The sequence below is a fragment of the Nicotiana tabacum genome, chromosome 14 (assembly GCF_000715075.1).
Source record: "Nicotiana tabacum cultivar K326 chromosome 14, ASM71507v2, whole genome shotgun sequence".
In the NCBI taxonomy this organism is placed as follows: Eukaryota; Viridiplantae; Streptophyta; class Magnoliopsida; order Solanales; family Solanaceae; genus Nicotiana; species Nicotiana tabacum.
In genome coordinates this window covers 35,188,477-35,260,565 of record NC_134093.1, presented here as the reverse complement: position 1 = coordinate 35,260,565, position 72,089 = coordinate 35,188,477, and the positions used below count along the sequence as shown (strand labels likewise).

The window sequence follows — 72,089 nt, the reverse complement described above, 5'->3', positions numbered from 1 at the left end:
TTGAATCAAGAATAAGACCAGAAGTATCAAAATAGCTAATTCAAACAGAGCCATCGAATCGGCCCAATCAACAATCAGAGATATATGTATTATATGAACTTAAAGCAACCGATCAAGTGTATTAGTGAAAAATAGACTCGTCACGTTGGTCTATTAAATGGCGACACGTGTCAACAAAATTATGAGAAAAATGAAGAATGACATGTAAAACACCCTCGGGACTAAACATACTTGTACCGTGCCTGTTACTCTCGAAACTATTATAGTATAGCCCGAATCCAGGCACAGGATTGACTCAACGGGTATGGGATTGACTCAATAGGTACGGGATTGACTCGTCAGTTACGGAATTAACTCATTTAGTTACGGAATTAATTCATCAATTACGAAATTCTAGTATTTACTCAGTTGTTACAAGTCATCCAAAAGTAACGGATGAATTGAGTAAATGCTCATAATAGACCCATAATTCAAGAAGAATAGTTACTTAGATTTAGCCCTATAAATAGACACACTTTACCTCCATTATAATCATTTAATTTTCTTCTCTATAGTTCTATACATTGCAATTCATAGCAACTTGCTCCCAAGTTTACCGTAGTTTGGCTCCTCAAGCTCTGTTCGGCTCATCATCCTATGAAGGATCATCCAATGAGAATTATTTCCTCTCTGCTTTATTTTTATTCGCTGCCGTTGAATTTATTTTCACTTATCTATCACATTGTATTAACAAAAATTTATATCTTTCGGATCGAATCGATTGTCGGTGATCCGTCATATAAAATTAATTATTTTGACCTTAAAAATTATTATTATTTAGGTTAACAGTTTGGCTCAGTTACGGGAAACTCAAGAAAATTTGCTATTCATCCAAAGATACTAAATTTTTTATTAATCTTCGCTTGTTTTCAGTTTAAACCTTCTTCATCACCAAAATTTGTCAATCAACACAGTTGAGGACAACCGAGTCGGAGATGAGTTTACAAGGCAAAATGAAAATGGAAGAACAACTATGATAATGATAGGTAAGTAACAATCAGAGAAAAATAGAGAATGTACAATGGCATATTGGTAATGTAACTATTAGTACCGAAATTGATTATAACGGATCTGCGTCAAACAGTTTCGGAACAGGAGGTTCAGATACACCAGGGAATTTTAATTTGTAAAATTTATTTCCGTCACGGCCCGAAATTTCCCACCGACGGGACTGTGATGTCGCCTAATATTTCACTTGCTAGGCAAGCCAACGTCATAGAATTATTAAACCATTTCTTTATTCCCATTCAGTAATTAACAATAATTAACTAAGATAAAATATAGTGAGTGCGGAATAATATCAAAATTTTATTAACTACTATCACCCGGATCTTGAGTCGCAATTCACGAGCATTCTAGAATTCACTACAAGTAATAGTCTGAAAGAAATACAACTGTCTGAATGAAAGAAACAGTAGAACAGAAAAGATAGACGGGGACTTCAAGGTCTGTAAACGCCGACAGATCTACCTTGAGTCTCCGGATAGCGGTCCAATAGCAAAATCTTGATCAACCCGAGTCGGTACCAAAATCTGCACAGAAAGTGCCGAGTGCAATATCAGTACAACCGACCCCATGTACTGGTAAGTGTCGAGCCTAACCTCGACGAAGTAGTGACGAGACTAATGCAAGGCACCTACAAATCAACTTGTACAATTTAAGAGTGTATATACAAATAACAGTAATGAAGAGCTAGACAGAAAATATTGGGACGGGAAAAATATGCTGGGGGAAATACGAGATAAGGAACTACTGCAAAATGAAAATCGGAACAACCAATATACTATGAATCAACAGAAATGACGAATACAATAAAGAAAAAGTACACTGCATCACCCTTCGTACTTTTACTCTCAATCTCACCATTAAACAATAGAAACGACACGACATCACCCTTCGTGCATTAACTCTCATCTCATGGCACGGCATCACCCTTCGTGCATTAACACTCACAATATGGCACGCCATCACCCTTCGTGCATTAACACTCTCCATTACCATAATGCAATATTGAAGTACAAGCCTTACTTCAACATTTGGTTCCATAATATCAATCTCAACTTTGAAATAAATACTCAATTATCACTAGAGAATCCATAAGCATGATAAGAACGATCAATTTAACAACACTAGTCTAAACACGTAACAATTAGGCATAGGAAAGAGACAATATAAGAAAAATGGGAGACAACATAGAAAACAGGTAAATTGGCGGCGCATAAGTACTCATCACCTCACATATACGCCGCTCACATGAATTTCACATAGCAAATAATCTAAGGTTCCTAATTCCCTCAAGTCAGGGTTAGACACAACACTTACTTTGCTCCAAAGGCCACTTAATTCTCAATCACAACTTTTCCTCTAGAATTCACCTCCAAACCACTCGTATCTATTCAAAAATGACTCAATAATATCAAATATTGCTAAAGAAATCAATTATATTGCATAAATTAAATTTCTCAAATTTTCCTCCAAAAAGTCAAAAAATCGACCCCGGACCCGCTTGGTCAAAACTCGAGGTTCGGACCAAAATCCATTTACCCATTCATCCCCGAGCCCGAATATATAATTGGTTTTGGAATCCAACCTCAAATTGAGGTTTAAATCCCCAAATTCCCGAAATTTCTAGTTTCTACCCTAACCTCTAATTCTACCATGAAAACTCTAGATTTTAGGATGAAAATTCAAGAAATATAATGGGTAATTGAAAGAAAATGGTTTAGAATCACTTACCAACACTTTGGAGAAGAAATGACTCTTGAAAAATCGCCTCACACCGTTTGGTTTTTGAGAAAAATAAATTTTTGGCTAAATCCCGTGTTTGGATTCGGTTAAATGCTGAGCGACAGTGTTCATCGCATTCGCAAGAGCACTGTCGCTTTTGCAAAGAGTATAGGCTGCCAAGCCTTCGCGTTCGCGAGACAGTGCTCGTGTTCATGTAGGCTACCCTTCCCTGGTCTTCGCGTTCGCGAGACAGTGTTCGCGTTCGCGAGACAGTGTTCGCGTTCGCGATGAATAAAAGGTTGACTTCCCCTCCCTAGTGCCTAACACTACGCGTTCGCGATGGGCTTGTCGCGTTCGCGAAGGGTAACGCCACCATCGCTTCGCATTCGTGACCAAGCTTTCGCATTCGCAAAGAAGAAATCCCTGCCTCATCAGTTTACACTTCGCATTCGCGAGAGGACCTTCGCGAACGCGAAGAAGGACATGCTAGAACCCAGACTCTGCAGATAATAACCAGATTTCCAAAGTCCAAAACATCCCGTGGCCTATCCGAAACTTACCCGAGCCCTCGGGGCCCCAAACCAAACATGCACACAAGTCTAAAAATATCATACGGACCTGCTCGCACGAGCAAATATCCAAAATAACACCTAGAACTCTAAATTTAGCACCAAATCAAATTAAATTCTCAAGAACACTTTAAAGTTACTATTTTCTCAAATGGACGTCCGAATCACGTCAAATCAACTCTGTTTCTCACCAAATTTCACAGATAAGTCTTAAATATCATAATGAACCTGTACCAAACTCCGAAACTAAAATACGGATCCGGTACTAGCAATACCAAACATCAATTAATTCTTAAAAATAAATAATTTCCACACTTTTAATTTTTATCAAAAATTCATAACTTGAGTTAGGGACCTCCGAATTCGATTCCGGGCATACGCTCAGGTCCCATAATTCGATACGGACCCACCGGGGCCATAAAAAATAGATCCGGGCCTGTTTACCAAAAATATTGACCGAAGTCAACTAAAATCAACTTTTAAGGCATAAATTCTTATTTTTATCAATTTTCAACATAAAAGCTTTTCGAAAATATGTCCGGACTGCGCACACAAATCGAGGAGGGTAAAAATAAGATTTTTAAGGCTTACGAGCGCAGATTCGAATTCTAAAACATAAGATGACCTTTTAGGTCATCACAATTTCTAACCTTACAGAAACAGATCAAGGAACAGAACAAGTGGATAGAACACCTCCGGGAATTCCCATATCTATCCTACAAGAATAATATGCATAAGTGTTACAGCACCCATTACAGCACATGGCTTCAAACAGAAGAATACACGATAAGTCGAATCGACACTAATAAGATGTCCAAAAAAAGGTTCGAAAACCAAACAAGGGTAATTCCAGATCTAATTGAAGGAGTTAGAAGAATAACGCCGGACCTTCCCGAAACTGAGGAATAAAATTTACTACTGAAATAATATGAAGCTCCGAATAGAGGAATGCATGAAGGTTCAATCGAAATTCAACGGATACAAACAGAGGTGGTTCCTGGGAGATCCGAATCTGAATGCAAAAATCTAAAAACAGGTTTTAGCAAAGTGATACGGGATTGAGGTGGTTCCTGCGAGATCCGAATCTAAAAGCAAGAATCTAAAAAAACATGTCCGAGCAAAGAGATACAGAATTTCCTTCACGTGCTGGAAAATATCTGGACCTTCCCGAACATGTAAGGAATCACCTTGCTAAATTGCAAAATTTCACAGGGCCCTCAATTGAAGGAAGCTCGAACATAAATGAACAATTAGATAAATATTTTCGAAAATAATTATTGAACAGAAAAAATTAGAAGCCACGAGATCAATTGATGAAGAACTAGAACTATCATTGACTTCCCAAATGGTAAGGTTTACGTTGGCCAAGACTAGACACCGAACTTAAAGATAAGTTGATTGAATTTTTACGTGCTAACGTAAATTACTTTTCTTGACCTCATGCTAACATAACAAATATACCACATGAGTTAATGTCTTATATGCTCAATATTGACCCCTTTATAATCTGGTCAAGCAAAAGAAGAAATCAGAGTCAAATAAAAAAATAAAGTTATCAAACTTCGAAAGGTCGGTTTAGTCCGTGAGGTCGAATCATTCAGACTCACTAGCTAACATCAACTCATCATTGCTTTCAAAATTCCAAGGAGAAAGATGGTCTATATATCAAATTATCTCGGAAGTCTTTGTAAATACAATCTTAATTCAAGAAGATAAAGGTACACAATATCTTATCTAGCATAAAATACTATTAGACATGAAAATTAGATATCTACGTTTTGAGAAGATGGCATTAATAGCAGTTACCCTAAATCTAAGGCTTTAGTTTGAATGTCACCCAATTTTCATAGTCACTATGTTTTCATTACATAATATTTTGCATCAACATGAACTGTCAGGAAGACTACCTAAATGGGTAGTCGAACTTAGTGAATATAATATTATTTATCAGCCACTATAAAATCTATTTCATGATGAATTTTAGTGAACATATTACGTGAAGCTGAAAAGAAAATACATGTTTCTTCTGGGATAGTTATCGGATTTGGACCTTCTACACAATTAGGTCCACAAGTATTAAAAGTTCCAAATTAGGGATAATGCTTAATGCATATATCGGAGAAGTAGTTAGACAATTCATAAAAGTTATATTATTACTAACAACGAAGCCGAATATGAAGCATATATTATAGGGCCCGAATTAGTCGGGGACTTAGAGCGAAAATGTTGATTTAACGATTGATCAAATTCGAAAAAACTATGTTGCCCGAGAAAATTGAGTCATATGTGCTAGTCTCAGGTCTAAAGCTGATATCATTGCCTCTGGAAACAACTTCAGGCTCTTATTAAAAAATATCATTTCTGGGTCAAACCGTTTAGGGATCGGGTCATTCCTTATTCGGGCGATCCTCGATCTATCATCAATTAGAATGAAAATAAAGTAAGCTCGACTAATTTAATTTAGAACTGGCATAATAAATTCATTGATTACTTGCAGAATGGGACTTTATCCAAAGACAAGTATGCATTGTCTCATCCCGTACTGCCTTTTGTTGAAGGTAGGGGTGAGCGTTTGATACTTTGGTATAGTATTAAGAACTGCGATTCGGTACTTCGATATTCGGTAAATCAATTGTACATATCAAATATTGTGCCAAAGTAGTTCGGTGCAGTTCTGTATTTCTTGTTTGGTTCAGTACGTTTTCGGTAGACAACCCAGCTAAACTAAAATAATTTTTGCATTAGTATAAAACGTGAAACATAGCTTGCCTTAACACTTTTCAACATTTCATTTTTTGTTTTTGCTAAAAACGTTTTCAAACATCAACACTTGAAATAGGAAAGCATTGTTATGGTCCTTAGGGAACAGTCTGTACTTTGCAACACTTGAAATAGGTTACTTTCTCCTTTGAACGTATCATGACTGCAGGAATGAAACGTATGAAGCCTAAGATGTAAAATCCGTGACAATTCGGAATAACAGTTAGAAAATTCTCAAAACTTGAGATTTTCTCCTTGTAATTGGATATATTGTTCATGGATTAGGTTCTATATAGTGGAGGAGAGGTAGACATCCGAGTCTTTGTTTTGTCAAGAAAAGTAGAAAACTGTATTCATCACATGCTTAGTGTTTTGCTAGAGTACACTCATCAATCAAATAATTCGATTTTTCGGTATATCAAAATATCGAAACATCAATATTGAGGATCGTACTATCGAATTATACCGAAATACTGAATAAACCGATACCAAATAAATTCGGTCCAGTTCGAAATTTAATTTTTCGGATTTTTTGCCCACCCTTAGTTGAAGGAGAATTATATTTAAGAATATTCAAGGTCCCGAAAGGTAAAACTCCAAGGTCCCACACAAACAGAATATATGATTTACTCCGATAATAAGGCTTTAAATCGAAAACTCATCAAAGCGAGTATGACTAGCTCAAATCAAAATATGATATGATGCCTGATAAAATTTTGGAACCTCCGTAGTTCCCGGCTGATGGTAGGCTATAATCTTGTATTTTAGTCGCTTATTACATTCCAATTTACTTAACTTAATTGAGTTTGAGCGTTAATTGCTATTGCTTTGTACTAATTGTGTATTTTATGCCTTGTAGGAGTGATTCCGAGCTATTTAGATGTTATGGAACTAATTCGAGCTAATTGGAGGTTTGAAGTCTGAGTAAAAGGCCAAAGGAATAAGCCGGAGTCGTGTTCACTGGTCGAGGATCAATTCTGGGCGTCAAAATTCAAGGAAGAATAATCTGCTGAAAAAATATACTGGTGCAGTGCACTGGGAGACGCACAGTGTGATGCATCAGTGTAAAAATTTGTCATAAAATAGCAAACTTCAGAGACTAGGTTTTTGGGGTCTGTCGGGAAAAAGCACTAATGCTACGCACCCTGATACGCACAGTGCAACGCATGAAAAGCAATAAGTTTGCAAGTTTTCCTATTTCGGCTAGAAAATAGTGATTTTATTTGGGCCCGACCCTACTTGGAATAAATACATGGAAAATTATATTTTCTGGAATTTTGACACATATAAGACCTAAGGAGGCTAGAGATAAGGTGGAGACGCCAAAGCACAAGGAATTCATCATTCAATCGTCACTCAAGACAAGAGTTTGAATCGTTTAATTCTTTTCTTTATATTTGTGATGAATTACTCCATATCTATGGAGTAGTTCTCTTTTGGGATTGATGGATTTGGTGTTTTGATGATTGTTTATGGATATTAACTCTAGTTTTTATGTATTGAATTATTTTGGGTGATTTAATTATTGCATCTATATTCACATGTTCATGTAACCGAGAGAGACATAACTTGTGATGTTTTTGCATCATCTTGTTGGTTGAATTCATTATTTTTTCTTAGTAATCGAAAGAGGTTAGTTGAATTATTGTTTAGACCTAGTTAGGAGGATAATCGAAAGAGGTTCTCCTAAATACCAATCCACTACGAATTCGTGCATATCGTCACCGAGCATAAATTAGTTTATATTGTGAGATTGAGACTTAATCGAGAGAGGAGTTTTTACTAAACGTTTGAACTAATAATTGAGTGAATTCGAGAGACTCACTTGAACATTAGAAGTGAATTAACGAGATTTAAATCAAGACAATTATCTTGCACTTATCCAATCAACTTCTATTTTCTCCTATTGATATCTTTTTTGCTTAATTTTATTCAATTGTCATTAGTCAATTAGATCAGAGTCTTAGTTAATTTTAGTTCTTAATCATATAATCTCAATTGTTGATCATCTTGGATAGCAATAAAACTATAAACTACGATAATAATTGTTTAACTCCAATCCCTGTGGATACGATATTTTAAATTACTATATTCGACTAGCGAGTATATTTTAGTGTGTGTTTTGCGCTCGTCAAATTTTGGCACCGTAGCCAGGGATTGGCAATCAATAGTGTTTGAAATAGTTTGTAGTGCTAATTCAGGAATTTTAATTTTAATTTTTATTTTTATTTTATTTTTCCCTTTTTACTGTTGGTGTTCTTTGAATGTGCATAGGTTACAGGTTATATTAGTGCATGACCCGATCTTCTGGAAAGGAATTGCTACCATACGAGCCGGAAATTGAAAAACAACTACGACAGTTAAGGAAGGAAAGAAATCTTACCGAGACGTTAGAAAAGAATGAGCAATCCTTAACCAAAGATATGGCTGGAAACGGGGAAGATAATGTTGATTTGGCTGCGAGAGAGGCAACCCAACTTATCGGAAACACAACTCCCGATGCTGGGAGACCACTTGGTGATTACGCTAGACCGGTCTACAACCAAGACTTATCAAGTGTGAGACCTACTCCAGTCGCAGCCAACAATTTTGAATTGAAGCAAGGGTTGCTCCAAACTCTCCAAAATAGTTGCGTCTTCAGAGAAAAGATGAATGAACATCCAAACAATCATCTAATGGACTTCGAGAAGATAATGAACACCTTTCAATACAATGGTGTGTCGCAAGATGCAGTTTATCTAAGGGCATTCCCCTTCACACTTAAAGATGATGCAAAGCACTGGCTTCAAAGCTTGCCTAATGGATCGATTAGAACATGGGATGAGATGTCCAGAAAATTTCTTGACAAATATTTCTCATCAGCTAAGACGGGAAAGTTTAGAAGGGAAATCCACAACTTATGTCAGAATGAGACCGAAACGGTATTTGAAGGTTGGGAGAGGTTCAAAGAAATAATGCGTAAGTACCAGCATAGTGGAATAGAACTCTGAATTCAACTCTAGGATTTTTGGGATAGATTGACACCAACTTCACGCAGGACATTGAGCAATGCAGCTGGAGGCACGTTGATGAAAAAGACTCCAGAGGAGATAGTTACAATTCTAGATGAGTTGTCTGAGGATGCAAATCAGTGGCCCTCTGAAGTTGCTGAAAGAAGAAGAACAACGGGTGTTTACCAAGTTGATGCTAACACATCTATGCAGGTACAACTTGATGCCATGGCAAAGGAAATAAGGAAGCTAACTTTATCTTCAACACACAGTGAGCCTCCTGCAGCATGTGACATATGTGGTAGAGGACACCCTACTCATGAGTGTCAAGCCTCGATCGAGGAAGTTAATGTTGTTGGTAATTACAACTTCAATGCAATGGGTCAGAAGCACCCCGATTTTTCATGGAGTTCACCTGGGGGTACAACAAATGCATGGCAACAAAATAACTCCATATTTCAAGGAGCTCCTGGTTTCGTAAATCAGCAGAGGCCACAGTTTCAGCCTCAACAGCCAATTCAATCTAGGTTAGAAGGTCTGATGAAGTCATTCATTGTCAAGACATATGAGATATTAGATGCTCATGGTGCAGCTATTAAAGAACTTGGGACAGGTTTGTGAAGATTGGAGAGACAAGTGGGACAAATTATAACTATATTATTCGAGAGAATTCCGGGTACTCTGCCAGCTGATACTGAAAAGAATCCCAAAGAAACGGTAAATGTTGTGACCTTGAGAAGCAGACAAGTGTTGAAAGATCCCACTCCAATTCGCAAAGAAGATGCGCCTGAAAAAGAAAGTGGTAAGGAGCTGAAAATTAAAGATGATGATAAAAAGACTGAGAAGAAGAAAAGCAAGAAGGGAGATGAGAAAAAGAAAAAGGAGGAAATTTCAAGAAGGGAGGAATCCAATGAAGAGAGCAAGCACATGCCTGCTTTACATTTTCCCCAAAAGCTCTATAGAAAAAAGCTGGATAAGTGGTTTAAGAGATTTCTAGATATGCTGAGACATGTTAATGTAAATTTTTCATTCACGAAAGTTCTCTCACAAATGCCAGCTTAAACAAAATTCTTGAAGGAGATCCTTACAAAGAAAAGGAAGGTCGAGGAGACATCAATGGTCAAACTCACAGAGCATTGCAGTGCTATCTTGTAAAATAAACTCCCACAAAAACGTGAAGATCCAAGGAGTTTTACTATACCTTGCTCCTTAGGCACTCTTAACTTTGATAAATCTTTATGTAACTCTAGTGCCTCAATTAATCTAATGCCATTGTTTATTTACAGAAAACTGGAGAAGGAGATTGGAGAGATAAAGTCGGTGCCAATATCTTTGCAGCTGGCAGACCAAACGACTATAACACCCGAGGGGATAGTAGAAGATGTTTTGGTGCGGGTGGATAAGTTCGTGTTTCCTGTAGATTTTATAGTGGTGAATATGGAGGAGAACAAGGAGGTCCCCATCATCCTAGGAAGACCATTTTTAGCAACGGGTAGAGCTGTACTGGATATATATGATAGAAAACGCATGCTTAGAGTGGGTGAGGAAACGATGACTTTTGAGATGAATATAGCAACTGGAGTGAAAAGGGAGAAGACAACTGCAAGTGTTGAGTGGAAGCTGAAGAGTTCAAAAGAGAAGGCTCCAGTGATTGAGAAAGACAAGTGTGGGGTTTACCCCAAGAAGGCTGAGAAGAAGTTGTCTGCGTGGATGTGTGCACTAGTTCAGGCGTGTGGAATGGAGCCCGGCTTCAACTCAGACCCCGACTTAAAATTCAGGGAAGTTTTCTTTACCTTATATTTTTTAATTGTGTATCATAGGGATACGCCACAACTTAAAGTACGGGGTAGGGGGATATTTGTATGTTGTATGTATATGTATTTTAGTGTTTGTTAAATTTAGTAGTTAGAGATAGAAAAAATTGGAAAAAAACATAAAAAATTTAAACTTTTCGACTTTTACCGACGAATATATATCATTCGACAGGTTTCTTGAGAGATTTAAGTCAAAAGAAAAAGACAACAAGATTTTCTTTTGTTAGGTAGTGTAATAATCCTCCCTTGATTTTTTTTGTGTCGCGGTTCTTTTCCAAGGGTATTGTTTGAACCGGTGTAGTTAGTTTTTGTTTATAGAAGTAGGAAACCTTGTACTATGATTTGAATTGGAAGCAATATATCTTGACTTTATTATGCCTTGAGAATAGTGAGTGCTTTAGTTGTGACACTTAGGCTCAATTTTTTACTCTTGCATAAACACCTTATATTGTATAAGTTTAACTTTGCTTAACTGCTTTGACTAGAGTCTTGATCATCCAATCTTGAGTGAGTTATGTGCCATGTGTGTGTGAGATTTTTGTATTATTTTGTGCATTATATTTGATGTCTAGAACTTGCCCCCGTGTATTTGCAAAGCGAAATAGTAGTTTTGTTCAGTCTAGGAAGTGATATACGCATTTCTTTGTTGAGCCAGTTATATGCTTTTTTCCACCTAATTTTTATGTATCTTAGTTAACCCCGTTGAGACTGCAATCCTATTTCTTTTGGCAACCACATTACAAGCCTTACCCATTTATTTGAATTGATCATCTATTTGAACCATTTACCTCTTGTGAACACTTGGATTTGGTATGAACTTTGTAAAAGTTAAAGTGTGGGGTGTTGGTTGGGATTTCGAGTGGAACTATTGAAATAAGGAAAAAGGTGCACTGTTTTAAAAAAGTAAGAGCCACTTGAATTGAAAAAAAATAAAAAAAGAAAGAGATTAATTGTGCTATCGTGAAAAATATTCCTTGATAGTGGTTACTTATGATATAATTGTGCTTAAATAAGCTGAGAGTTAATGTATATTTATGTGAAAGTGGAGTTATGATTTGACATAAGTGTGAGATTTCGTACAATGAAATGTATGTATTAAAGTGCTTAAGGAGGTATAGTCACTCTTATATCTAAATGTATCTTACCCGCCCCGCAGCTTACATTACAACCAATGAAAATCTTATTTGATCCTTGACTGAATGGGCTCTATTAGTTGAGTAGTACACTACGGACAAGCCTATGGTACATCTTTTGTGGCATATGAATGTTGTTTTTGAGAGTGAGTAAATTCTTTCTATCTTGAGTTCCTAATTATTCTTAACTTTTATTGTGTATGGAACTACTCTCTATTATTGTGAGGGCACTTGATTCATGAAGGAAAAGCAAGGTTGTTGACCTCTATATTAGAGTAAGTAAGTGAGTTGTAAATAGTGCATGGTGCTTTTGAGGCAATTCTTGAGGTGAAGATGTTACACTATTGTGCTTAGTCTATTTTAAATATTCTTGGTGTAATGAGTTAGGAGAGTTGCTTAGTAAGGTTGTGTCTATATAAAGTGTGGTGTGATTGCTCAAGGACGAGCAATGGTTTAAGTGTGGGGTGTTGATGGTAGGCTATAATCTTGTGTTTTAGTCGCTTATTACATTCCAATTTACTGTACTTTAATTGAGTTTGAGCGTTAATTGCTAGTGTTTTGCACTAATTGTGTATTTTATGCCTTGTAGGAGTAATTTCGAGCTATGTAGATGTTATGGAACTAATTCGAGCTAATTGGAGGTTTGAAGTCTGAGTAAAAGCCCAAAGGAATAAGCCGAAATCGTGTTCTGGGGTCGAGGATCATTTCTGGGCATCAAAATTCAAGGAAGAATAATCTGCTAAAAAAATACACTGGTGCGGCGCACTGGGCGACGCACAGTGCGACACATCAATGTAAAAATCTGTCAGAAAATAGCAAACTTCAGAGACTGGGTTGTTGGGGTCTGTCAGGAAAAAGCACTAATGCTACGCACCCTGCTACGCATGAAAAGCAATAAGTTTACAAGTTTTTCTATTTCGACTAGAAAAAGGGTGATTTTATTTGGGCCCGACCCTACTTGGTATAAATACATGAAAAATAGTATTTTCTGGACTTTTGACACATATAAGACCTAAGGAGGCTAGAGAGAAGGTGGAGAAGCCAAAACACAATGAATTCATCATTCAATCCTAACTCAAGACAAGAGTTTGGATCATTTAATTCTTTTCTTTATATTTGTAATGAATTACTCCATATCTATGGAGTAGTTCTCTTTTGGGATTGATGGATTTGGTGTTTTGATGATTGTTTATGGATATTAACTCTAGTTTTTATGTATTTAATTATTTTGGATAATTTAATTATTGCATCTATATTCGCATGTTCATATAATCGAGAGAGGCATAACTTGTGATATTTTGCATCATCTTGTTGGTTGAATCCATTGATTTTTCTTAGTAATCGAAAGAGGCTAGTTGAATTATTGTTTAGACCTAGTTAGGGGGATAATCGAAAGAGGTTTTCCTAAAGACCAATCCACTACGAATTCGTGCATATCTTCACCGAGCATAAATTAGTTCATATTGTGAGGTTGAGACTTAATCGAGAGAGGAGTTTCTACTAAACATTTGAACTAATAATTGAGTGAATTTGAGAGACTCACTTAAACATTAGAAGTGAATTAATGAGAGTTAAATCCCAAATATTTATCTTGCACCTATCCAATCAACTCTTATTTTCTCCTATTGATATCTTCTTTGCTTAATTTTGTTCAGTTATTAGTCAATTAGATCTAGAGTCTTAGTTAATTTTAGCTCTTAATCATATAATCTCAATTGTTGATCATCTTGGATAGCAATAAAACTATAAACTACGATAATAACTGTTTAACTTCAATCCATGTAGATACGATATTTTAAATTACTATATTCGAATAGCGAGCATATTTTAATGTGTGTTTTGCGCTCATCACCGGCCAGGGTAAAAAAGAACTTCGGTATCGTCCATATGTTAGAACTGGACCATTTGAAAGTCCATCAACATCGAAAGTAGCTATCCTATTGGGGACTATCAAATTATGATTACAGTATTTGAGTTCTCATACCTCAAAACTCGAACACTAAAACTCGAACACTATGGGGACTACTCATACTGGAAGATTAGTCAATTTGACTTGACATTATAAGAAGTCATACAAACAGTCAATTGCCTTGGGGGATAAAATTTTTAAGAGTATTCCAACATCATTTACCACCATGTTAATTCAGTTAGTTGCCTTATTCATATCAAGCACATACACTTCAAATAGTGTTGCACCAATTCTTCTAAAATATATATACTACACGTGCACAAAAAGGATTGAGACTTTCATGTTAAAGTCAAAAACCCCACGATAATAAAAAGATGAAAGTTTTATGTCTGAGTCGAGAATGAAACTTTCCTAAGATTAATATACGCAAATATACCACCATAATAAAGTTCACTTTGAACAAACACGTGGCTTATATTCGGTCCAGCGACGATCATTCAAGTTAAACATATAAGCATTTCTTAAGGGCTCATTGTATTATGTCTCAGATATATTATCCCATTTCGTTAGTAAATGACTTACTATTTGGCATTATACTCGGATCACTTATCCCGTATATATTAATGAAAATGTCAATTATCATTTTCGGACATGTGTCCCCTTCTACTTGGAAGTATGTTCATATACTCCAATTCAGATCAACATCTAATCGGACTAAATGTCTATTTGAGACAAATCTACTGAGATATATATTTATCCGGGATCAATATTTCCTTAGACTCAATGTCTTACCGGGATCAATATTCCCCTAAATCTTATTGGGGTCAATATTTTCATAAATTCTATCAGGATTAATACCTCCTCAAACTAAAAGTCTACGCGGATCAATCGATCCAACTTTACTCCTAAGTGAAAAGGAGATGTCCTCTTCACAACACTTAAAATATATAAAATGGCCCTTTTTTATTTAAAAGTTAGACAACCAAAGGTGCAACTTTAAGACATTGCACATGAAATGATGCATCCAAATATATATATTTCAAGTCTATAAGACTAAATATGAGCACTCAAATAAATTTTTAAAGTGCCAAGAAAAGTTAGCACTCGGATAATTCCCTACAGTACCAAATAATATCTAGACAAGAGTGATTACAGTACTTATATTTGTAGTACCTATATCTTTGTGATTACAGTACTTATATTTGTAGTACCTATATCTTTCTCAAATCAGAGAATTCTCTCTATCATTCGTCATGATAGTGGAAATATCATCTAGCTTGGAGACGAAAGTGAGTAGGCTCGGGATTGGTTTGGGGATTACCCTAACTATACTCGAAAAACTTTTTCCTTCCCCTGTCAAATCTTTTCTTTGGAAGGCATGCAAGGATACTCTCCAGATAAGTACCCATAGTACTCTTCTTCTAAAGCCATCCAATCAAATGGCTAATGGTCGAATGCTTTGTTTCTCGGTCGTAAAATTGACCGGATGCATTAAATTTTTGGACTTTATCAAAACCAGAAGTATAAAATTCTTGGTTATTAACATCCATGGTCTCTAAGGATGTGAGATTATAAAAATTTAAAATTTTAAAAGTTTAAAAGAAGAGTCAAAACTCAAAGTTTAAAAGTTTCGGATGAACATTAAAAACCTGAGATCAAGCTTTCTGTGGTAGTGATACTTTTTCAGCACCTGCCGATCATTGACGAAAGGAAAATAAGTGGCAGGGTTTTCATCTAAATCCCTAAGTTCTCCATTATTTTTTCTTTGTCTGGTTTTTGTCCCTATTGGATTTTTCCGTCAAGGTTTTTAGTGAGGCAGAGGTGAGGGAGGAAAAGATAAAATCTTTCACTTCCCGGTCACATCACAGTGGGTAACCAGAAAGTGGGGGTACTATCTGTATTAGTGAAAAATAGACTCTTGGGTCTATTAAATGGCGAAACGTGTCAGAAAAATTATGAGAAAAGTGAAGAATGACATGTAAAGATGATACGTGAAACACCCTCGGGACAAAACATACTCATATCGTGTCTGTTAGTCTAGGAACTGATATAGTATAGCCCTGGATCAGGTACGGGAGAATTGCTCATAATTACACATGAGAAAAAAATTAATTAATCTCGAATTACATGAGATTTACCATCATTACACCATAAGTTATAAATCAATTATGTAACGTACAATAAATGCAATAAAATGGTTGTAACGGGCAGAACAAGACAACCAATTACGAAATTGACTCAACAGGCACGAGATTGGCTTAACAGGTACACGATTGACTCAACATGCACGGACTGACTCATCAGTTACGGAATTAACTCATCAGTTACAGAATTTCAACATTTACTCAGTTGTTACAAGTCTTCCAAAATTAACAGATGGATTGAGTAAATGCTTATAATGGACCCATAAAACAAGGAGAATGGTTACTTAGATTTAATCCTATAAATAAACACACGTTACCTTTATTATAATCATCTAATTTTCTTCTCTACAGTTCTGCACATTGTAATTCATAGCAATTTGCTCCCAAGTTTGCCATAGTTCGGCTCCTCAAGCTCTGTTCCGCTCATCATCCTATCAAGGATCATCCAATAAGAATTATTTATTTTCTGCTTTATTTTTATTATATTATCTGCCATTGAATTTATTTTTCACTTCTCTATCACATTGTATTAACAAAAAATTATATCTTTCGGATCTAATCGATTGTTTGTGCCCCGTCATATCAAATTAATTGTTTTGACCTTAAAAATTATTTTTGGGTTAAACATTAGGATCACTCAATACAACGGTACAGACATGATACCAAGCAAACTCATTAAAAGACTAAGTCGGACATTGAAAATAAAAACACAACAAAAGACTTTCGCAACTTTGTTATATTGAAATCAAGTGGCTTTTTCTTGTTGAACTCATTCCTTTTTGTTCCAAAGTAACTCTAACAAGTTAAGGTAAGGTAGATATGCCTGAAAGAGAGCTTGCTTGTAGTTTTGAGAATGTACCAAATTTCTTTCTCATCAAATGTTTTATCTACAGAATTTTCCGTTAGCCTCAATAAGTTGCCCCATTATTATTGATAATGATGTCATTTTATCAACATCTTTCAGTATGTGTTCAATTATGTTAAGCAGCGCCATGTCGTCGGCTGCCTATCATAGCTTCAAGTTTTGGGTAAGGCAAAATAGACGGAGAACATGTCTATTTTCGAAAGTTGGAGGAGAATTTTTTATTGTTAACACAAAGCTGGAGGGCGCAAATGATTTCACCCTTTAGATTTGGGTTTATAAACCTAAATAACCTCATACTCCCTCCTTTCTACTTCATATGACTCTCTCTTTATCGTTGGTTAAAAATGCCATCTGTTTATATTTGGAACTCAATAGTTTTAAACCTTTTATTTTACTTTAATTACTACATGATTCTATAGCTATACAAAAATTAATAATCTCACGACATATTTAAAACTACAAGTACTAACGCTAGTTTTGGTACGCATCCTAGCCATTGTCATCTAGTACTATCCAAGATTCAAGGTAGCCAATTGCATGTAAGTTTTTACTCTGATAGTGGCAACAGCAACCAGAAAACAGGTGATTTGTAACATTTTGCACCAACAACAGAAAGAAAAGAATTAGACACAGTTATTTTTAATAAGCTAAAACATAACAAAGTTAGAAATTTTGGTCATGCAGATCATTCTAATGTAAAATCCTCGACAGAGAAGCATACAAAAGTCGCGCAGATCATACTAATGTTGAGAAACTTAACGGAGATATAAACATTCAACAAACAAATCTCAAGTTTGCTCAACGTTTCTCCAGATGGTGCTGCGGTGCTTGTACTTCACCAGATACAAACCATAAATGCAAAGTCTTCCTTGAAAACTCTCCTACAGAAGAAGCAACACCCTTGAGATAAAATTATTTAGAGATTGTGGCCTCTGCACAAACACAACATTGCATTCAATAGAAGCACCAGGACATGTGCGCAGAAACTTAATTCCTATGCAAGCATCAAAACAGTGTCAATTCGGTTATATGTGTCAATTCAAGAAACCAATGTAAAGCCATGAAATGATGCCCTTTACCCTCGACTATTAATTCTAGTTAATTAAACCAATTTTTGCAGGGGCGTTGGGGTTTTGGGGAGACATAGTGTTAAATTAGCATATTAGAGTTGAAATTTTAAGATTCTTATGTTATATTCTCATAGAAAAATATGAAAACCAGAAATGTATGGTAAGAGATTAGCTTTGTCATGTGTGGGTTAGGCACATGTCACTGGTTAGAACCCACCTGCAGACAAAAGCCTGATATTTAAGTGGAAAAAGGTAGAGGGACGGGCCTATTATCCACTAAGTTTTGGGCCATGAGGGCCACCCTCAAGGATTTCCCGGTTACCCAAAAAAGGCAATTGATTTCGCTCAAGGTGCATCCTTGATACTACTGCAGAAATAGTTTACTTATCAGAATTGCAAGCATAGTTTCTCTAGACAAAGCAAATACAAAGGCATTTGATTAATCTATAGAAGAAAGAGGATAAAGGTGGATAATACAGCGGACAATTAACTCCTATTGTAGCAAGTAAATTAAAACCTGAAATTAACAACATATTTCTGTATAAAGAGTTCAGCAAGTATTCACTTTGTCATAATTACCTTTATAAACGATAATTACTACCAAATCTCGATCTATAGTCTTTAGGGTCAAAATCAAGGAGATAGACTATATAAACTACTTCTCCAGAATTTAAAGCAGCTAGATAGCAGTTTTACCCTCACATTGCTTAAAAATGTAAAGCACAGAAGATGAGTTACTTTATTCTCAGATTAGCTCATGATTCAGAGAAGAGACGGAGCATTTAACACTTCCTTTCGAGGCAGCATATGTGCCACCAATAAGAGAGTGTTCCCTTGGTGTTCTCGTGCGACCTTGTGCTTGGTCAACAAGGGATCAAAATGAGTGAGTTCTCGTCCCATACTCAAGTCTGATTTTGATCATCGTCTCCCCTCTGCGCAAGATGGATTTGGCTTCGGCGATTCACCATTTGAAAGACAAGAGAACGCTATTGGCACAAAACCAACAAAGTCCGATTATGTTTCAACCGTAGGTTTTATTGAATGAATAAAGAAGGTAGGTGTATATAAATAAATTCATTAAGTCTTAATGCCAATGTCGGCCAATAGGCTTAAAAACAAAAAGAAAATGGAAATGGAAGTTCTATAGACAGGTTATTAAACTAATTATGTCATATGAGGCAGAGTATTGGCCAGTTAAGAACTCACACGTTCAGAAGATAAAAGTAACGGAAATGAGGATGCTTAGATGGATGTGCGTGCATACTAGGAGAGATAAGATTAGGAACAAAGATATACGGGACAAAGTGGGAGTGGTCTCCGTGGTGGACAAGATGCGGGAAGTGAGGCTGAAATGGTTCTGGCAAGTAAAGAGGAGAAGCACAAATATCCCAATGAGGAGGTGCGAGAGGTTGCCAGTGATAGATCTAAGAAGAGGTAGAGGTATACCGAGCAAAAATTGGAGAAAAGTGATTAGACAGAACATGACAGATCTTCAGCTCACCAAGGACAATAACCCTAAATATGAGAGCATAGACGTTGAAGATTAGCATAGAAGGTTAGTAGGTAGTCGAGCAATTTCTCTCTTTTCTATGGGAGAGCTTGGTCCTAGTTTAGAGCACCTTATATGCTCCCTATTCTCCTTATCAGTATTATTATTAATCAATTATTATCTTATTATTCAATTTTATTACTATTGTTGTTTCTTTTAATTTGGTTATCTTTACTATATTTACTATCAATATTTTTCTTTTCTTCAGTAATTTCATCATATACTTTTTACTCTTGCATTTTCAAACTTGTTTTGAAAACAGTTTTCTTGAGCCAAGGGTTTATTGGAAACAACTTTTATACCTCATACAAGGTAGGGGTAAGCCTCGCCAAACCCCACTCGTAAATCACATTGGGTATGTTGTTGTTGTTGTTTCGAGACAACATATACTCAAAGTTGAATTATTCTTCTTACACTTCTCATTACAAAATCTAAAAAACCGGAGAAAAGATGGATTATTTTGTGAACCATCATATTTTCAGATAAAGTAATCACTGTATATCTTCTCCGGGAAAGAAGAATTGCCATTCACAAAATTATATGGGCCAGTAGCATTCATTTTATTGAATCAAATATGGGGACCAAATTCAAAAATCTCTATAAAGACTAAAAATGAATAAGAAAACGGGAAAATGTTTTTGTAATACCTGTACAGACAACCATTTCGCGCATCAAGCATTATTTTAATCCTCGGTTCCATTGCCAAAGGAAGGACAGACAAGACTTTCTATGAAGGTTCGAGCTGTATTCATATCAGATCTAACATCAACCGCCATATCCCACAAATCATCCTCTTTCATATTGTAGACAACCAACTTTTCGTCAACCTCCATTATAATATCATCATCGGTCATTGAACACAATGGTGTACAAAGAGAATCATGTAAACTTGGTACCGTAAGCCTAAATACGGTCCAAGACATGTTAACCCCATAGTCTTCCATCAAACAGATTGTTATTGTGTCTATACTTCTGGTGAACATACAAAGACGCCCTCTAAGAGCCACAAGTTCAAAAAAAGAGTAATTGTAATCAGTAGGAGGTACTGGCACCTCCAAGAATGTCTCATCACTTAAATCAAAAGCAACAAGTACACATGGATGATCAGAAATTTTAGCCAACCAATGCAAAGCCCCATTTACCAAAACCCCAGACGCAGGGTCAGTAAGTGAATGATCATAAGGGGAACTCCCAAGTCTCTTCCAAAGACCCTTTCTCACAGAGTAAATATCCACAAAAGTGTCAACTATATCAGGCTCATCTATATCATAGTAAGAAAGAGCAACCACCTTATAATCATCAGTAACAACATCGTACCCAAAACCATACATGCTACAGCTATCTGATACAGGAAGAGCCAAATCAAAATTTGGAATTTTATGGTACTTTAAGGTAGTGGGGTTGATCAAATATTTAGCGTCTTCCCTACGAATCGCCAAGACCAAGCCATTACATGAGCCATCAACACTTACCCAGTGGTCTGAGAGCTGCTGAAAATCAAGCTTTCTTGATATGACATCAATTTCACCTTGGACGTCGTGGGTAAAGGTGATAGTGTGAAGAAAATGACCAGCAACAATGAGCTTATCTACTAAATGTTTGTGGGAATGGAGAGTGAGGTGAGTTTTGATGAATTTTGGTTCTGAGAGAAGAGAACACCACTGCTTTGATACACACCTAAATTGACCTATGGACTTAGCAGGCAGCCGGGTAAAGATGTCATATATGATTTCTTCAGGTATTTTTGCAGCAGCATTGCTGTTTGCCATAGTTGGGTTTGGAGGAGAAACTGTAGAGACACCTAAAGTGGCTTTCTTTGACGACTAGGGCATTTTTCTGCTCCTGGGCTGACATCAATGAAAATTGGGAGTGTTCGGCCCGCGATTTCTGATTGCAAGGGTACCCATTCAAAATTTAGGAAAGGCCAATTATCTAAATTGATACTAGTACTACTTGTTAGGTCTTGGGTTCCAGTGACGCGGAGGGGAAGCGTGAAACACTATACATACTCCTAATTTGGGAGGGTTTAAAAAAAAATATTACTACTTGTTCAAAGTCCGAAGATGAATTTTATTTTTAAAGTAAATTTGAAAAATGTGAATGATTTTCTCCCTTTGAGAATTAAAATGATACAGTTTGGATTTCGAGAGTTAAGCTTTTTAATTTTGACCGTTAATTCGGACATAGAATTATTAAGTTTTTGAAATAAAATTTATAGAGTTAGAACTACATAAAAAGTATTACAAGTCACAATAATTAACAATTCAAATTTTAATAATAAGAAACTTATTTGACTCCTGATATCCAAAAAGTATCATTCTTTTTGGGACAGACTGAACTCACGGAGCTCCCTTCGCTTTGTCTCGAGATCGACTCAATCAATGAGAACCACAGCGAAATGCTTCTGGCATGCCAAAGCAAGGTAAGCTATCGATTCTCTTTCCCAAAGTCAAATGTTATTGTACTGAGCCTAACACATTAGCGTTCACATCAAATAAGTGTCATATATTTTTATTTTATTTACAAATATACTCCAAAATCACACCGATCCCATCTCGATTTTTGACCGTCATCCTTCCTCCTATTTTAGCCATATCAGTGTGAAATCCACGCCTTTTAGCTATATCGCCTAAACAAATGTATGGATGATTAACGGTTAGAGATGTTTACAAATACTCATTTTGTCAAGTAAAGATGTTAAAATGGGAAAACGAGAGCTAAGAGTCGAACCAACTTTCCAGACATTTGCTTTGCATTCACGTCTCAATCTATGCAACTATTCTATTGACTTGCATTGATTTGAAATTGCTTGTCATTTTTGCTTTATCGAGCACAGTTATGTACAACAGCAACAACAAACCTAGTGTAATGCCACAAGTGGGGTGTGGGGAGGGTAGTGTGTACGCAGACCTTACCATTACCTTACAAAGATAGACAGGTTGTTTCCGGTAGACTCTCGGCTCAAGAAACAGTGAAACTAAAGCCAGAGCACAGTTATATCTGATAAGCAATAAAACATACAACAGAGCTAGAAATTTTGATACTGCCACACAAAGGACAATGTTGCTGCTTTAACATGTTTGGAAACATTAAAACACCTCTTGTCAAATGAGTATGCAAATACTTAGATCATCTACTCATCTAATGTCGAGAAACTCAACTGAGATATAGACAGTCAACAAAACAAAACTCAAGTATGAGGGGTTTTCTCAAAAGGGGACTTCTCTTTTCTGTAGTACTGCTTTTGTGTACTATACCAGATACAAATCATAAGTGCAAGTTTTCCTCGAATACTCTTCTTCTATCATGGTGATTTGTCTTCAGTTTTGAAATTGTAACGGTTGCAACAGCATAATGAAAGAGTAACACCCTTGGGATTAAAGTATATAGAGATTCCGGCCTCTGCACATACACAACATTCCAATCAATAGAAGCACCAGAACATGTCCATGGAAGCAGATTAATTCCTGTGCAAGCAACAGTAACAAAATCAATTTGGTATTAAGTGGCATTACAAGAAATCGATGTATGATAAGCTTGATTAAGAGTTCATTATAAACCCTTTTTATGCCAGACTCAGGTAATTTTTTCACTTGATAGTGCTAGTTTCCTTGCAAGTTTATGTTACTTTGATGACAGGCTGAAACAAAAAGAGAGAAAAGAAGAACAGGTTCAAGGTTCACGAAAGACTCACAAATTTGGGAGTTTCTCTTCAATGGTTTAAATTATCCTTGCCTTGTAACAATGAGTTTTTGTAGTTTAAATATTACTTTTATTGGATTAAAAAGGCCAATGATTTGGCTAAAGGTGCATCTTTGATACTTAGAATTGCAAGCATAGTTTTCCCTATAGTCCTAAACAAAGCCAAAAACAACAGCTTTTGAATAATCTTGAGGAGAAAGATGACAAAGGTGGATACTACTACCAACAATCCACTCCTACTGTAGCAAATAAATTAAAACCTGATATTTCTGCATGAAGAGTCCAGTAAGCATTCGCTCCGTCTATAGTTACCTTCTTAAGCGATAAGTACTGCCAAATCTCGATCTTTAGAGTCTCGGTATTCATAATCAAGGAGATAGATGATATAAACTCTTTTCCAGAATTTAGAGCAGCTACATAATAGTTTACCCTCACATTGCTTAAAATGTAAAGCACAGAAGATGAACCGAAAATAATTCAAGTTGAGTTCACTCTGAGAGATTAGCTTATGATTCAGAGAAGAGCCTAAACATTTAAAACTTTCTTTCAAGACTGCATATGCTCAAAGTTCACTATTTTTCTTCCTTAAAGCAGCAGCATCCTATATTGCTGAATTGACACCAATTCAAGTATGATATGCATGTGTGACTCCTTTTACGTAATACAGTTTACCACTGTATATTTTCTGATGAATTAATCACTGTATCTTCTTCAGGTTCACAAGACTCTATGGGTCAGTAGCAATCATTTTAGTGAATCAAATATGGGGACCAAATTCAAAAATCACTACAGAAAGAAAATTAAAAAGTTAACACTAAAACCCGAGAATGTTTAAAGATGAGGAAGTACTTGATGTCATTAACCAGTGTGCCTGGGATAAAGCTCCAGGCCGAGGTGGATACACCATGGGTTTCTTCCAAAAATGTTGGTCAATTGTGAAGAAGATATTCTGAAGGCGATTTAGTATTTCATAAACAAGAGAAGTTTGAATAGAGTTTTAAGGCTACATCATTGCTCTTATCCCCAAAAGGAAGGCAGCCAGGGAGTTGAAAGATTTTTTAGACCAATTGGCCTAGTAGGAAGCTTCTACAAAGTTGTGGCTAAGTTACGAGGCACAGGAAGAGGAAGAGCCAAATGAAAGTTTGGAACCGTATGGTGCTTTAAGGTTGTGGGTTTGATTAAAACATTAATAGTTTTGTTATTCACCACAAAGACCAAGCCATAACATGAGAGAGCAACACTTACCCAGTTGACACGAAGCTATATTGGCAGATGAACTTTGCAGGCAGTCGGCAAGTAAGTTATAATTTCTTGGGGTGCGATTTCAGCTTTGCTCATTGCCATATAGTTGGATTTAGAGGAGAAACTACTAGGATAATCCTGAAGTGGATTTGTTAAACTAGGGTATGTTCTTGAATCAATGAATCCAAAGGGTCCTTAGGTTTACAGGCTAGTTATACATAAATTACAATATAAATATATGGATTGTGTAATAATAACATAGGGATTGTTATGCCTTAGATTCTTGAAGGCCTTTTCTCATTGTTAGTTACTCTTATCAATGTATTGTTAACACAGATATCTATCTTGAGAGTCTTTATTGTAATAGAAAATACGATGAATAACTAACCAGCAGGGTGGTTAGCTTCTTAAGCTGTGATACTACCCAATAGATCTATTTTAAGAGTCTCTTTAGTGATAGATCTTGACAAATAACAATCAAGGAGGTAAACGGCTTACCGATATCCATCTTAAGAGTCTTTGTAGTGATAGATCTTGACAATTATAATCAAGGAGGTAGACAGCTACCAATATCTATCTTAAGAGTCTTTGTAGTAATAGATCTTAACAATTATAATCAAGAAGGTAGATAGCTACCAATATCTATTTTAAGAGTCTTTGTAGTGATAGATCTCGACAATTATAATCAAGGAGGTAGACAGCTACCAATATCTATCTTAGAGTCTTTGTAGTGATAGATCTTGACAATTATACAATCAAGAAGGTAGACAACTTAACTTTTTAATTTTTTTTTTTTGAGTTTCTAGAGCAGCTAGATCACAGTTTTACCGTCGGTATTGCTTAAAACAGTATCCAACAGAGTGGCCAACAATAATTTTAAATGAGTTAATCATGATTCAAAGAAGAGTCAAAACGTCTAAAACTATTACTTTTCAAGACTGCATGTGCTCAAAATTGAACTATTCTTTCCCCTTAAATAGCCCCCATTCTATGATGTTGAATTGAAGCAAGTTACAATTCCAAGCATTTCCATTTTTATATGATACAACCAATGAGCCAATCATTGTATATTTTCTTCAGGACATAAGAATTACCATCACAAAGCTCTATGCTAAGTTGCTTGGACTCGGGTGCGGGTATCCAATATGGGTGCGGATCTAGAGGTCGGATCCTTCATGATCTAAATTTAAGATTTAGGGGTACAGATACGGGTGCGGACTTGGCAATATCTAAAAGTAAAGCTACAAAAATATGCCTAAATATGAAACATTATGTTGAAAACTTACATTAGCTTGTAGAGTGCAATAACTCAATCTTTTGTTCTCAAGTTGTAGGTAATCATCTAGAAATCTACAGTAGCTTTTGTCTTGAGAAATCAAAATGCCAAATCTTATCTCTAATTTCTAAGTAGTTTGTGGTCAAAGTACTCAATGTTGATTGACCAGATCCGGAACGTATCCCACACCCATACTAGTGTCGGCGTCGTGTCGACACGGGTGCAACACCACAAATGAAGAGTCCACGCAATTTAGGCTTTATGAGGAAAGAATTACCATTCACGATACTCTATGGGGTTTATTATCGAATTAAATACGGGGACCAAATTAAATAAAATACACCAAATGAATGAGAGATCGTGAAAATGTCTGGGTAATACCTGAATACAACATCATCTCAGAATTTTGCATCAAGCAATGAAGTAACCTTCAATGTCCTTGTCAAACGTAGGAGAGACAAGACTTCCCATGAAGGTTCTAGTTCCTTCAAACATAGTAGTTATTCATATACCTCCATTGATCCTCTTTCGCATTGTAGACAATCAACTTGTCTCCATACACATCCAATACAACATCATCATCACTCGTTAAACACAAGGGACGGCAAAGACTCATACCATAATCTATATTAGGTCCTGTAATCTTAAATCTGGTCGAGGACTGGATACTCTCTCATCATTCAGATATCAATGTTGATTTATTGCGTCCAAGCGAACATACAAAGACAACCTCTAAGACCCACAAACTTAATCCACGCATAATTACCTTTATCAAGAGTAGTAGGTAATGGCAAATCCAATAATTTCTCATCAATTAAATTAAAAGCAACAATTATATATGAATGATTAGGAGTTTTTCTAGTCAACCAATGCAAAGCAACATTTACCAAAATCACAGAATAGCGGAAAGGAACTTCATGGTCATAAGTTAAACTCTGAGATCTCCTCCATACACCCATTCTTTTAGATATCCATAAAAGTGTCCAAATTTTCATGCTCAATATCAGTATAATAAAAAGAAAGAGTAACCACCTTATAATCATCACTAGCAAAATCATAGCCTAGACCAGACATGTTATAGCTACCAGGAATGGGAAGATCAAAATGAAAAATTGGAATTCTACGGTACTCTACGGTTGTGGGCTTGATTAAATTCTATGAAAAATTGCCAATTGCTAGAGCGATAATGAGGGCGCTCTTTCCAAAGACAAGTGAAAAGAACTTCATATGTTGGTTGTTTCTTAAGCAAGTGCTAGTTTTCAGTCCTGTTTTGGATGTTTTTAGTGGCAGTTCCTGTCAGTCTCTGAAGTTTATAATTTAGTGGCAGATAGATTTTAGAAGAAATTTGAGTGATTGGGAACTAGAGGATTTTTATCAGATACTCTAGCAGGTGAACTCAGTCCAGATCAATCAAAGTCAGGTGGATTCCTTGATTTGGACAGCTAGTAAAGATAAATTATTCTCAGTTAAAAGTTGTTACAGCATGTTGTTAGAGGAGTTAGGTCATTGGGATGATATTTGGCATTGGAAGATGATTTGGAAAACAAAAGCTCCAGTTAAGGTAGCATGTTTGGGAAGGACTGCAGCCTAGAGAGCATGTCTAACTCAAAACAACTTACAGAAGAGGGTTTTTTCTCTGTGCAATAGATGCTACTTATGTGAGGAAGATCAGGAAACAGTTGATCATCTATTCCTTCATTGCAAATTCTCTAAACACTGTTGGGAACTTTTTCTGAACAGACGTGGTATCTTATGGGCAATGACTAATGCCTAAAGATGTAAGGGGATTATTAGAAAGTTGGCAGTATCAAAGGGTTTCCAAAGGCTGAAGCACATATGGAGGACCATCCCACTTTGCATCTTCTGGACCTTATGGATGGAGAGGAACAAAGCTTGCTTTGAAGGGCATAGATTTCATATTTCTAGAGTCAAAAATATATGTTTGCATTATCATTATTTTCTGGTGTCATTTCAATCTATTAGTTAGCCTGGACCAATACATGGATTTTTTAGAGTTGTTAGGAAGGAAAGAGTAGCAGCTTGTCTGGTTGGTCTTTGCATGAATTCTGTTTTCTTTTCTACCAGCTTGGTACAAATATTACCTTATCAGGGAAAAAGAGGTACTTCCTTTCAGCTCATGAGTTGTAATACATTTTGTGTTATCTGTCCTCAAATATTGTGGGATTTTTTGTTCATTTAACACTTTTTGGAACCTATCTGTGAATTCAGCATTTATCTCAACATAACTAGTTTGCTAAGTGCTCAACTAAAATGGGTCTTGAACCCACTCAAGCATAAAATGGCAAGATTCTAAAGGACTTAGACCTGGAAAAAGAGATGAACGACTCGACTCAATTCTCTTTTTTTTTTCAGGTAAAAGTAATTTAATTTATGACAGTACCAAGAAGCAATGACTTGACTCAACTCTTCTTTAGACAAATATGTCCTAATATATAATCTGACATGAAGCATAGAAAAATGCCAAAAGCAATGAACAAAAGACAAAAAGCTATATACACGCAACATTAAGACAAGAATTCTCACATCCAAATATTCTATCCATCACATCCCTTGCGGAAAATTAAGACATACTACCCTCAACAAAGTTCTCATATCCAAAAGTGACCTTAGTTTTTTACATTGTTTTCGTTGTAAATTTACAATGACATTTCACTTCAAATAATTAACAAATCTTTGAATTCTCAATTCTCTACGACGTCAAAATGACAATGAACCAAGACATGAGGAAGTGCAATGCAAAAGAATGCCTTCTTTCTGGAGGCCTCAAACAGTGAATAATGAACAATCTTTAAGAAACAGCTTGAACTAAGAGGAAGCAGTTTAATTCCTGTGCATGCATCAGAACAATGTGAATTTGATTTATCAATATAAGAATCTAGATGATTACTAACTATTCAACAAATTTGATTGGTCGATACGAGTTGATATCCTGTTACGGCAAATTGATGAAAGGTATTATGCAGCATTACAATAAACTGATGTAAAGCCATGAAATGTTGTAATTTACACTTTAGGCTACATCCTATACGTTTATAGACTAATTTGTAACATGATAGCAGCTTGAGAAAAATAAAAAACTGGCAATACTCCTTAGAAAGACTGGCAATACTCCTTAGAAAGGCAACTTAGTTGGCTAAAGGTGCATCCTTGATAGTACTGTTGAAATACAACCGCTTTTGAATAATCTAATGGAGAAAGAGGATAAAGGTGGATAATACAGCGGAAAATGTTCTCGTAATACCTGTATACAGCATCATCTCGCGCATCAAACAATACATTAGACCTCAGTTTCCCTGGCTAAAGTAAGGAGAGACAAGACTATCCATAAAGGTTCGAGCTTCATACATAATAGGAGATGCATCAACCATCAGATCCCTACGTTGATTCTCTTTCATATTGTATACAACCAACTCTTCTTCAACATCCAATAGAACATCATCATCAGTCACTGAACACAATAGTGTACATATAAATCTATCTAAATTCGGTTCTGTAATCGTAAATTTGGTCCAAGACTCCTTAACCCCATACTCTTTCATCATCCAAAATGTAACTGTGTCCATGTCTTTACCTATACTGGTGAATATACAAAGACAACCTCTAAGAACCACAAGATTACACAGTGAGTAATTACTACCAAGACCAGTAGGTCCTGCTACCTCCAAGAATTTCTCATCACTTAAATGAAAAGCAGCAATTACAAATGAATACTGAGAAGTTTTACAAGCCAACCAATGCAAAACCCCATTCACCAAAACCCCAGAAGCACGGTCACTAAGTGGATGATCATAAGGAGAACTCTCAAGTCTCTTCCAAAGACCCTTTCTCAGAGAGTAAATATCCACAAAAGTCTCCGTAATTGCAGGATCATTTTCATCAAATGAATCATAATAAGAAAGAGTTACCACCTTATAATCATCGCTAAGAGTATCGTACCCAAAACCATACATGCTACAGCTACCTGGCACAGGAAGAGCCAAATCAAAATTTGGAATTCTATGGTACTCTAAGGTAGTGGGGTTGATCAAATATTTAGCCTCTTCCCTCTTAATCACCAAGACCAAGCCATTGCATGAGCCAGCAACACTTACCCAGCTGTTTGAAAGCTGCTGCAAATTAAGCGTCCTTGAGATGATATCGATTCCATTTTGGGGGTTGTGGTTAAACGTGATAGTTTGAAGTTCGCGATACCAAGAGACATAGATGAGTTTCTCTTCTCCTTTATGGGCATGGATGGTTTGGTGAGATTTGATGAATTGTGGGTCTGAGAGAAGGTTACACCACTGCTTTGACACGCACCTATATTGGCCTATAAACTTTGCAGGTAGGAGGGAAAGTATGTCAATTATGATTTCTTCGGGTAGTTTTGCAGCTTTGCTCATCGCCATAGTTGGATTTGGAGGAGAGATATCTTTGACTAGGGTATTTTCTATACGTCTTTGCTCTGGAGCTGATTTCAAATTTCAGAGGAAGTCTGGGAAAAGGGTCAAATTCTCCATTGTTCTTTCACAAATGGTTCAAATTCGCCTCCGTTAATATTTGGGTCAAATGTATTTTTTGTCTTATCTAAATATGTCACAATGGAGGCTGAGATGGTTCGAACGTGTGAATTGAAATGTCTGATGCCCCAGTGAGATTGATAATTGTGGGTATGAGGAGATATAGAATTAAACCGAACAAGTATTTGGATGTGGTAATTAGGCGGGACATGACAAGGTTAGTAGGCAATCGAGCATCTTTTTTCTCATACCAGTAATGGTAGTGTTAATCTTGTATTTCGGTGGGATTGATTATGGTTGGTATGAGGAGACATCCAAATAAACCGAACAAGTATTTGGATGAGGTAATTAGGCGGGATATGACAAGGTTAGTAGGCAATCGAGCATCTTTTCTCTCATACCAGTAATGGTAGTGTTAATCTTGTATTTCGGTGGGATTGATTATGGTGGGTATGAGGAGACATCCAAATAAACGGAACAAGTATTTGGATGAGGTAATTAGGCGGGATATGACAAGGTTAGTAGGCAATCGAGTATTTTTTCTCTCATACCAGTAATGGTAGTGTTAATCTTGTATTTCGGTGGAATTGATTATGGCGGGTATGAGGAGACATCCAAATAAACCGAACAAATATTTGGATGAGGTTATTTGCAAAAATCAATTTGCAAAAATTCACAAAAAGATGTTCAATTCATTCATCCAATTAAGTCAAAAAATACGCAAAATCCCAAATACGAAAAATATGTAACAAACAAAAAGCATAAAACCAAAAATCCAACAGAAGGAATTAAAGAAGAGAAGAAGAAGAAGAAGAAGAAAGAAGAAGAAGAAGAGGAGACAAACACATCATATATATTAAACTACTGGTGATGAATTCTTCCAAAATCTTTCTCCAAAATACCTAAAAACAACACAAATACTCTCACTCATTAGCAAAAGTTATGAAAAAATCACATAAAATTGAATCTTAAACTAATTGAAAAAGAATCTAACTTGCTGAACTGGAAACAGAATCTCTTGTCAATCCGGAATGGGAGAAACTCGGAAGCTAAAGAACCAAAAAAAATGGATCTATGAGAGAAATGATTCAAAGGGGCTTTAATAATTTGAAGAGACTCTAAGAACTGCAGTGAAATTTCTGAAAAAGAATGAGAAAAAGAATTGATCAATGGGAATTAATAAGAGAAGGTAACGTGATCACCCGCCATGTCACCGTGCCATATATTTACCATTTGTGGTATATTAATACCATGTGGAAGTATAGATAGGAGGAAAGCTAATATTTGTGAGAAGATTCAGATACTAAATGCTTATGGATTTGCTAGGAAAGTTCTTGGAATCTTCTAGGTTTGTAGAAAATTCTAGAAAAAGCCCTTATCTTGTAAATATTAAGAACTTGTGTAACAATTAATATTTACACTCTAGCCCCTAGGAGACTAGTATATAAAGGGGGTTATTCATTTGTAATTTATCAAGCAAATAATTCAAGTTCTCTCCAATACAAAATATTCTTTAACAATTCTCTTGTGTTCATTCTACCATTCTCTTAGCGATCTTGAGTGTGGTAAGACTGACTTGGCATAGCAAGAACGTGAGCAAGGTGTGCAAGATCGTGAGCGAGTTATCACGTGTAGCACGTGTACTTAATTAACAACTAAGGACGTAACAGTACGCTGAAAAAGCTACAATTTATTACTAATAAAGAGTAAGATAAAATTCACACATTACATGAAAAGGCTACACGACATACTTGACATATCAAAAGGTTGGGAGTAATTATGAGAAGATGAAAAGCTCTTCCATTTAAGCAGCAAGAGCTCAAATTAATCATTTAATGGGAGGTAATTTTACTTTTAGATAGAGGGTAAATTAGTCGTTTAACTTTTGAAGGATATTTTAGTAAATCAACTTTAGGGCTTCCCGCTTATAATACAGTATGATAGATTACTCAGCTGGTTTAAGTATATATATATATATGATGTTCCAGAAAAAATGAAAAAGAAACTTGGGGTGTGTTTGGTATGGAGGGAAATATTTTTCAATTTTTCCATGTTTGATTGGTTTAAATATTTTGAAAAATATTTTCCTCGCGAACTCATTTTCCTCCAATTGGATGAAAATATTTTCCTCCAATTGGAGAAAAATATTTTCCCTATCAAGAGAAGGAAAAATATTTTCCAAAATACTTTCAACCTTCCCCAATCTATCACCCCACCCCCACCCTCGCCCCACCACTCCACTCTCACCCTAAATAGAAATATTATTAATAGTACTTTCTTTTCATGCTATGGATAGAATACTTTTTTTTCATTTCAACAAATGATTATTTTTTTATTATATAAAAAAGTATTTTCTTTCATTTCAACAAAAAAAAAGTACTTTCTTTTCATGATGTAGAAAACGTATTTTCTTTGATTTCAACAAAATGATATAGTAAAAAGTATTTTCTTTCATTTCAACAAAAAGAGTATTTTTTTCATGATGTAGAAAAAGTATTTTCCTTCATTTCAACAAAATCAGTATTTTCTTTTCATGATGTAGAAAAAGTATTTTATTTTATTTCAATAAAATAAGTACTTTATTTTCATGTTGTAGAAAGAGTACTTTATTTTCAACCAAAAAAAGAGTATTTTCTTTTTAGTTATGGAGCACAAATTTCAACGTTGGTTTTGTGTAAAAACAAAGTAAAGCAGCACATTAGTTCCTTTGGGTTTGTGTGAATGTTTAGAAGAATAATTAAATTCTTGAAGAAAATACAATCCTGAAAACGTTAGTTTTTTTTTTGGGGGGGGGGGGTGCACATGAAATATGGAGAATTCAGGGAAGGGGATGAGTAGAGTAGCATAAAAAATTATTTTCCTAAAATATATTTTTTTACTCTCTAACCAAACACAAAAAAATATTTTTTGAAAAAAGTTTTTCACTCACCAATCAAACAAGGGAAAATAAGTGATAATATCACTCATTTTCCATAAAAAATATTTTTCTTCCTACCAAACACACCCTTGAGATCGGTTATAATCAAAATTTGAAAAATGGTAAAGCAAAGACGTTATTAGATAAAATAGTTAGAGAACTTTACCTAGTCATGCGACATTATAAATCTATTTACACCCGCTAGACTGGTTTTCACTTAATTACTTTTAACTGCATAGGTTTCTTGCTACTTGGGGTTATGCATATAAACGATTCCAATCTCTAGTAAGTTGATGAAGTAAATCATAACCCCCCCCCCCCTATGTAGGTAACTTCATTTATTTCATGTTCATGTTCTATCATTGGATGTCATTAAAATGCTCAGGATCGATCATCTAGCCAATTGAATGGCAACTTTTGACTCGATAGATTGTGCCAGCTTTAGTTGTTCAACCATATTTTAGCGGTGATACTGATAGGCAAATTTGTACTATATTTCCAGCCACATACTGAAAGGACAGTATAAGCACAGTGTTTCTTGTATATGCTAATAGAAGGCAAAGCTAGAATATTATACAAACTTAATGTATACCCTCTTGTTATATGGGCAAATAGAATAGTTAGTCAGATCATCTATATGATCTATTCACCTGAAAGTTGAGAAACTCAACTGAGATATAAACTCTCAACAAACAAAATCACATTAGTGGATTTGCTCAAAAGGCCCCCTTTCTCCTAGCACTGCAACAGTGATGTCTTTACATAACGGCAACATACAAATCAAAGTGCAAGTGTCCATCAAAAACTCTCCCATCATAGTTTACCGAGTAGCACCATTGGGTTATAAATATATAAAGATCCATGCCTCTTGAAAACATGCAGTTCTCTTGACATTCCATTTCATAGGCACCGGGAAAATGTTCAAGAAGTAGATTAATTCCTGCGCAAGCATCAGAACAGTGTCAATTTGGCATTAATCGCATTACAATAAGACGTAAATCCATGAAATGCTACTCTGCACCACATACAATCTATTCTTCAATTAATGAAATCTCTTTTCTATTTTTGAAGGGGAGCCTTGGCGTAACTGGTAAAGTTGCTGCCATGTGACCAGGAGGTCACAGGTTCGAGTCGTGGAAATAACCTATTGCAGAAATGCAAGGTAAGGCTGTGTATAATAGATTCTTGTGGTACGACCCTTCCCTCCACCCCGCGCATAGCGGGAGCTTAGTGTGTTGGGCTGCCCTTTAGTTCTTTTCCATTTTTGGAAGGGGAGCGGGATTAGGGAGGTGGGAAGATTCTTTAGCCTGTCCGTAGATTATATTTTATAACAGGACAGAAAACTTGAGAAAATTGAGAATAAATATGAAAAACAGCAATGTTTCTTAAAATTTACAAGGCACATTATCCTTCATAATACTGCTGAAATAGTTACTACTAGGCAAAGAAAATGCAGTGGTATAATCCATAAGAAAAAGAGGACAAACAAATAAATAACAACCAAAACGTAACAATCTTTTCGCATCAAGAGTTCATAGGAGCTTCTTAGAAATTTTGTATCTTATGGTCTTAGTGAAGATAGAAAATAAGCTGAACCAGTAACCAGCAAGTTGCCCATGTTCAGAGGCAGAACTACGTTGCGGGTTGAGGGGTCACGGGACCTCGTTAGCCTCGGCCAAAACCTTGTATATATATGTTATATATATTTGTACATATATATATGGAACCCTTAAATATTTTGCTTGTGCCCCCAAACACAAAAAGGCTGACAGGAGAAGTGGTTACGTTGGACGCACAAGTTCCCTTCCTTAATAGCAAATTGCTTTATTTTTTTATATTTTTTTTATAAGGTTAATAGCAAATTGCTTTATTTTTTACATTTATCTTTTTTTTTAATTCAATTATAGTTTAGTGATGGAGGAAGACAAGGAGGATCTTATGGTTTGGACAGCAAGCAATGATTTGCGATATTCTATCAAAAGCTGTTATAATCTTCTCCAGGAACAAAATGATCAATATGAATCTAATTGGCCATGGAAAATGTTATGGAGAACCAAAGCACCTATTAAAGTGGCTTGTTTTGGGTGGGTTGCTACTAGAGAAGCCAATTTAACTCAAGATAATTTACAAAAAAGGGGATTCTGCCTAAGTAACAGATGCTACTTATGTGAAGAAGGGTTGGAAACTGTTAATCATCTATTTATCCATTGTAAAATTGCTAAACAGTGCTGGGAGCTTTTTTTGAATCTGTGTGGTGTTTCGTGGACTATGCCTCCAGACATAAGATCTTTACTGGTCAGCTGGCAAGGGCAGAAGGTATCAAGGAATCAGAAGCAACTATGGTGGACCATCCCTCTATGCATTTTCTGGACCATCTGGTAAGAAAGGAACAATGTTTGCTTTGAGGACAAGAGGAATAACATTGCTAGAATAAAAAATACTTGTCTTCAAAATCTATTTTTTTGGTGTAAGAAATGTTTAGTTGAAAGTCTAGATCAATATATGGAGTTTTTGGATGTGTTAAGCAACTTGTAACTGATAGTATGTTATTATAGGTGTTGTCTGATCCTGGTGTAATCTTATGTACCATCTTGGTACTTTTATCAATAAAACCTTTACCTTATCAAAAAATATAGTTTAGTACTAACACATAATAGTCAACTTAATTAATTTTTCTTTTTCAAATCCCTCCCTTATAATTAAAACGCCCAAATTGCAGCTTATCGCTCCACAAATAGAAAAATATAAATTCTTCTGCCAGAACCTTCTTCAACAATCACTTTGACTCCGACTCGACAATGGCAACTAAGAGTTTGAGACTCTTCTTACGTTCTTTGACTATTAACATACCATTAATCTTGATTTCTTGAGTAAGTTTGAGATAATTTAAAGTTTGAATGCCCATTTGATCACTAACCCCCTTTTTTATTGATAAACTAGAAATTTTAAAGTGTGAAACATGCTTAATCAAACACCTTCCTTTCCTATAGCATCTAGTTTGAGAAGAAATCTCTCTTTCTGTTTGGTGCTTTCATTTTCTTTAGAACTTCTTTTGTTTATACTTGGATGATAAGTCATCAAAATCATTAAGTTTTCAAAGAGTTGCACGCCGAATTTTATCGCTAGTGATTAGTATATAATGGTGCCCCGCCGTGCTCATATCCTGGGTCCGCCTCAGCCCATGTTTATGGTTGCCTTCTTAAGCTATGAGTACTACCCAATATCTATCTCCAAAGTCTTTGTAGTCATAGATCTTGAATCAAAAGATAGATTGGGAGGGAATGGCCTATTAATCATGACCTTCGCTTGAACCAGTCAGGAGCTCTTCTCAACTGAGTTGTTTAGGTTCTCGAACTTCATCTCTAGTTGGGGGTGCCTAGAGGACGGGCGGGGACGCAGTAAAACGGAGACAGGGGAGAGGGTTCCCCACTGGAAGGGGGAGGAGACGGCCATCTCAAGGTACATGACGACCTACATGTAACACCGGCAAGACTTGGAAAGGCAACACAATTGGGTGTTACTACATCCGTATGGACGAGATGCGACAAAGTGTTTAGATCATTGTGCAATGTCTTAATCAAATGCCTAGTGGCACGACGAAAGCCGGTGACTGTAAGTTATGCCCTGCATCACGACCTTGAATGATTCCTTTCATTTAGAACGGACAACGGCATTTGGACAATCTCCAAGATTGCATCAAGTGATACAATAAAGGAGGTACACAACATAATAACTGTTTTTTCTGTAGTTCAGACTTCAGAGCAGCTAGATAGCAGCCAGTTTTATCCTCGGATTGCTTAAAATTATTATGCACAGAAATGGCGGGCAATTATTTTACATGAGTTCATTTGAGATTTACTCGTGATTCGAAGAAGAGTATAAACAACTTGAATTATTCTTTTTTCCTTTAAAGCACCACCAATCTGTAATGAGCCTAGCTTTTCTTTTTCCTGTAATACAATTAATCATTATATATTTTCTTCAAGCAGGACGAATTACCACCACTAAACTCTATGAGGACCAAAGAATTACCATGTCAATACAATTCATTTTTAAGGAATCAAATATATGACCAAATTAACAGTACAAGATATAATAAAAACTGAATAAGAAATTGTGAAAAAATCATTTAATACCTGTACGCAACATCATCTCAGAATAGTGCATCAAGAAATATAGTAACTCTGAGCTCCTTAGCCAAATGTAGGCGAAGCAAGACTCTCCCTAAAGATTGCAGTTCCGGCATTCTCACACATGGTAGGAATCCCATCAACCATCATATTCCTCCACCGATCCTCTCTCATACTGTAGACAATCAACTTTCCATCCGCATCTAGTAAAACATCATCCTCACTCATGAAACACAATGGTATCAGATCAGTCACCGAATCCGGTCCTTTAACTACAAATTTGGTCCAAGACTCCTCAACCCCATAGTCTTTCATTATCCAAACATCAATTTCATCCTCATGTGTATTAGTGAACATACAAAGACACCCTCTAAGAGCCACAAGCTTATTAAACACAAAATTACCTTTATCAAGAGTAGTAGGTGCTGGCACCTCCAAGAATTTATCATCACTTAAATCAAAAGCAACAATTACTGATGAATAACCGGAAGTTTTACTACTAGCTAACCAATGCAAAGCCCCATTTACCAAAACACCAGAAGCAAGTTGAGGAACTGCATGATCATAAGGAGAACTCTCAAGTCTCCTCCAAATATCCTTTCTCACATAGTAAACATCCACAAAAGTATAATCGATATCTGGCTCATATTCATTATCCGTATCGTAATAAGAAAGAGTAACCACCTTATAATCATCACTAACAACATCATACCCTAAACCATACATGCTAAAACTACCAGGCACAGGAAGAGCCAAATTAAATTTTGGAATTTCAAAGTACTCTAAGGTTGTGGGGTTGATCAAAAATTTGATTTCCTCATCATTTACCCCCAAGACCAAGCCACTACATGAGCCAGCAACACTTACCCAGTTGTCTTCAAGTTGCTGAAAATTAAGCTTTCTTGAAATGGCATCGATTGTTCCATTTTGGGGGTCGTGGTTAAAAGTGATAGTGTGAAGAGAGTGAGAATCAGAAACAAGAATGAGGTTTTCTTCTTCTTTGTGGGAATTTATAGTGAGGTGAGCTGAGATGAATTGGGGGTCTGATAGAAGAGAGCACCACTGCTTTGATATACACCTGAATTGACCTATGGACTTTGCAGGAAGACGGGATAGTATGTCAACTATGATTTCTTGGGGTAGTTTTTCAGCTTTGCTCAGTGCCATAGTTCGATTTGGCCTAGCGCTGACTTCAAATATAGCTAAAGATTCGTGTTTGATTCTTGATTCTAATTGTAAGGAACACTTCCTTTCTAAATCGAATAGACCCTAAATCTATCAATTATAAAAATGTTATTTTTCAGTTTTTTCTTTCAAAGTTTGAATTTCTTTTTTCTTTTTACCATTAAGGTTTATAGTGAAATGCATACATCTTGCCGCCTTAAATATGGAGCTTTTAACGAGCATTACGCAACATGAATCGAATTAATCAGAGCTTCAATGTGGGGAAAAAAATTTCTTTGTTAAAGTTTGAAAATCTGAAAAAGTTTACTAACCATAAAATTATGAGAAATGTTATGAATACAATGACCTAAAGTGGCTGTCCATTTAATTTTTACATCACATACATGAATAACTTGTATTCATATGTATCTATATTTTAGGATGAACCTTTGTAACTATAAATAGAACACTTTTGACTCATGGACGAGATACTTGAAATAAGAAGAAAAGTCTAACCAAACGTCAACGATCGTCTACTTTAAAAAAGAATGATTGTTTTTTACCTCAAAACATCTAATCTTAGCTGTAACTTTAGACAATAACTATTCAAAACTTTTAATAAAATTAACTGAATGGCGAAAATTTAAAAATCATAATTAATTAACAAACCTATTATTTTTTTATTTTTAACAAAAAAATATTTGATTATAAATAATAACAATGAATGGTACCTTTGAGCAACAATAAAATTGTCTCCTTATTTTTTAATAATAATGATTTGTAAAAAGAGATACTGTATATGAAAAATATTGTAATATACTGACGCTTTCGAACTTGTATTTTTGGTATAAACGCCTTTGAACAATCTATGAAAAGATATGGGCTTCATTTTGAGAAAAAGAGGAAGAAAAAAGGAAAAAGGGGGAAAAGCAGAAGAAATCAAAATATCATTTTTCCTTCGTTTTCTTTTCTTTTCGTTTAAAGAGACAGTAATGTAAAAAAAAAGTAGAATCAGAAAAAAAAAAAATTAGTATCAGAAAAATTCAATGAAAATTTGTGATATATTGCCTTTTCAACATTTTCCTAGTTCGAATTCTTCTAATCGAAAGAGAACAATAATATACTGGTATACAAATTTTCGTGTGCTCCCCAATCTCTACTATATCGTTTCTCACATAGCAAAATAAAAATTCTACAAATTTCATCTCATTAGATATATGACAAGTTCTTTAGTCAAAATAATTTCCTACATTTTTTAGTGAATTGATGAAGGGCATCGCTGTAGAGAACATTCCACACATGACTCATGAGCTTGAATAATTGCAAACCAAGAAATAATAACCAATGTTGAAATGGGATACCGAATTGGTTATAGATTAAAAACCATATAGAAACAATGAAAAGCTATCAATGTGAACTACAACAAGATACACAAAAACCTGCAGATAAAAGATTCCTTGTCCTTGCACAAAATTCACATTAGCCTGATTGGTAAATGCAGCTCAGCCTCCATTATCACAAGTTTGCTAGGAATTAGGATCCATAGACACCAACTTAAGATGCTGTCCAGATATAGATCTGCCCACCGCTTGTAGCCCCTGCGAGCATTCCAACTTTTTCCTGGTGTGCATCAAACCGGCATGGAATAGCAGTCATGTGTTCGCTTCGTAAGGTAAAATCAAGTTTCTTGTCAGCTACTGAGATGACATCGACTCCTCTTTGCATATTGCCGATGAAGATGTAGGAATCATCCCAACCCCATATTCCTCTGCTTCCCCAAGTGCACATAGAAATGTTGTTAGTATATGATGTCCAAGCATGCATAAGTGAGAAGTTGAATGTAAATAACAGCCACATTAACTTCTGGAAATATGCACACAACCAACTGCCTATCTAACCAGCACAAAATGCAACAGATTACGAGTAAACATCTGCTCTATTCGGAATAAAGTAAATAAATGCACATCAGTTCTAGTTAGCTACATGCACCTTAACCATTAAACATAAGTCCATTGGAGTCCCAACTATAATGTTTATAGCAATCCAACACTTGGAAAGTAGAACGGCAAAAAGAACAACAGGGAATACTTGCTCTTCTTTCGTTCCTACATGCTCATGAAAATATGAAAGACTTGGGCCTTCTCCAGTACTTTCTTGGTATGGCAGTGTATCGGCAGGGGCACATTCTTATCCTTCGTCAGCAGAAATATGCCCTAGATCTCTTGACTCGCACCCACTAACTAACAACACATGTATACGAAAGTACCTTACCACTTAAAGTATGACAAGATGGAAACAGAGAAGAAAAAAAGCAAGACAAACAGGCAACGAGCTCTTAGGCCAATGACAATTAGACTCTTTTAAGCTTCTTATGGTTCCACTCCCACAGCCCCTACCTCATTTAGCAATATCCAAAAGAAAAAAGTACAAGAAAGTACCAATCAAGTGGAACTTAATATTTTGTGACTCAACAATCCTCTCATGGTTAATGTCAAAGACAGCATAGTCTGAATAAAAGATCGGGAGGAAAGATCAAAAGTAGCCCTCGTTGGTCATAGATAGAGAACCAAGCTGGCATGTAGTCAAATACCCGCGGGGGGGGGGGGGGGGGGTGAAGAATCAGGAGTAAAGAACAAAACTTATCTATGAGAGTCAAATGTGCTTAGGCTTGTAGTCAGATACTCAAATCGGAAATGTACATGGTTCAAGCTTAAAGCATGTTATAGAAGCTGTCAAATAACATGCTTCTACGTAAAGCTCAGAAAATAATTACTTCTTTATAGAGTTTGAGGTAAAGAATGTGCTTTCATCATTTCAGTAAGTTCAGGAAGTCTGTTGCTTCAGTCTTGTCCCTCAAAAGATACTGTTACTTGTATTTACGGTCTTCTGTAAAAAAAGAATCCCGCTACAAGCAGGTCATATACAAGGGACTGATGCGAACCTATGCAATTAAACACAAGGTATTATCTCAACAAAAAAAAGAATAAGCTTGTACTAATTCTGTCCCATAAACTAGATGCTCAAAGGCCAAGAACTTATATAGCTTCTCACAAATTATCTCAACTTCACACAAAGCTAAAAAAGAAACTAGAATAAATATGAACGATAGCTTCTGCATTTTCAAAATTAAAAAACAACAACATTTAATGCATAGAGGAGATGGTTATGAAATTCATAAGATAGAAGAAAATGTTAAATTGGCATATTAAGGGACTAGCTATACCTGAATGAGGAAATCCATCTGTTTGTGTGGTTATAATGAGAGATCATAGATGTATCTTCATAATTAGCGCCACTCAACAAACCAACTTTATCATCAATACTGCACGAACCGAAAGAAAAAGAAAAAGAAAAAGAATTAGCCATGCTAACATCGGAGAAATTAAGATATATTGAATGCTAAGCTTTCAATTTTCTCACACCATCCACAATATAATTTATAATTATGGCTTAAAGTACCTTGTTGTGGCAAGAAACCTTCCAGAAGGTGAGAAGTAAGCCGAGTGCACAGCTCTTTTGTGGAAGACAGTTTGCAAAGATTTTGGTTTATGTGCACTAACTTTTCTCAAATCCCAAATGCATGCACTACCATCTGTAGAACTTGTCGCCATAATATTACAGTTTTCTGAGGTAAAATCTATTGTGTTAATCCTTTCGTCATGCAGATTCCACGATGCTGAAGATTTTCCTGCCCTGAGATCCCAAATACCAAGTTCTCCACTGCCTTCGCCATAATATATAGATTTCATATCATGTGGCCGCTGTGATATGGAAAATATGGAATGCTCGCTCAAATATACTAAATCAAACATTTCCTTTTCAATATCCATCATCCTGATAAATCCATCATAGCAAGAAGTGAACATCTGCAAAAGAAAAAGAAAGTGTAACTTAAAAAGACATATCTAGATCTGTTCTTCACTCATTACAGCTTATCCAGACCTGTAAAACCAAAATGCCTAGTAGTCAAGAATCCTTTTCCATATTTATCCTCTTAAGGGTACTGGTTAGCATTGAAAGAAGCCCTGCCTAGCATAATGCAAGTAATGAATGCAAGACAGTAAAATGCATCATTGCATAAACCACACCATGGAATACAATCATAAACTTGTAAAGGTAATAAAGACAAATTAAACACCTAAGTAATTTTATAAGTCAGTTTGCTTTTTTACAGTATGCATTTCCACCAAAACACTTTGGCCCTCTACAAGTTTCCTTTTAACATGAAGGCGCTATGCCTAGCTATAAGAAAGAAAAGGTCAATATAAGAAACAAAGGTAAATCTGCTTTTTCGAGCACATATGTTCTAATTACTGTATCTGGAAAGAAATGGCTGTCCAAGTTAGAAAATTCCAAGATTAGTAGAAGTTTATCACTCTTGAAATGCAAATTAACCATACCTTTGACACAGAAAAAGGGTTCATAATTATTCCTGAAACTGGCCCTGAATGAGCATGGTACAAATAAATCCCATCTCCATCCTCTTGTGGAGCATCAACATTCCAGAAACCTATATTGCCAAATTTGTTCCCTACAGCAACCATTCGGACATTGTTGGTGGGGAAAAACCGCACATTTAATATTCTTCCTGGCACAACCCGTGCTATGTTGTCTGGTTCCAATCTCAGTGATTCCAAATGAACTGTACCAGAGGCCTTTCTTTTCTCTGTCCAGTCACCTAAAACAGTATCTTGATCCACGCCCTCATTTGCATCGTCAATTGTGCGAGAGAAACCCTTAATTGTTTCAATCAACTTCTGATTTGAGACATCAAAGTCGCCACTATATGCATCCCTCATACTTATAGATGTAGGTTCTCGAGGCGACTTTTTGGTTGTGGGTTGTGAGCTCTTGTTAGGTGATATCCTACTTGGAAGATCATCAAAATCATCTTTTAGCCCACCAGCTGTAGAAGAATCCGGTGCCATACCTTGAGTCCTGAGAGACCGCCGCAACACAACTGGTGATTTAGACCTCTGTTTCTTCTGTGGACTCGCCTGATATGATTTACTTTGAGCTCTGCCACGTCGAACAAAATGGCTAATTTACTTGCGCACGCGAATAAAAACACACTCATTTGACATATGCATTAATACAAAGATAAGAAGAGTTATTATTATACACATACTTCCCTATACCTCATTCAGAAGGGTTAAAGAACCACATAAATTGCACCGGAACAGCATATAGACTACTCTAACAGATATAGAATCATACAAACAAACATGAATATTGTCTTCCTTCAATCCAGTTCAATGCCCCCACCCCTTTTCAATAAAAGTTGGAAACTTTTTCCTCTTGTCTCGAAAAGATACCATCTTACACTTACTATTATATACGAATAGACACACAGTATTATTTTTATATACGAATAGACACACACACACACACACACACAGAGAGAGAGAGAGACCCAGAATAAAGCTTACAGTACTATACAAGTTGACAACTTTTTCCCTTTCAAAGTACAAGAAAAAGAAAACATGCCAGTAAAAATTTCAATAGTAAGTTGATTAAGAAAAGAGTCACACTTAGTAGGATAAAATTATTCAACTAGCACACCCCAGAAATACAGATTTAGAACAAAGAGAAGAGATATTACTTTGGACGCTTGGTGACGGCGGAAAGTTGAGAAAGTCGGGACTGAATCTTAAGGGAGGCGAGCATTTCTTCATTGCGCTTTATATTCTCAAGCCTCCGCCGCTCGTACTCTGTCATTTTCTCCGGCGCCATTCCAATTTCTGATTTATTCGGGTTGGTTATCAAATGGGTCGGAAATTGGGAAAGTGGTTTGGTTTTTGCATTGAAATGTGGGTTACCGACTTTACTTATATAGTGACGGTCTGATTTAGGCGGGAGAAATACAGTGGCGGGAAGTAATCTCGTAATCTACGTGGTGCATTTGTTGCCGTGGATTTCGTGTATATGTATACCAAAAACAAAGCAAAAAAATTACTACTATATAAATAAATTAAATTACAAATATAAAATTATTTTATTCAAATTAGAGTTTTAAAATGTGAGTTCACACTTATTTTAAGTGTGAACTAAAATAAAGTTACTAAGAAACAGCAAAAACAAACTTGTATTCGGTTTTATTTCAAACCAAACTAAGATTAAGTGTTAAAAATAATAATATATTTTAAGTAATTATAATTTAGTATAAAATATATTTATGAAGATATATGCCATGTATTTATTGAATATGCATAAATACCGAGTACGATTAATTTTTTTACCTTGAGAAACAGTCATATAATATATATACATCACTCAAAAACTAATTACCCAGTTAACTTGGAAAAATTTTGGTATAACACTTCAGTATGACCAATTTCACGTACAATCATGCTAAAACTACAATCACGTTTGTCATTCACCTTAAATCAAACATCTGTTATTTAGTAAATTGAAATTTATTGATCAAAATCTTTAACAATATCTTTAACCGTTTTTATAAATTAATTACCCCAAATAATATTCTAAATATAAAATATTACAAAATTTAAGATAATAGATTTTAAATTGTATTTAAATTTTTTAAAGTTAATTGAAGTTTATCAATCCATTATTTTCAAATTTCACCTTGAAGCCACGGAGAAGCATGTGAATGTGTCACGACCCAATTTTACCTATAGATCGTGATGACGCCCAACACTACAGCTAGGCAAGCCAACTAATAAATTAAACATATATTGATTAAACTTTGAATCCAGGAAAAATAATAAAATACCAAATTCTACCAATGTGTGTGTCAAGACCTGATGTCATAAGTGTATGAGCATCTACTAGATTATACAAAACTCTAAATATTGTCTGAAATGGAATAGACAGAATATAAATATAAGAAGAGACACTGGTAGCTGCAGAACAGCTCAGAAAGGCAGCTCACCATTATGCCTCGGGATGACGTGGATAAGTGATGATAGGTCCTCCACTAGTACATGTCTCAAATCCTGCACAAAAAGTGCAGCAAGTATAGTATGAGTACGTAAACAACGTGTACCCAGTAAGTATCAAGTCTAATCTCGAAGTGGTAGAGACGAGATGGACGACTTTGACACTCACTATAGGTCAATAATAAAGCTTGAAATAAAACTAGAATATCTAAATCAGCATGATTCACAGAATTTACAATAATTTATTTAACCAGCAGAAATAATTAAATTCATTTAAATGCAACAATCCTCAATATATTAATTAAATTTCTTCAATTCCAATAAATTTTCAATTTATCAATTAGCGTCGCAAGCTGAAATAAACTATCAAAGTATCGTGTAATTATTATCATTAAGCACGATTTCTGTCGAGGTCGTTCGGCCCGATCTAGAGTATTGTGTATACTGCCGAGGGACGTGCGGCGCGATCCATAGATGCATCTATCCTGCCGAGGCGTTCGGCCCGCTCCACAAGAAAGGAGGACATTTTCTTATGTGCCTCCGGAAGGAGAGTATATTTATTATAAGATAAATTCGGGAGGAAAAATAATTTCTCTTAACAATTAATTAATTTAAACAGAAAATCAAGTATATGAGATTTCCATCCTTTAATATTTTTAGCTAACAATTCACAATATATATATACCAAGTAATATTAATTAAACAAGGAATACAATTTATACAAGTAATTCATGCTTTGAGTTTAGGAAGTAATTCATGCTTTGAGTCCTAAACTACTCGGACTTTAGCATTAATAGTAGCTACGCACGAACTCTCGTCACCTCGTGCGTACGTAGCCCCCCACAATTAGCAACAATTATTTAATTTTAATCACCTATGAGGTAATTTCCCCCTCACAAGATGAGACAAGAGACTTACCTCGTCTTGCTCCAATTTAATCCACTAGAAGGCCTTTTCCACAATTATCCAACTATGTCTGGCTCGAATCTAGCCAAAATAATTCGATACAATCACTAAAAATTATAGGAATCAATTCTATAAGAAAATACTACATTTTTAATAAAAAATCCAAAATTAATTAAATTTTTGTCTGTGGGGCTCACGTCTCGGAATCCGGCGAAAGTTACGAAATCCGATAACCCATTCAATTACGAGTCCAACCATACCAGTTTCACTCAAATCTGACTCCGAATCGATACTGAAATCTCAAAAAATCGTTTTCTATGAGATTTCTAAATATTTCCCAAATTTCAATCTCAAAACACTAATTAAATGATGAGAACAATGATATATTTGTGTTTATAGACCAAATCCGAGTTAGAATCACTTACCCCAATGTCTTTCATTGAAAATCTATCCAAAATCGCCTCTGCTCAAGTTTCAATTTGTTAAAAATGGCGAATGAGACGAATGCCCTCTTTTTATAAAACTGCCTAGAGAGCCTTCGGAACTGGGCCTCGAACGGGGCCTCGATTGTGGCTTCGATCATGGCCCTCGAGCCTAGGCCTCGATCGTGGCTTCGATCACCGGCTCGAGCCTAGACCTCGGTCATGGCCTCGATTATGGCATCGAGCCTGATCCTTCGATCATAGACTCAATCATGGCATCGAGCTTGAGCCTTCGATTGTGACCCTCGATCTTGGGTCTCGATCCTGGCCCTCGAGCTGGACCTTCGATCATGGCTTCGATACACAAGCTCGAGCCTGAGCCTCGTCAACCCTGGGATTGATATCTGGGCTCGATACCTAGGCTCGATATCTGGGCTCGATCACAGCCCAGAATGTCCAACATAAGAGGAAAAATTGCAGCACCTTTTTAAGTTTAATTTTTGATCTATTAGCCATCCGAAACTCACCCGAGGCCCTCGAGACCTCAACCAAATATACCAACAAGTCCTAAAACATCATACGAACTTATTTGAAACCTCAAATCACATAAAACGACGCTAAAATCACGAATCATGCTCAAATTCAAGCTTAATGAAACTTAAAATTTCCAACTTCTACATTCGATGTCGAAATCTATCAAATCAAGTCCGATTGATCTCAAAATTTGCACACAAGTCATAAATGACATAACGAAGCTATGAAAAATTTCAGAACTGGATTCCGACTCCGGTATCAAAAAGTCAACTCCCCGGTCAAACTTTCAAATTTAAATTCTTGTTTTAGCCATTTCAAGCCTAACTTCACTACGGACTTCCAAATAAAATTCCGATCACGCTCCTAAGTCCAAATATCACCATACGGAGCTGTTGGAATCATCAAAATTCTATTCCGGAGTCGTTTGAACATAATTCGACATCCGGTCGCTATTTGAACTTAAACTTTTAATTTTTTATCAAAATTCCATATCTCGGGCTAGGGACCTCGGAATTTGATTCCGGGCATACGCCCAAGTCCCAAATCATGATATAGACCTACCAGAACTGTCAAAATACTGATCCGAGTCTGTTTGCTCAAAATGTTGACCAAAGTCAACTCAGTTGAGTTTTAAAGCTCTAATTCACATTTTATTCTATTTTTCACATAAAAACTTTCCAGAAAATTTTACGGATTGCACACGCAAGTGGAGGAATGATAAATAGTGCTTTTTGAGATCTTAGAATACAGAATATATTATTAAATTTAAAGATGGTATTTTTGGGTCATCGCATTCTCCACCTCTCAAACAAACGTTCGTCCTCGAACGGTTTTAGAATAATACCTGGAGTGCCAAATAAGTGTGGATATCTGCTCCGCATGTTTTTCTCGGCCTCCCAAGTCACTTCCTCGACTGGTTGGCCCCTCCACTGGACTTTTACTACAGAAATCCTCTTGGACCTCAACTGGCGAACCTGTTTATCAACAATGGAAACTGGCTCCACTTCATAACCCAAGCTATTATCTAGTTGAACTGTGTTGAAGTCTAACACATGTGATAGGTCAGCATGATACTTCCGGAGCATAGATACATGAAAAATAGGATGAAATCCCGATAGACTGGGTGGCAATGCAAGTTCATAAGCAACCTCCCCAACTTGTCTCAACACCTCAAATGGGCCTATAAACCTTGGGCTCAATTTTCCTTTTTCCCAAATCTCATGATTCCCTTCATCGGCGAAATTTTCAAGAGAACTTTTTCACCTACCATAAATGATAAATCAGGCGCTTTCTGATCCGCGTAACTCTTCTGTCTGGACTGTGCTGTACTAAGTCGCTCCTGAATCAACTTTACCTTTTCCAAGACTTCCTTTACCAACCCAATACCATATAACTTAGCTTCACCGGGCTCAAACCACCCGATGGGCGAACGACATCGCCGACCATATAAAGCCTCAAATGGAGCCATCTCGATGCTGGATAGGTAACTGTTATTATAAGAGAACTCGGCCAAAGGCAAGAAACGATCCCACCGACCTACAAAGACAACCACACATGCCCTGAGCATATCCTCCAAAATCTGAATTGCCCGCTCTGACTGCCCGTCGGTCTGCGGATAAAAGGTTGTCCTGAGCTCTACACGGGTCCACAACTCACTCTGTACCGCTCTCTAGAAATGTGAAGTAAACTGAGGGCCTCTATTTGATATGATAGAAATTAGCATACCGTGCAACCGAACTATATCCTGAATATAAATTTGGGCCAACCTCTCTGAAGTATACGTAGTCACAACAGGAATAAAGTTTGCCGACTTGGTCAACCTGTCAACAATGACCCAATCTGCATCAAACTTCCGCAAGGTCCGCGACAATCTAACTACAAAGTCCATAGTAATGCGTTCCCATTTCCACTCCGGTATAGTCATCTGCTGGAGTAGGCCACCTGGCCTCTGGTGCTTATATTTAACCTGGTGACAATTCAGACACCTAGCTACATACTCAACTATGTCCTTTTTCATTCGCCGCCACCAATAATGCTGCCTCAAATCACGATACATCTTCGTAGCACCCGGATGAATAGAATACCTGGAACTGTGTGCCTTCTCTAGGATCTTTTTCCTCAGTCCATCCACATTAGGAACACATAGACGACTCTGGAGTCACAGAACACCATCCACACCAATATTAACTTCCTTGGCACCACCTCGTAGTACCGTTTCTCGAAGAACCATCAAGTGTGGGTCATCATACTGGCGAGCCTTGATCTGCTCAAATAGTGAATATTGGGCCACAACACATGCAAGAACTCGGTTGGGCTCTGAAATATCCAGCCTCACAAGTCTGTTAGCCAAGGACTGAATATCCGAAGCCAACGGCCTCTACTCTGCTGAAATGAAAGCCAAACTACCCATACTCTCTGCCTTTCTACTCAAGGCGTCTGCAACCACATTTGCTTTGCCCGGATGATATAGGATAGTAATAGCATAATCTTTCAGTAACTCCATCCATCTACGCTGCCTCAAATTTAGGTCCCTCTGCTTGAACAAATGTTGCAAACTACGATGATCAGTGTAAACTTCACAAGAAAACCCATAAAGATAATGCCTCCAAATCTTAAGAGCGTGAACAATCGCAGCTAACTCCAAATCATGTACTTGATAATTCTTTTCGTAGGGCTTCAGCTGACGTGAAGCATATGCAATAACTCGCCTTTCCTGCATCAATACACAACCCAAACCAATGCATGAAGCATCACAATACACTGTGTACATCCCCGAACCGGAAGGCAACACTAATAATTGTGTTGTAGTCAATGATGCCTTGAGCTTCTGAAAGCTCACTTCACAATCATCGGACCATCGGAACGGAGCACCCTTCTGGGTTAATTTGGTCAAAGGTGCTACAATAGACGAAAAACCTTCCACGAATCGATGATAATAACTTGCTAAACCTAGAAAACTCATGATCTCAGTCGCCGAAGTGGGACGATGCCAATTTTGAACCGCCTCAATCTTTTTGGGATCAACTTTAATGCCCTCACCCGATACAATATGCCCCAAAAATGCTACAGACTCTAGCCAAAACTCACATTTAGAGAATTTAGCATATATCTTTTGTTCCCGCAATGTCTAAAGCACTACTCTCATATGTTGATTGTGCTCTTCCTTACTGCGCGGGTAGATCAAGATGTCATCAATGAAAACAATGACAAACGAATCAATATATGTCATGACTACCCTATTAATCAAATCCATAAACGCTGTCGGGGCATTAGTTAAACCGAAGGACATCACCAGAAACTCATAATGACCATATCTAGTCTGAAAAGCAGCCTTCGGAACATTCGAATTTCGAATCTTCAACTGATGGTACCCCGACCTCAAGTCGATCTTAGAGAACACCCTAGCACCCTGCAACTGGTCAAAAAGATCATCAATACGTGTCAACGGGTACTTGTTCTTAATAGTGACTTTGTTCAATTGACGATAATTAATACACATCCGCATTGTTCCATCCTTCTTCTTCACAAATAATACTGGTGCACCCCAAGGCGATACACTCGGCCTGACGAACCCTTTGGTTAGTAACTCCTCAGCTGCTCTTTCAATTTTTTCAATTCTTTCGGAGCCATGCGATACGGTGGGATAGATATAGGCTGGGTATCTGGAGCCAAGTCAATACAGAAGGCAATATCACGATCAGGTGGCATACCTGGAAGATCTGAAGGAAATACATCAGAGAACTCCCGAACTACAGGCACTTAATCAATAGTAGGAGTCTCTGCAGTAGTATCCCGAACATAGGATAGATAAGCCAAACAACCCTTCTCAACCATGTGTTGAGCCTTTATAAAAGAAAGAACTCAATTAAATGAACTAACAAATGAACCCTTCCACTCCAACTTAGGCAATGCTGGAATAGCCAAGGTAACAGTCTTGGCATGGCAATCTAGAATAGCATGATATGGAGATAACCAATCCATGCCCAGAATAGTTTCAAAATCGGCCATCTCAAGCAATAATAGATGTGCTATAGTTTCATAACCACAGAATGTAATAATACAGGACCGGTAGATTCAGTTCACAACAACATAATCGCCTACAGGAGTGGACACATAAACATGAGTACTCAATGATTCACAAGAAACACCCAGGAATGGAGCAAATAGAGATGACACATATAAATACGTGGATCCTGGATCAAATAATATTGAGTCATCCTTTCCGCAAATAGAAATAATACCTGTAATCACAACATCTAAGGCCTCTGCATCTGGTCTGGCCGAAAAAACATAGAATCGAGCTGGACTGCCAACTGGCTGGCCTCCACCTGGCTGACCTCCACCTCTAGGATGACCTCTACACACCTGTCCTCCACATCTAAGTGATCGGATGATTGGTGGAGCAATTGGGGCGGTAATCATAGGTTGCTGACCCTGCTGCACTAGTCTACCCCACAGCCTAGGGGAGAATCTCCATATGTGATTGGGATCCCCGCACTCATAACAACTCTGCGGTGCAATAAGCCGCTGACTAGAAGTCTGGCCCTGGGGACCTGAATACCCACTGGAAGAACCCTGAATAGCTGGTAGGCGATAAGAACTCTCTAGTATAACACTGAAATAAGGTCGTACTGGAGCACCTCGAGGAGGTGGTGGTGATGGTTATGGCATCCTGCTAGACTGCCCTCTCACGAGCTGACCTCTGCCCCCAGACGGAGCACCTCTGAACTCTCCAGAATACCTGAACCACTTATTTCTCATACCCTGCTCTCGGCTCCGCTGACGTACACCCTCAATCCTGCGGGCTATCCCCACGACTAGCTCATAAGAAGTACCCATCTCAACCTCTCGAGCCACAGTGGCCTGAATGCTAGTATGTAAACCCGCAACAAACCTTCGCACTCTCTCCGCCTCAGTAGGGAGTATCATAAGTGCATGGCGAGATAACTCAGAAAACCTCGCCTCATAATCGGTCACTGACATGTGACCCTGTTGGAGCTGCTCAAACTGAAACCTCAACTCTTCCCTCTGGGAGGGTGGAATATACCTGTCCAGGAAGATACGGGTGAACCTGTCCCAAGTCAAGGGAGGAGAATCTGCTGGTCTGCTAAGAATATAAGACTACCACCATCTACGGGCTCTGCCCTCTAGCTGAAAAGTAGCAAAGTCTACCCCATGAGACTCCAATATCCTTATTTTGTACAGTCTATCCTTGCACCGATCAATGAAATTGTGGGGATCCTCATGTCTCTCACCCGCAAAGATAGGAGGATGTAGTCTAGTCCATCTGTCCAATAGTTTCTTAGGATCGACGGCTACAGCTGGCCTGGGCTCAGGTGTAGCTGTTGCCACTGGCTAGGCTCCACGCACGGGTAGTGCACTCTGGGTCTGATATATAGTAGCTGCCTGTCCATGATCCTGTGCGGTCGGAGTCTGTGCTCCCCCGCCCGCCTGAGATGTGGCAGGGTCTGCCGGAAATAAACCGGCCTGAGTCATATTGTCCATGAACTGCAGCATACGACCAATGACATCCTGATATCCCGGTGCAGATGTGAAATCCACCGGAGCTGGCTCTGCCACAGGCACCTCACCCTGCTCCTCAATAATGGGATTCTCTGTTGGACCCACTGGCGGCATAACTGGAACTGTTCTGGGACGTCCTCGCCCTCTACCACGGGCTGGAGCCCTTCCTCGGCTTCTGCCTTGGCCTCTAGCAACTGGGGGAGTAGCTCTTCCCTGGTGTGGAACCTCATTAGAGCGCGTTCTCACCATTTGTGAGAGAATAAAAGAAGGATATTTAGAACTACATCAAATGCACAATGGAATACTACAACTATAGGTTGTGATGTCACCCAACACTACAGCTAGGCAAGCCAACTAATAAATTAAACATATATTGATTAAACTTTGAATCGAGGAAAAATAATAAAATACCAAATTCTACCAATGTGTGTGCCAAGACCTGGTGTCACAAGTGTATGAGCATCTAATAGATTATACAAAACTCCAAATACTGTCTAAAATGGAATAGACAGAATGTACATATAAGAAGATACACTGGTAGATGCAGAACGGCTCAGAAAGGCAGCTCACCACTATGCCTCGGGATAACGTGGATAAGTGATGATAGGTCCTCCACCAGTACCTGTCTCAAATCCTACACAAAAAGTGCAGCAAGTGTAGTATGAGTACGTAAACAACGTATACCTAGTAAGTATCAAGCCTTATCTCGAAGTGGTAGAGATGAGATGGACAACTTTGACACTCACTATGGGTCAATAATAAAACTTGAAATAAAACTAGAATATCTAAATCAGCATGATTCAATGAATTTACAATAATTTATTTAACCAACAGAAATAATTAAATTCATTTAAATGCAACAATCCTCAATATATTAATTAAATTCCTTCAACTCCAATAAATTTCCAATTTATCAATTAGCTTCGCAAGCTGAAATAAACTATCAAAGTATCGTGTAATTATTATCATTAAGCACGATTTCTGCCGAGGTCATTCGGCCCAATCCAGAGTATTGTGTACACTGCCGAGGAACATGCGGCACGATCCATAGATGCATCTATCCTGCCGAGGCGTTCGGCCCGCTCCACAAGAAAGGAGAACATTTTTTATGTACCTCCGGAATGAGAGTATATTTATTATAAGATAAATTCACGAGGAGAAATATATATATATATATCAAGTAATATTAATTAAACAAGGAATACAATTTACACAAGTAATTCATACTTTGAATCCTAAACTACCCGGACTTTAGCATTAATAATAGCTACGCACGGACTCTCGTTACCTCGTACGTACGTAGCCCCCCGCAATTAGCAATAATTATTTAATTTTAATCACCTATGAGGTAATTTTCTCCTCACAAGATTAGACAAGAGACTTACCTCGTCTTGCTCAAATTTAATCCACTAGAAGGCCTTTTCCACGATTATCCAACTCTGTCTCGCTCGAATCTAGCCAAAATAATTCGATACAATCACTAAAAATTATAGGAATCAATTCTATAAGAAAATACTATATTTTTAATAAAAAATCCGAAATTAATTAAAATTTTATCCATGGGGCCCACATCTCGGAATCTGGCGAAAGTTACGAAATCCAATAACCCATTCAATTACGAGTCCAACCATACTAGTTTCACTCAAATCCGACTTCGAATTGATACCGAAATCTCAAAAAATTGTTTCCATGAGATTTCTAAAAAAATTTCAAATTTCAATCTCAAAACACTAATTAAATGATGAGAACAATGATATATTTATGTTTATAGACCAAATCTGAGTTAGAATCACTTACCCCAATGTCTTTCCTTAAAAATCTATCCAAAATCGCATCTGCTCAAGCTCCAATTTGTTAAAAATAGCGAATGGGACGAATGCCCTCTTTTTATAAAACTGCCTAGACAACCTTCAGAACTGGGCCTCGATCGTGACTTCGATCATGGCCCTCGAGCCTAGGCCTCGATCGTGGCTTTGATCACAGGCTCGAGCCTGGACCTCGGTCATGGGTTCGATTAAGGCATCGAGCCTGGTCCTTCGATCATAGCCTCAATCATGGCATCGAGCTTGAGCCTTCGATTGTGACCCTCGATCTTGGGTCTCGATCTTGGCCCTCGGGCCTTGCCTTCGATCATGGCCCTCGAGCTGGACCTTCGATCATGGTTTCGATACACAAGCTCGAGCCTGAGCCTCGTCAACCCTGGGCTCGATACCTGGGGTCGATATCTGGCTCGATATCTGGGCTCGATCACAGCCCAGAATGTCCAACACATGAGGAGAAATTACAGCAGCTTTTTAAGTCCAACTTTTGATCCGTTAGCCATCCGAAACTCACCCGAAGCCCTTGGGACCTCAACCAAATATACCAACAAATCCTAAAACATTATACGAACTTATTTGAAATCTCAAATCATATAAAACGACGCTAAAATCACGAATCATGCTCCAATTCAAGCTTAATGAAACTTAAAATTTCTAACTTCTACATTCGATGTCGAAACCTATCAAATCAAGTCCGATTGATCTCAAATTTTGCACACAAGTCATAAATGATATAACGGAGCTATAAAAATTTTCAGAACTGGATTCCGACTCCGATATCAAAAAGTCAACTCCCCGGTCAAACTTCCAAATTTAAATTCTTGTTTTAGCCATTTCAAGCCTAATTTCACTACGAACTTCCAAATAAAAATTCGATCACGCTCCTAAGTCCAAAAATTACTATATTGAGATGTTGGAATCATCAAAATTCTATTCCGGGGCCGTTTGAACATAATTCGACATCATGTCACTATTTGAACTTAAACTTTTAATTTTTCATCAAAATTCCATATCTCGGACTAGGGACCTCGGAATTTGATTCCGGACATACGCTCAAGTCCCAAATCACGACACAGACCTATCAGAACTATCAAAATACTGATCCGAGTCCGTTTGCTCAAAATGTTGACCAAAGTCAACTCAGTTGAGTTTTAAAGCTCTAATTCACATTTTAATCTATTTTTCACCTAAAAATTTTCCAAAAAATTTTACGGATTGCACACGTAAATCGAGGAATAGTAAATAGTACTTTTTGAGGTCTTAAAATACAGAATTAATTATTAAATTTAAAGATGATATTTTTGGGTCATCACAGAATGTTTCCAATAATACGGATGTAAAGCAAACAACTAATGACATTTAAGCAAGCAGTGATGGTAGAGAATATTGGTAAAGTTTTTTAACCTAATGTGCAAAAAAAATTAGGGATCTGAGGGCTTAGAGTATGCGGACTAATCGATATCGATATCTATATCTATATATATCTATATTATTATAAAAGTACGAATAATTTATGTTAAATGTTGAACGACTATAATAACCTTGAAATATTGATCGACTTTTATGGCCTTAATTATTCGTATAATTTAAGGATATGATTATAAATTACCTGAGGCTGATTTTTCTTTCCATTTAAACTACCCATACATTAATGCTACATAACTGACTTTGGGTCAAATTCTTTTTCTTTGCGGCATACTTTTTCTATCTTACTTTTTGTTGGACAATATATGGCCTACTTTTTGTTGGATATATGGCCGATTTGGTTTTTACGTAGCTCAACTTTTTTTTTTTGTAGCCTTTTTTTTTTTTTTTACAACAATAGTTTTTCTTATTTAATCTTCTCCCATAGAATTCAGCTTACTCACCACCAACTTTTTTTTTGGTAGCCTTTTCCTTTTTTGACAATAATATTTTTTCTTATTTAATCTTCTCCCATAGAATTCAGCTTAATTGCACGAATCCATGTAGGAAAAGAATAAGCGAGTTATTCCTATAAAAGATGATATTGTTCCACATTGTTCATTGTTCTCTAAAGGCTTTGGTGTAGAACGAAGCAATTTTCTCCAAAGGTATTATTAGGTCTCTCTATTGTTTCCGTTTTTCGTAATGCTTTAGGATCATGTATATGAATTAGAGAGAAAAACAATGACATCTTAACTTTTATTATAATTGTTTTTGTGTCATACTTCTTTATTTTTTGGCGTAGTTTTTAGTTTTATATATCAAAGTTTTTTACGTTGACGTAGTATTATATTTAAATTGTATTTCTTTAGAGATTAATGGTTTGTGTTATTTCAACTAATGTTAGTATAAGAATATTAATTTCAAGCTATTACATAATATTTTGCAGCTTTTACTTATATATTGCAGGTATTTCACGCAATGTAATGGAATCAGATTTGGACACATGTGCCAAAAGTAATAAACAAATTAATTCAAATCAATACACAAGAAATACACAAGAAAAAAATCTAAGAAACACGCAACATAAGTTTCACATATTAATTATATGAGACCAAATATTTCTCCTCCTTCGTATAGTTAAAAGACACAAAACGAAGCAAATTTTCATGATTCAATCTATTAAGTCTTCTCATGTGCATGAAAGTCTTCCTTGTCCATTTTCTCCATTTAATTAAGAAAAATATAGTAATAAGAAAATGAATTAGCTAATAGCATCAATCTTTTGTATCATAAGGTGCATGGCATTAACACTTTTCTGGTAATCAGTATATTCACAAATTTTATGTTAGTTATTACGTACGCCTATTGTTACACGTGCGAGACACGTACATAGAAACTAGTTATATTAAAAGCACGAAGGCCCATGGTGAAATGTTGTTTGCCTTTTTACCCTTTAAAAATAGAGATCACACTGGACTTAATTGTAATTTAGTTATTTTCCTAACTTTTAGGACTTTAAAATCTGCTAAAATTTTGGTTATCAAATCTTTCCTTATTTAAAATATACTATATCTCTTTGCGTAATGATATTAAATGCACGAAATTTGCTTTTAATATTCTCAAACAATTCGCCACAACTTCTATTCCCAAGCAAAGAGAGTTCAACTTTATTTTTATAGTCTATATACGAATGAAACAAAGTTTAAAGTCTATGGAACTTCAAAGTATATGGCTTCCTGAAACCCTAAGAATTCTGGTGGCAACTAGAATTCCAACACAATAATTTTACTTCACGTTCCAAAGCAAATATGGAGGAACATGCAAAGAATATGTAAGTCAAAACTCTTTATCGTCTTACTTGTTCCATGAGCCATTGCTAACTTAATTTTCTCTAGAAAATATCCATCTTTTTGCAGAAATTGATTTTTCTTATGTCAAGTCAAGATGTTGATTCATAAAGTAAAATTTGTATTGATTGTTAATAACTTCAAATTTTGCAGTCTTTTAAAAAGTCTATATATATCAAAGACAACGTTGGGACGAATAATGTCTGGAACTAATGTTTGCATCCTTTCTCATGCTTGAGCCAAATGAGGATCAGAAAAAAGATATGAACTAGAGATTTCTATATTTTGATGAAGCGGACGCCATTTTGTTTTCAAACATGAAGGTGACACCATTCATGATTACAAGATGTTTATAACTATGCTAATAAGTTATAATTTTGTGGTGCTGTGTTGTTTTCATGTTCATGTTCGTTATGTTCACTTACTTACCACTTTATATTGCAATCCTAGAGGGGAATAAGGGTGTAGTTTTGGAATTTTAGATAAGCTTTTAGGGATGATATTAATTTTTTATGGCTAATTGTTGTCTCCATACCTATTCACTGCTTATTATAGTGGTTATTTAGCTGTTATTATTGAAGGAGAGGGATGGATAATGACGCTTAAAAATGCTAGCCGATTTCATGCACTTTTCCAACGAGATACTATATAATTGCTCGTCTTAGCAGGTGAGTCCTTTAAATATTTTGTGAGACATTTAGTTTTAATTTCCTTCTCTTTATTATATATGTCGCTTTTTTAAGAAACTAGCAATTTTGAAGTTTGCTCCCCTTGCATACGCCTGCTCAAAATGGTTGTATAAGCTTAATTGGCATGTTGAAGTAACCTTTATTAATTCAGATATAATCCAAGTTTTAGTCATTGATTATGTTTTTCCACAACATTATTCAGATGTAGAGTATTTATATATATCGTTCTCAGTCAATTTTTAGTTGTCTAAAAAAATTTTGAGATAAAAAGAACCGAGTTACTCAAAAAAGGGGAAGAAAATTGGTGTTGCATGGCATATATACGACTCTTGAAATACATGTCACTTCATATGACTTATCTTTTTCCTTTTTTATTAGCATGTATTTGAGGAAAACTGAATTTCATCAAATTATGAGAGGGATTTATGCATATGAATAATTGGAGAAAAGCTTAATTAATTATCCGATTCGTTATTTAGATTTATTTTTCTTATGTGTGCTCTGTTTTGTTTACAATGTAGAAAACGCGGTTAGCACCGATGATGCTCCCTTTATGGTACGTAATGTTTCGGTATTTGAAACAATTTACATTTAATTTTCACATAATATTTCTTTTTACGACCTTTAGATGCAAATTTTCACTAGCAAGATTGCTGAATAAATGGATTGTTATTAAAAATAATGTTTGAATTATAAAATGGAAGTATATGACTGATTGAAATTCTCTCTCTCTCTCTCTCTCTCTCTCTCTCTCTCTCTCTCTCTCTCTCTCTCTCTCTCTCTCTCTCTCTCTCTCTCTCTATATATATATATATATATATTCAAGAGTTTAGACTTTTTATTATATAATTCGAACATTATTTTTAATATAATATTTCTATGTTTTCTTGAAAAGATTTACTCACTTAGACGGGATACACGCGCAACACGCGTATATTAAATGCACGTAGGCCCTTATGGAATTGCCGTTCGCCTTTTTACCCTTTAATAATATATATCATATTGGACAAAATTATAATTTGAGTTATTTTTCTAATATTTAAGAATTTAAAATCAATTAAAATCTTATTTATTAAATCATTCCCTATTTGAATCAAGTACAAAGTCCTAATATTTAGGATATTAAAATTTTCTTTATATAAATCGTTAAAAAGGAAAAGGGAAAACTATCGACAATCTAAAAATATGAACTAAAACACAAAATCATAAAAGCATATACGTAAAAATAATCTATATATCACCTTTTCCAACAACGAAACTCCACAATAATTTGTGTGTTTTTTGTCCTTTTATTTCAATCCTACAAGGTCAAGTTTGCATCTATATTTCCTTTCATATCAACTATTGGCCATTTTAAAATTTCAATTGATAAGTATTTTATATAAAAGCTTGGTAATAATAGCAATAACAATAATAATAATTATTATTACATAATATTCAAAAACACCGATCATTATTGAACAAATCACTAACAAAATATTTAAGTGGTTGACAAGAGTCAAGTACATTAATAATTTTACAAACACAAAAATCCAAAAAGTTAAATATCAAATTATTTTTTTTACTCTTTGATAATTTAATTAAGATGATAGTATAATTATAATTAATTATTTAAAAATGGATGAGCTAATATGAAGGATTTAATTAACAAAAAATTATTATTTACTTTAATGTTGCGAACAAATAATTAAGCCTTTGAATTAACTAATTAACAAGAATTAATTTAATTGTTTTTCGTATTCATCATATAAGATTATCTTCAAAAAAAACGAATAGGATATATAAATTTGTTTTGATAAGAATAGCATTAGCATATGGAAAAATTGGTTATAATAGTATTAAGTGTCAAATTCGTAAAAAAACAAACTTGAAGCAATCAAGAGGAAACAATAGAATACAAACTATATTCTAAAGGAATTGTCATTTATTATTATTATTATTATTATTATTATTATTATTATTATTATTATTATTATTATTATTATTATTATTATTATTATTATTATTATTATTATTATTATTATTATTATTATTATTATTATTATTATTATTTATTTTTATTTTTTAATACAAATGACAACTTCCCTTATTTTTCTATATTAAATTGTTTGATGTAAAAAATATAAGTCATTAAACATTATGTTTCCTCTTATCAATTTTTTCTATGAGTATAACTCCAACCTCTTCATTCCGAAAATGGCAGAGAAATTCATTTTTTTAAAATTTATTTTATTTGACAAATATTTGTTGGTAATAGTATTTATATATATATTTTTTGTATTAGATCATAGAAATAATAATATTCTTTCATAAGATATTTGTATAAAAGTCCTCATAAACTATAATAAGGCATCTAAGAATTTTTATATAAAGAATTCTTTTTTCATTGAGCCAGCTAAATAAAATATTTAGTAGTCATCATTTTCAAGAACTTATACATTTTTTATTAATTTTTATTTTAAATCAAACACATAGTTTACTAATTTTTTTAGTAATTTTTTAAAAAAGTATATTTTATTGATGTAAGATACACGCGCAAAGTGCGTACCCTAAGAATAGTTAAAAACAAAAGTCTTCAAATATTCATACAACAAATTTTATAATACTAACGTTCAATTCACATACAATTCTAGAATTATCGCCATCAAATGGATGACAAATTGACAATAATTTCAGTTGGAGAACATAATTACTGTTTTACTTAATAACAAACTATAAACTCCTTATGCATGGAAATTGTTTCTTTTTTTCTTGTGTTGGATTTTGCATTTGTTAATGCTATAGTTTTTTCTAGAATAATTACTTGTTTAGTAAGAGTCTAAAATTTTATGTCACGACCCAAAACCCAACCAGTCGTGATGCGCCTAACACGCTTGCTAGGCAAGCCGGACATAACAATAAAGAACCAATAAAGTAGAATTTATTGAAATAACATAAGTCTAAAACCTTAACATAGCATAATAATACCAATATATGATAAACTCCCCCCACAACTGATAATACAGAGTCATGAGCTCTAATACGGAAATACAAGTCTGAAATGACAGATACAATATTGTATGAAATAAAGACAACAGTAAATAAGAAAAGAGACGCCAAGATTGCGGTCGAGAATGCAGATCTACCTCGTCTCTCGGCGATCAACTCTGCCACAAGACTCAGCTACTAATGATTGGGTCCGACACCTGGATCTGCATAATTAAGTGTAGCATGAGTACAACCGACCCAATGTACTCAACAAGTATCATAACTAACCTCGGCAAGTGTGATGACTCAAAATGTTATCTTTAAATTTAATAATTAATTCTGTATTCTAAAACCTTAAAAAGTACTATTTATTATTTCTCGGCTTGCGTGCGCAGTCTGTAAAATTTTTCAAAAAGTTTTTATATGAAAAATGGATTAAAATGTGAAATAGAGCTTTAAAACTCAACTGAGTTGACTTTGGTCAATATTTTGAGCAAACAGACTCGGATCAGTGTTTTGATAGTTCCGGTAGGTCCGTATCGTGATTTGGGACTTGGGCGTATACCCGAAATCGAATTCCGAGGTCCCTAGCCCGAGATATGAAATTTTGATAAAAAATTAAATGTTTGAAAGTTTAATGATTTTTAAGAATTTACTGATGTTGGATTTATTGACATCGGGTCAGTATTTTGGTTCTGGAGCCCGGATCCCCGAGGGCTCGGGTCAGTTTCGGATAGGCTACGGGATAATTTCGAACTTGAAAAATCTGGTTTTCTGCAAACTTCAGGCTTTTGGTATGTTCTTCTTCGCGTTCGCGAAGGTACTCTCGCGAACGCGAAGAGCAAATTGGGTTGGCACGTTTTGTGCTTCACGTTCGCGACAGAGGGAATGCGTTTGCGAAGGGTCGAGGTGCAAAACTTCGCGTTCGCGATCGAAGCCTCGCGTTCGTGAAGGGAAAAAGGCTGGCCAGGAAAATTTGCCTTCACGTTCACAAAGGGCATCTCGCGTTCGCGAAGGCCAAGCTAGGCAAGCATCGTGTTCGCGAAGTAGCCCTCACGTTCGCGAAGAGTAAAATTTGGACAACACAAATTGTGCTTCGCGAACGCGAGGCACTGACCGCGTTCGTGAAGGGTGTAAATCCGAGAAACAGAACTTAAGTTCTGGAAAATGGGATTCGTCCCATTTTCAACCATTTTCCATTTTTGAGCTTAAGTAAGGCGATTCTTGGACGATTTTTACGGAAAAATATTGGGGTAAGTGTTCCTTATCCTATATTGATTATATTTCATGATTCCTTTGTCACGACCCAAACCGATGGGAGGCGACGGGCCCGGTACCTTACTCAATTGAGTATCAACGTAACATATCTTTCGTATCATACTATCATAGGTAAATGAGTCAGAGAGGATGTCGTGAGATAAGTAGAATAAAATATGAGGAAATACTCAATAGGGTGACCCAACTTGATATACCGACTTATACATATGACGTGCTGGCCTATAAGGCCACACCAGTATCCGTATACATGACATCTGTCTACAAGCCTTTAAGAGTACATAAATATCATAAAGGTCGGGATAGAGCCCCGCTATATCAATCAATACATATTCAAATCATACTGACCAAATAGGAAACTTCGAAGCAAGTGAAGTGCACAAACACCTTCTGCTGAGCTGATAGCCTACTAGGAGAACTCTCAACATGTCTATCGGGACCGGCGGGCATGAAACGCAGCGTCCCCAGGCAAAAGGGACGTCAGTACAAATAAAGTATCGAGTATGTAAGCCATGACAGTAGTATATAAAAGACATGAAAGAAACATGGAGTAAAGAACTCAACCTGTAATTCTGAATAGCTCTGTGAATCATGAAAATTTATAATGTCATGCATGTGTGTATAAATGCCATACCATGCATAGGTATATGCGTACATAATATCATCAAGTCTCTGAGGGCATCCCATCATATCATCTCAGCCACTGTGGGCAAAATCATCAATGTATACCAGCTGATCAGGTGGTGGTGCGTATATAACGCCATAACCTTTTCCCATATCCCATATACATATAATATGCGTGTATATAACGCCATCTGGTCATGGGTCAGTGTACATGTATACATGAATAAAATGCATAAGAAGTACGTTAATAAGATTTCTTAAAATGTCATAAGATCACTATGCCTTTGATTAATATCATGAAATAAACTTTATCAACTTGCGTATTTTTCTGAGACCCATGAACATATGATAGAATCATAAGATACATGGGGAATTAAGATTATAGACAACCTTATCTCCATCACAATATATCACAAAACAACCCACATACCCTAATCACTTCATACATAAAACGAAAACCAAAGTAGTGTCAAACAACTAAAAAAAATGTAACGACGAACGACCATACCACCATTCCTTCATTATGTGGTGTTTCTCCAAATCATTTATTCTCCAAAACTCCATTAAATAGTAGAAAAATATACAGACTAAAGGCATCAAGAAACAGCCCACAAAACAGTCCACTATAAGTCAAATAACTCGAACTCATGGCTTCCGATCACCGTCCCGTGAGTTCTAACTATTAGGAAATGAATTTATCAACATTCCTTGATATTTAAACACTTAAATACAGAAATTACACGTTTTCTTAACTATGAAGTACCTTCTAAAACTCAAACTACAAAGAAAAAGAGAGGCGATATAGCGATACTTATGTCATAGGGATCGTTTTAATGTTATCGCTTCTTGATTTCATTCCAGGGGTGATAATCTTGTTTGAAGCTCTTGCAGAGAGCTTAAGAGTAAGATTAGGGGGTGTTATTTTGGTGTGTTATCTGGAAAATGGAGAAAGAGACGAGATGGGGTGTAAAAATCCTATTTATTTAAAAGTCAAAAAGGTGCTACTTAGCCCTGTATGATTGGCCCTTCTTCCAATGCTTATAACTTTTTATCCGAGGGTCGTATGAACAAACGGTTAAGTGAGTTGGAAACTACATTCCAATACCTTCAATTTGGTATATAATATGTCCCAAAAAGACCTCATATAGTACATGAAATATATTTTTCAAAAAGCTTTGTTACAAGGAAAATCTTTAGTCGGTTTTTCCGCAACTTCAATCTGATTTTTTCCAAACTTTATATTTTCTATCCAAAGATCATATATAGCCATATTATGACTTTAAAATCATTTAAATTATTATTAACAAGTCTCATATTCATTACGTCACCTTGAGACGCACATGGTGTAACAATCTCCCCCCTTAGAAACATTCGTCCTCGAATGTTAAACTCCTAGAAATCTATAAAAATTTTGGCAAAGTCTCCTCTGTAACGGTACTACTACCAACTTGCCACACAGAAAACCCATCAATACAAAGCCACACAGGGCCACAATCATCAATAACACCAATGGACCTCACACGAACAATAACAATAACTAACATAAGAATCAAGTACCATATACGTACCTAAAGGTTGTGATGTCTTAGTCTGATCCTTCTCCGGAAGTAGAAACAAGTGAGGATACCTAGTCTTCATTTCTTCTTCAGCTTCCCAAGTCATCTCCTCCACATTACTGTTAATCCAAAGTACTTTAACTGAAGCTACATCCTTAGTTCTTAATCTCCAAACTTGTCTATCTAGTATAGTAATGGGAGCTTCCTCATATAATAGTTGCTATGTAACCTGAACATCGTCAACTGGAATGACTTTAGAGGGATCTCCAATACACCTACGGAGCATATACACATGAAATACTGGACGTACATACTCCAATTTGGAAAGCAAGTCTAACTCATATGCTACCTGGCCTACTCTCCGTATAATCTTATAAGGTCCAATGTACCGAGGGCTAAGCTTTACTTTCTTACCGAATCTCATAACGCCTTTCATTGGTGATACCTTTAGGAATACCCAGTCATCTACCTGAAACTTCAAGTCTCGTCGTCGATTATCTGCATATGACTTATGACAACTCTGAGCCGCTAATAGCCTTTCCCGTATAAGCTTAATCTTCTCAACTGCATGTTGTACCAACTCTGATCCTACTAACTTAGTTTCCCCAACCTCGAACCATCCGATAGGTGACCTACACTTCCGTCCGTACAGAGTTTTGTATGGAGCCATGTGATTGCTGGAATGATAACTATTATTATATGCGAACTCAATAAGTGGAATATGATCATCCCAGTTACCCCTGAAGTCCATCACACAAGCCCGTAGCATATTCTCCAGTGTCAGAATAGTACGCTCAGCCTGACCGTCTGTATGGGGATGAAATATTATACTAAGACTTACCTGAGTTCACAATCCTTTTGTAAGGACCTCCAGAAATTAGCTGTAAACTGAGAACCTCTATTTAAGATAATAGATATAGGGACACCATGAAGTCGTACTATCTCCCTAATGTAAAGCCTTGCATAATTCTCTACTGAATAAGTAGTACTGACAGACAGAAAATGGGCTGCTTTTGTAAGTCTATCGACAATAACCCATATAGAATCGAACTTACATTGGGTACGAGGTAAGCCTATGATGAAATCCATATTAATCACTTCCCATTTCCAAGTCGGAATCTCTATCGCCTGTAATAATCCACCGGATTTCTGATGCTCAATCTTAACATGGTGACAATTAGGGCACTAAGCAACAAACTCTGCTATATCCTTCTTCATTCTGTCCCACCAGTATATTCCTCTGATATCATAATACATCTTCGTCGCTCCTGGATGAATAGAATAACGAGAATAATGAGCTTCTCCCATAACCTGTTGGCGCAACCCTGCCATATTAGGAACACATAATCGACCTCGATATTTGAGGTCTCCATCTCCTGTACTTTCAAATTGTGTATTCTCCTTTGAGGGGATGTATCTATGTAATGAGGTAGCACAAGATCCTCATACTGACGTTCCTTCACTTCAGTTACTAAAGAGGATGTTGCCGTGTCCTGAATAGTAACTCTGGTATCACCTGAGTCCAGTAATCGAACTCCAAGACTAGCTAGCTGATGAATCTCATGGTCTATCACACACTTCTCTGGCTGTAAATATAACAGGCTACCCATAGATCTATGGCTGAGGGCATCGACTACTACATTTGCCTTCCCCAGATGGTATAAAATATCAACGTTGTAGTCTTTCAGTAGCTCCAACCATCTCCTTTGGCGTAAATTCAATTCCCTTTTGATTGAAGATATATTGAAAGCTCTTATGATCCGTATAGATATCAACATGAATGCCATACAAATAGTGCGTCCACATCTTTAGTGCATGAATCACCGCTAACTCTAAATCGTGGGTCTGATAATTCTTTTGTTCTTTCTTAGTTTTAAACATAAGCAATTACTTTTCATGGTTGTTCTGCCACTTGTTGCATGAATACATGGCTTATCTCATTGCCCACAAATACTGGAATTTCCTGTAACTCATATGATCTCAAATATTATCTTTTGATTTTTTTTCTTCTTCCCGTTCATTAGCCACGATAGGTGCTACTTTCTTATGGAGTGCATATAATGTTGTTGTGAGACTGTTGGTACAAGACCATTTCTTCCTTATGTCACTATGCTTAAGTTGAAGCCTTCTTCCTTATTCCCTCAGCTAGTCTTTCTTTGTGGTACTTAAGAGAGACCCTTTGACTTTTGTAAAGCTGCGAGCTTATTACATCGCATACCCGAAAGAATTTTTGATGTTCTTACTCACCTATAATTATCCTTAATTACTTACCTCCGCGCCCTTGCGCTCGTAAGGTTGATTCTGAACTGAAATTTTTTGACTGTCTTCTCAGTGGCACCATTTTTTTTCGTAACATTTATGCGGTACCTTTAACAACCCCAACTCCTATCTGAATATTTCTCAAGGATTACGATGTCATCATATTTGCGAGACTGAATTCCCTATGTTATGTTTTGCTATGTTTCTCTTGCACAACCTGCTGATTTGTCGGTACCCTCTTGTTTAGCCATGGCTAGGCTCTTCCTGAATCAACTACTAACTACACGTTAGTCCATTATCATATCTATATTCTGCGTAATCTCTAATGGGTTATATCCTTTGTCTTAAGTTACCCCGCACACTGGCTCCTTATGTATCAAGTGTTCATTTGCACTTATTTATCAATAACATCTAGTGACGGAACCCTTACTGCCTCTCCCCGTCGTCATGCTTACATAATATTCTGGAGTCGTATCATATCCGTAGGATCTGAATAAATGCAATCTTATTCCTTTCACCTTTCTACCACCTTCTTCCTTTACTATTCCATAATTACCTTAACCACATAACTCCGACTTAATACCATATCACACCATCTTCCCCCTTTAGGGGAGTACTAACATTTATTGCTATGAAGATTTACCTATAAATATTCCACCTCTTCATATTTGGCGTCTTTTCACATCTTCATGGACTCTTACTTGCCTTGCGGTAACCCTTATGTACCGGGGATAATTAATTTCTTACACACAAAGGTGACACCTAGTGTAACTGGCACACTTAGTCCCTTAAGCTTAACTCTGCTCACAACGCTTGTTTCAGGGAAACGTATTCCTAAATGACCTTTAAAAGTTATTCTTCTGTTGTCCATTCAATTATCGCCCGGAACGCGATCTCTGAAATTCTCACGATGTCAACTATTACCAAATCCTTCGGTCCCGAATTCATGTTCAGTTTATCTTATTCACTAGCCCATACTAATTTCTATTACTCCGGGGGTCTAACTTTTCCTTCTGGTAATCACGTATGAGTCACCAACTCATTTCTCGAAATGGGGACATGACTTTATGGCTTATACTCTTTTATTGTCTCAAGGCATGTAACTTCTTATTTTTTCCTTCACTTGACTATAGAATTTGTAGTCCTGTCATATTTTGATTTACCGTTATCATCCATTTATCACATCTTACTCATAATGTTTCATTTACTTTCTTCTTATTCTCCTCCTAATATTTCTGTATATCACCTTATTATGAAAACTTCTTAAAAACATTCTTTCACTTTTAGCCCCTCTTGATTCAACTCACTGGCTCTTCGGGTCGCCTAACACTCTCTCTTTACTAGGGACGAGAGCCATACAAAGGTAAATATTTATCCCTTCTAGGATTCCAATGCCAATCTTCTGAAATTTCTGAACATTCTAGTATTCATATCTGATTGTACTATTCTAGAGTGCACCATCTGGGTGTCTCATAAGGAGAACCATTACCACGTTTGCAATATCCCTCGGAAATGTGAGCTAATGATAACAATCTATCCACAATTTTTGGGTTACTCTAAGCCCAGCTGGATGCTGATATCCCATCCTTCTCTTAAATTATATATGTTAGCTCCCACAGGGCATGACTGAAATGGGTGCTGTCAAGTGAATATATCTTTGTTATTGTTGAAAGTAACTCAGAATGCTTATATTTCTCTGCCTGAATTGTAAATACAAATAATCTTCACTAACTGGGTACCTCGTATCCTTCTTCACCTAGCTTCTTTTACTCGTTGAAACTTATATCTACCTTCTGATTCTCTCGTTACTTTTTACCATAGGGGTAGATAGATATTCATGCCTTAGGGCTCCTTATCAAGAGGATCACACGTCGTAGTACACACGTATCTACTGAAGGCCTTACATTTACTCATCATAAGCATGACGCAAAATCGAGTTCCTCTGACTCAACTCTTCCACAGCCACATTCAATCTCTTACCAACTATCTTTCTAAATGTAGATGTCATTGTATAACGAATAAAATAGAATTTAGGAATTTGAATTTCTTACAACTGAGCTCTACCACACGATCTAGAGTAAGAAGAAAGGGTGACAATCCTAAATGCCATGTAGCCTCCTGCTTACAAGTGTGGTGCACAACACACCCATAAATAAGACTCTACTAGACACGACTTGTAGACTCCCTAGGATAGAACTGTTCTGATACTACTTTTGTCACGACCCAAACCGATGGGAGGCGACTGGCACCCGGTACCTTACTCAACCGAGTACCAATGCAACGTATCTTTCGTATCATACTATTATAGGAAATGAGCCATAGATGTTGTCGTGAGATAAGTAGAATAAAACATGAGGAAATACTCAATATAGGGTGACCCAACTTGATATACCGACTTATACATACGACGTACTGGCCAATAAGGCCATACCAGTATCTGTATACATGACATCTATCTACACGCCTCTAAGAGTACATAAATATCATAAAGGTCGGGACAAAGCCCCGCCATACCAATCAATACATATTCAAATCATACTGACCAAATAGGCAACGCCGGAGCAAGTGGAGTACACAAACACCTTCTGCTGAGCTGATAGCCTACTAGGATAACTCTCAACATGTCTATCGGGACCTGCGGGCATGAAACGCAGTGTCCCCAGGCAAAAGAGACGTCAGTACAAATAAAGTACCAAGTATGTAAGGCATGACAGTAGTATATAAAAGATATGAAAGAAACATGGAGTAAAGAACTCAACTTATAATTCTGAATAGCTCTGTGAATCATGAAAATTTATAATGTCATGCATGTGCATATAAATGCCATACCATGCATAGGTATATGCGTACATAACATCATCAAGCCTCTGAGGGCATCCCATCATATTATCTCAGCCACTGTGGGCAAAATCATCAACGTATACCAGCTGATCAGGTGGTGGTGCGTATATAACACCATAACTTTTTTCCATATCCCATATACAAATAATATGCGCGTATATAATTCCATCCGGTCATGGGTCAATGTACATGTATACATGAATGAAATGCATACGAAGTACGTTAATAAGATTTCTCAAAATGTCATATGATCACTATGCCTTTGATTAATATCATGAAATAAACTTTATCAACTTGCATATTTTTCTAAGACCCATGAACAAATGATAGAATAATAAGTCACATGGGGAATCAAGAATATAGACATCCCTAGTATTTCTATGAATAGAGTCATTTATGAAAGTTGCGTATTTGCTCGTTTCGTTTGTATCGTACGGATCATGCCAAAAGGAAAGGAGGGATAGCCTTAACATACCTTAACTCCGTTGAGTTCTTAATACCTTCCAAGAAAATCTTCAAACAACTCAACCCAATCTACCATATCATAAGGAGATTCAAAATCAATGCTGAGTAAAGGCTAAGTCTGCAACTTAAACTAGTAGCTCGTTTACGTAAATTTGGGCAGCATCTCCCCTGTAACTAGACCCTCCTCCAATACCATATACCAACAACAACAAGAACACAAAAATAACAACATGTAAGCACCGTTTTCCAACCTTATTTCCATCACAATATACCACAAAATAGCCCATACACCCTAATCACTTCATACATAAAACGACAACCAAAGTAGTGTCAAACAAATAAAAAACATATAACGACGAATGACCAGCTCACCATTCCGTCATTATGTGGTGTTTCTCCAAACCATTTGTTCTCCAAAACTCCATTAAACAGTAGAAAAATATACATACCAAAGGCATCACGAAACAGCCCATAAAACAGTCAACTATAAGTCAAATAACTCGAAATCACGGCTTCCGATCACCGTCCCGTGAGTTCTAACTATTAGGAAACGAATTTATCAACATTTCTTGATATTTAAACACTTAAATACAGAAAGTACACATTTTCTTAACTATGAATTACCTTCCAAAACTCAAACTACAAAAAAAAAAGAGATGCGATATAGCGATACTTTCGTCATAGGGATCGTTTTAATGTTAACGCTTCTTGATTTCGTGCCCGGGATGATAATCTTGTTTGAAGCTCTTGCAGAGAGCTTAAGAGTAAAGTTAAGGGTGTTATTTGGGTGTGTTCTCTGGAAAGATGGAGAAAGAGATGAGATGGGATGTAAAAATCCCATTTATTTAAAAGTCAAAAAGGTGCTACTTGACACCCTATGATTGTCCCTTCTTCCAACGCTTATAACATTTTACCGGGCGTTGTATGAATAAACGGTTAAGAGATTTGGAAACTACATTCCAAGACCTTAAATCTGGTATATAATATGTCCCAAAATAACCCTATATAGGACACGAAATATATTTCTCAAAAAGCTCTATTACAAGGCAAATCCTTAGTCGGGTTTTCCGCAACTTTAATCCGATTTTTCCCAAACTTTATATTTCATATCCAAATATCATATATAGTCATATCATGACTTTAAAATTATTTAAATCATGATTAACAAGTCTCATATTCATTACGTCACCTTGAGACGCACATGGTGTAACATCCCATTTATATAATGAATCCGTGAAATTTTGGGAGAAAAATGAGATTTTTATAAAATCTTCCAAAAACGAAAATTTAAGATTTGAAGGTCCATTTGACATCGGAATTTGATAATTTTTGTATGGTTGGACTCTTCTGGGAAAGGGTGTTTGAATTTCGTAAGTTTTTTTGAGATTTGAGATGTGGGCCCCAGTGTTAATTTTTGAAGTGAATTTCAGATTTTATCCGAAAAATTAGCAAATTCATATGGAATTAATTCCTATGATTTGTATTGAGTATATAGAATTGTTTGTGAATAGATTTGACGCTTTTGGAGACAAATT

At 36.3% G+C, this 72,089-nt stretch overlaps 5 protein-coding genes across 12 annotated transcripts; 1 reads left to right on the top strand and 4 right to left on the bottom strand.

Annotated features, from left to right (window-relative positions):
- Positions 1–17,613: 17,613 nt before the first annotated feature.
- LOC107805908 (F-box/kelch-repeat protein At3g06240) lies at positions 17,614–21,490 on the bottom strand. Of its 4 annotated transcripts, none has more exons than XM_075229488.1 (2): positions 20,217–21,490; positions 17,614–17,944 (listed from the first exon to the last, which is right to left on the bottom strand). In XM_075229488.1, exon 1 carries the CDS (start codon positions 21,336–21,338, stop codon positions 20,253–20,255), a length of 1,086 nt encoding a protein of 361 aa, XP_075085589.1. In that variant the 5' UTR covers positions 21,339–21,490; the 3' UTR covers positions 17,614–17,944; positions 20,217–20,252. The 4 variants fall into 4 exon arrangements, with proteins under 4 accessions (XP_075085589.1, XP_016485495.1, XP_016485494.1 ...); XM_016630009.2 differs by having other exon boundaries at positions 17,614–17,882; positions 20,217–21,489; XM_016630008.2 differs by having other exon boundaries at positions 17,614–17,831; positions 20,217–21,489.
- On the top strand, positions 19,187–19,567 carry LOC142168883 (uncharacterized). The gene has a single exon (XM_075230052.1). The coding sequence runs from the start codon at positions 19,187–19,189 to the stop codon at positions 19,565–19,567; it is 381 nt and encodes a 126-aa protein (XP_075086153.1).
- A 1,114-nt stretch (positions 21,491–22,604) lies between the features above and the next one.
- Positions 22,605–31,526, bottom strand: LOC107805903 (F-box/kelch-repeat protein At3g06240). 5 transcript variants are annotated; one of them, XR_012698615.1, is made up of 3 exons: positions 29,052–31,147; positions 26,171–26,555; positions 22,605–23,036 (listed from the first exon to the last, which is right to left on the bottom strand). XR_012698615.1 is itself a non-coding variant. In XM_016630003.2 (2 exons), the coding sequence occupies exon 1, from the start codon at positions 30,196–30,198 to the stop codon at positions 29,095–29,097; it is 1,104 nt and encodes a 367-aa protein (XP_016485489.1). In that variant the 5' UTR covers positions 30,199–31,526; the 3' UTR covers positions 22,605–23,036; positions 29,052–29,094. The 5 variants fall into 5 exon arrangements, 2 of the variants coding, with proteins under 2 accessions (XP_016485489.1, XP_016485490.1); XR_001652547.2 differs by having other exon boundaries at positions 22,605–22,971; positions 26,171–31,526; XR_001652546.2 differs by having other exon boundaries at positions 26,171–31,147.
- Positions 31,527–33,699: 2,173 nt separating this feature from the next.
- Positions 33,700–38,669, bottom strand: LOC107805911 (F-box/kelch-repeat protein At3g06240-like). The gene is made up of 2 exons (XM_016630015.2): positions 37,363–38,669; positions 33,700–34,166 (listed from the first exon to the last, which is right to left on the bottom strand). Exon 1 carries the CDS (start codon positions 38,521–38,523, stop codon positions 37,420–37,422), a length of 1,104 nt encoding a protein of 367 aa, XP_016485501.1. The 5' UTR covers positions 38,524–38,669; the 3' UTR covers positions 33,700–34,166; positions 37,363–37,419.
- Positions 38,670–39,878: 1,209 nt separating this feature from the next.
- Positions 39,879–44,329, bottom strand: LOC107805912 (uncharacterized). The gene is made up of 5 exons (XM_016630016.2): positions 44,123–44,329; positions 42,921–43,539; positions 41,980–42,386; positions 41,744–41,842; positions 39,879–40,288 (listed from the first exon to the last, which is right to left on the bottom strand). The coding sequence occupies exons 1-5, from the start codon at positions 44,251–44,253 to the stop codon at positions 40,075–40,077; spliced, it is 1,470 nt and encodes a 489-aa protein (XP_016485502.2). The 5' UTR covers positions 44,254–44,329; the 3' UTR covers positions 39,879–40,074.
- Between the last annotated feature and the right edge of the window lie 27,760 nt (positions 44,330–72,089).

Excerpts from the sequence above, each read along its gene's own strand:
- LOC107805912 (XM_016630016.2), bottom strand. The coding sequence starts at position 44,253 with ATGGCGCCGGAGAAAATGACAGAGTACGAGCGGCGGAGGCTTGAGAAT. Across the intron at positions 43,540-44,122 it reads GCCGTCACCAAGCGTCCAAA|AGCTCAAAGTAAATCATATC; the intron begins GTAATATCTCTT and ends TCGACGTGGCAG. Across the intron at positions 41,843-41,979 it reads AGGTTTCTTGCCACAACAAG|TATTGATGATAAAGTTGGTT; the intron begins GTACTTTAAGCC and ends CGGTTCGTGCAG.
- LOC107805911 (XM_016630015.2), bottom strand. The coding sequence starts at position 38,523 with ATGGCACTGAGCAAAGCTGAAAAACTACCCCAAGAAATCATAGTTGAC.
- LOC142168883 (XM_075230052.1), top strand. The coding sequence starts at position 19,187 with ATGTCATATGAGGCAGAGTATTGGCCAGTTAAGAACTCACACGTTCAG.
- LOC107805908 (XM_075229488.1), bottom strand. The coding sequence starts at position 21,338 with ATGGCAAACAGCAATGCTGCTGCAAAAATACCTGAAGAAATCATATAT.
- LOC107805903 (XM_016630003.2), bottom strand. The coding sequence starts at position 30,198 with ATGGCGATGAGCAAAGCTGCAAAACTACCCGAAGAAATCATAATTGAC.